Source organism: Podarcis tiliguerta (assembly GCF_965153285.1).
Source record: "Podarcis tiliguerta genome assembly, chromosome: 3".
NCBI classification, from domain to species: Eukaryota; Metazoa; Chordata; class Lepidosauria; order Squamata; family Lacertidae; genus Podarcis; species Podarcis tiliguerta.
Window position 1 is genome coordinate 88,162,839 of NC_139536.1, and position 71,887 is coordinate 88,234,725.

The 71,887-nt window shown below is 44.9% G+C and overlaps 1 protein-coding gene and 2 long non-coding RNA genes across 5 annotated transcripts; 1 reads left to right on the top strand and 2 right to left on the bottom strand.

The window, feature by feature from the left end:
- Window positions 1–9,877: 9,877 nt before the first annotated feature.
- LOC310674539 lies at window positions 9,878–10,732 on the top strand. The gene is made up of 2 exons (XR_014509638.1): window positions 9,878–10,371; window positions 10,543–10,732. It is a non-coding gene; the product is annotated as an uncharacterized lncRNA (long non-coding RNA).
- Window positions 10,733–26,065: 15,333 nt separating this feature from the next.
- Window positions 26,066–33,076, bottom strand: MYCN (MYCN proto-oncogene, bHLH transcription factor). Of its 3 annotated transcripts, none has more exons than XM_083435249.1 (3): window positions 32,470–33,076; window positions 29,868–30,802; window positions 26,066–27,594 (listed from the first exon to the last, which is right to left on the bottom strand). In XM_083435249.1, the coding sequence occupies exons 2-3, from the start codon at window positions 30,694–30,696 to the stop codon at window positions 26,996–26,998; spliced, it is 1,428 nt and encodes a 475-aa protein (XP_083291375.1). In that variant the 5' UTR covers window positions 30,697–30,802; window positions 32,470–33,076; the 3' UTR covers window positions 26,066–26,995. The 3 variants fall into 3 exon arrangements, with proteins under 3 accessions (XP_083291375.1, XP_083291377.1, XP_083291376.1); XM_083435251.1 differs by lacking the exon at window positions 32,470–33,076 and adding an exon at window positions 31,654–31,991; XM_083435250.1 differs by lacking the exon at window positions 32,470–33,076 and adding an exon at window positions 30,953–31,415.
- An 11,810-nt stretch (window positions 33,077–44,886) lies between these two features.
- On the bottom strand, window positions 44,887–53,937 carry LOC310673427. Its single transcript, XR_014508994.1, has 3 exons — window positions 53,910–53,937; window positions 53,273–53,398; window positions 44,887–45,324 (listed from the first exon to the last, which is right to left on the bottom strand). It is a non-coding gene; the product is annotated as an uncharacterized lncRNA (long non-coding RNA).
- Window positions 53,938–71,887: the final 17,950 nt, after the last annotated feature.

The window sequence follows — 71,887 nt, forward strand, 5'->3', positions numbered from 1 at the left end:
GTCCCCGAGTCATCACACAATGATGATCTCTCTTCAGTTGCCTCCATGCTTTTAATCACTATAGCAACCTGGCCCTCCAGCTAGGTCATTCAAAATTCATCCATTTCCTGAGGGAATGGCCTTCTTCCTAAAGCTGAGTTGTGGTCTGTTTCCCCACGTGGTCATGTGACACAGCGACTTGTCCTATAAATAAATCCTTTTAAGTGAAGAGGCCGTCTGATGACGGCGCAAGCACTCTGTGGCCTCCTGTTACACCCTGTTCCTTTCATGTATCTCAAGCTATATGCAGAAACCCCCAAGGGAAACATCCAAATGGAGAACAAGTGATGTGTTACATGTTGTGCGTACACACAAGATGATGAATTCCCTAACTAGGGACAAAAGAAGGGTATGGAATGCTGTAGAACTGAAATCTACTTTTGGGGGAATACTTCTTGGTAGAATTATCGCCTGGCTCAATCCAGGGTGCGGAAATTACAGATGGTGCTTTGCATTGGCTTTGCGTCATAGAATGGTGCTCAAAACAGAAGGTGACAATCATAACATTTCCAAAGAGCAGAGTGGTATCTGCCTTATCAGAACTCCAGAAAGGGGCTGGATGAGATAATAGGAATCATAGAATCAAAGAGTTGGGACCGCAAGGATCATCGAGTCCAAATCCCTGCAATGCAAGAATCTTTTGTCCAACGTGGGACTCAAACCCACAACCCTGAGATTAAAAGTCTCGTGCTTTACCAGCTGAGCTATCGGCTCATGGAAGGAACCAAAAGTAACTTCAGCTATCTCCATAGACCTAATGTTGCCTGAGAAACACCTTGATTTCTTAGGAAAGGGCACTGTTTGGAGGTTACCTTTTCCTGAGGTGCTCTTCTGCAATAGACGATGCAATCTGAAAAGGAGATTATTATTTTGTGGTACATTTATATTTTTCTTCCATATTGTCAGGGCTGGCTCCTGGTCCCAGCTCACAGAGGACCAACGCTGGCTGGTATTTATGTACAAAAGTCTTTATTGAAGTACAGTTTCCATTTCCCGCCGCAGCGCTCCAGCTCTACGTCTAGGCTTTAGACCGGCGAAGCTCCATCTGAGTCTCCGCCCCCTCTACACCAGTTTAAGACTCTAGCTTTACTCCACCTCTTCTTTCTCCTCTGGGTCCTGCTGCCCTCCGGTGCCCCTGTCTCCCTGGATTCTTCTGAGGCTGACGATGACCCCCCTGACTCCTCCCGCTCTCTTCGGCGGGCTTTAGGACCTGGCTCTCTTCCCGGGCTGCCAACTGTGCCTCCCTCCTGTACATTTGAACTTGGCGCGCGCGCGCGTTTAACTTTCCGATGACCGTTTCCTCACTCCCCGACGGAGGTGTGGTCAATCCTGCCTCATGTTCTCCCGCTGGCAGCGCGCCACCTGATCCCGATGCCTGGGACTCCTCCCCCCTACTGCACTCTGGGGGGGACGTGGGCCCGGATTTCCAACTGCTACTCTCTGAGTCCCCTCTGCCCCCTTCTTCCCGAGGTGTTCCCCTGGGCACTCCCCTTGCCCTGACCATGGGGGCTCCTTTCTGTGAATCGTCTGATTCACTGGAAAGACTCAGAGACCTCGGATCGCTGTCATCGCTGACATTTCCTTCGGACTCCTCCCCTTCACTCTCCATTTCCTCCTTATCCTGTGCCTCTGCTCCTGAACCCCTGACACATATGTTCTGCAAACATGCTCCATTTTAAGAAAAGATGTTTTAGCAAATAATATAGCTGTGCCCCCTGGCTGCTCACTACACCGCTTGCATTATGTCAGGTTATTGTGTTAGACCCCCTCAATCATCTAGAGAAGATGGTATCTCTGTCCATACAGTTGTGTAAGAGGGGAAAGTGTTTCATTTCAAAAGTCTTGCCCTTGAGAAAGAAAGAAAAAAGTTGAGGAGTGCTAGCAAACAGATGGGCAACTAAGGAGTGGATGCAAGGGGAAAGGAGAATCCATAAATTTAAAATACAGCAGCAAGTCACAATGAGTGCAGATCAATCATTAAGAATTAACAGATTGTGGGTTTGTGACCCTACAGATACCTAATGTACCAGGATTTTGTGAGGGCAACTAAACCACAGTGAGACAGTAGCGCTATGTAATAGTACATTGCATGAGGATGTTGTGCCTAGCTATCAGTCCACCAAATGCATATCCTGGGAAACAAGTTTGTGGTGTGTTCATCAGGTGAAAGGTTCAGCAACAGGATGCATTCTGAGGATTGTAATTACCGTTCTTTATCTTTTAAATGTTTTTTTCCGCATCACGCTTTGCAACTAGAAAACTGTCAACTGTATTTTTGTATATTTACAAGAAGAATCCTCTGAGCCACACCACTTGAAAAACACTCAGGCCTCTTTTTAAATTGAGCCCCTTAGGCTAAAGCAGATGATCAAGAACTTGTGACCTGCATTAGAATATGCTGATATCTATCCACCAAGGTATAAGCAGATGCTTAACCATCTCAGAACTGCCTCAGGTATAGCATCCATCTATGAACATATGGTTGAAAGATTGCACTTCTGCAACATAAGACATCTCTAGGTTTATATATTCATTTTTGTTCTCCCACGGATCCTGTGACAATTGTTCATTGCATCTGTCACAATATATCTGGGGAGAATGGTTTTTGTTTTGTTTTTTTAAAAATGCTATATATCTATATAAGGGATGCGGGTGGCGCTGTGGGTAAAACCTCAGTGCCTAGGACTTGCTGATCGTAAGGTCGGCGGTTCGAATCCCCGTGGCGGGGTGAGCTCCCGTTGTTCGGTCCCAGCTCCTGCCCACCTAGCAGTTCGAAAGCACCCTTTAGTGCAAGTAGATAAATAGATACCGCTTTATAGCGGGAAGGTTTCCGTGTTTCCGTGTGCGGCGCTGGTGCTGGCTCCCCAGCTGCAGCTTCGTCACGCTGGCCACGTGACCTGGAAGTGTCTTCGGACGGCGTCGGCTTCCGGCCTCTTAAGCGAGATGAGCACGCAACCCTAGAGTCGACACCACTGGCCCGTACGGGCAGGGGTACCTTTACCTTATATATCTATATATCTCTATCTCTATATATCTACAGTGCCAGATTTAAGTATAAGCTAAACACGCTATAGCTTAGGGCCCCACTCTCTTGGGGGCCCCCAAAAAAATTAAAGGAAAAAAACCCTGGATGTACATTTCCAAAATAGAAGATAAAAAACAAATAAAACAAAACCTACATACAGCAACAGTGTTTTGTGTTGTGTAGGCTCCTGTGATGTAAGCAATGGGCCCCACCTGCTAGCCTGCTCCCTAAAACATCACTGGTTTCCTCATTTCTATACTGTATATAGGGCTGTATTTCACTACTAATATGCTTCTTCTTAATTGTATTTCAGTTCAACAATTACTTTGATAAAATACATATTTTGTTATGTGCAAATAGCTTTAGATACCTATTAGGAGCGTAAATCACCATATAGCATATATTCGGCACAAGAAACAGTGACAATTTGTTGTTGACAAAGGACAGCTGGACATATAAAGGGCCCCATAACCTTCATTAGCTTAGGGCCTCATCAAACCTAAATCTGGCCCTGTATCTATATATTTATATATCTATATATAACATATCTATTTTATATACATTTCTGTTGATGCTCATTTTATTTTAAAGTTAAAGGTACCCCTGCCCGTACGGGCCAGTCTTGCCAGACTCTAGGGTTGTGCGCTCATCTCACTCTATAGGCCGGGAGCCAGCGCTGTCCGCAGACACTTCCGGGTCACGTGGCCAGCGTGACATTGCTGCTCTGGCGAGCCAGCGCAGCACACGGAACGCCGTTTACCTTCCCGCCGGTAAGCGGTCCCTATTTATCTACTTGCACCTGGAGGTGCTTTCAAACTGCTAGGTTGGCAGGCGCTGGGACCGAACGACGGGAGCGCACCCCGCCGCGGGGATTCAAACCGCCGACCATGCGATCGGCAAGTCCTAGGCGCTAAGGTTTTACCCACAGCGCCACCCGCGTCCCCATTTTATTTTACGCAACAGGAAAAATACCTTTCTAGATCCAAGCCTACGGTTGTAGACTACATATGACATCAGGTGTGGGGCAGGTGGATGTAGTTTGTGGAACACATCCTGGTGGACCACATTTGGCCCACAAGACAGAGCTTGTCCACCCCGGCATACATGTTCCAAAACATGCTGACACTTTTTAAGCATGTATGGAAAAGGAATTAAAATTCAGCATAGGGTCAATCGACCAAGTTTCATGTCACCTGAAACTAACGCCAAGTATTTTTGTACATATAATAGCAAATTATATTAAGTATTAGATTGTATTACTTAAAAACAACAACCCACCCTTACTGAGCTGTATTAGATGGCTCGTGTTGATACGCTACATACTTTCTTTTGTATGGCCGGAGCTTTCATCCTTGCTGAAATCAAACACCTTAAAGAAGGCAGTCACAGTACTGGACCCACAGCACTAGAATATCAAAGAAAGTATTTTAACTAGGCTGGGCTACCCAAGAAAATACATATCATGATTTTCATAAGTGAGACTCAAGTACTGATGGCGATTCAGCAATAATTTTGCACCTTGCATTACAGCACTTAGAATTTTGAGCTCAAGGAAATTTCTGCTTGTAACTGTTGGCCAATGTCCAACCTCTCCGCTCATAAATGTGTATATTTGTCCAATGTCCAAGCTCTCCGCTCATAAAAGTGTATATTTGTGCATTTAATTTAATATCAAGGAGTTTTAGAGACTCCTTGATACAGGTAGGTTCATGTGAACTGATCTGAAGTCCAAACTGTGAATATTCTTATAGCCTGAGCAAAAAACAGTGACAATTTGTTGTTGACAAAGGACAGCTTGACATATAAAGGGCCCCATTACCTTCAGTAGCTTAGGGCCTCATCAAACCTAAATCCGGCCCTGTATCTATATATTTATGTATAATGTATCTATTTTATGTGCATTTCTGTTGATGCCCATTTTATTTTACGCAACAGGTAAAATACCTTTCTAGATCCAAGCCTACGGTTGTAGACTACATATGACATCAGGTGTGGGGCAGGTGGGTGTAGTTTGGGTTGTGAATGCTAAACGGGCCCAATTCGAAGTACAGTCATACCTCGGGTTACAGACGCTTCAGGTTGTGTTTTTTTTGGGTTACGGACCTGCCGAAACCCGGAAGTGCTGGAACGGGTTACTTCTGGGTTTCGGGGGTCACGCATGCGCAGAAGAACTGAATCGCAACCCGCGCATGCGCAGATGCACCGCTGTGGGTTGTGAATGCTGCGGGTTGTCAGCACCAATACTTTGAATTGTGCTCGGAAACATACTGGGAGCCAGTGTAGGTCTTTCAAGACCGGTGTTATATGGTCTTGGCGGCCGCTCCCAGTAACCAGCTAGCTGCCGCATTCTGGATCAGTTGTAGTTTCCAGGTTACCTTCAAAGGTAGCCCTACATAGAGTGCATTGCAGTAGTCCAAGTGAGAGATAACTAGATAACCTCTTGAGAAGCTGAAATGTATGAAAAATTATAGCGCACTTAAAACCCCATTCAAAAAACAAACTTGGCATCGGGTGTTGCATTGATAATACAACTTGAAGGCCATGATTTAAAAGATCAGAGTGAGGTCATCATTTTTCTCCTCCTCCTCCTCCTCCTCCTCCTCCTCCTCCTCCTTCTTCTTATTCCCTACATTCATGCAGAAGTGTTTTTTGTACAGAGACAGGAGGAATCTGTGTAACATGAGGGATTGACAGTTTGCATTGACAATATCATTTTTTAAAAAATGAATTTTGGCCTCTCCGTGCAAATATCTCCGTTAAATGGGGTTTGTTCTTCTCCAACAGTGTGCCTACAGTAACTTTGTGCCACCTGTTAGCCTGCATGAAGAATTGCTTTTTTAAAATACACAATAAGCAGATTGTTTGTTACAGTTGTGCACGGACAACTGTATTAGTGTTCTTCACCCTTGGACGTCTGCACAAACAGAGCTGCGGAGAGCTATTCACCAGAGACCAGTATTCTGGCTCAGAAGTTTCTCTCATAACAATCTAGCTGTCACAAACCACAGTTCACCTGTTTAGGCTCATATCGTTACAATTGCAAATGCTCTGAATCAAAGCAGAAATATTCTTTCTGATGTCTGCATACAGATACTCACATGAAAAACAAAAAGGAGTTCTACATGCTGTCGAATTCGGAGATGTTATTTTCCTCTATAAACTTATCGGGCTTAGTGTGCTCTAACCCCAATAACTGTTCTGACTCTCTGTTCTGTACCAGAACAGACTATAGTGAATTTCAGGTCTTGCCAGATTACTTTCAATTGCCAATGCTCACATTACAGAGGTGGGGGCTTAGCTTTTTAAAATTTTTCTGGTAGCCTACAGAGCTATTTTTCTTTACAAGGCTATGAAGGGAATGATTTGGGAAAATTTGCAGTGTGGGGGAAGTAAGGTTCGAGTAGGGTTGCCTACATATCTTCCGGACATATCCAAAATTACACAGCAGTGTCTGGATGGAAATTGGGGGGTAATGTCTGGGAAAATCCGGATTCATGGCAGCCCATGTCGGCAGTGCTGTTTTTGCCGCTTTTCCATTAAAAAAAAGCTTTAAAATGGCCTTTTTAAAAAGTGATTTTGCCCCAAAAGCTCAAAAGTGGGACTTAAATTTCATATAGAGTCTAGTTTCAATATTTCAAAAAGTGAAAATAGGACGTCCCTATTTTCATTGGAGAAATGTTGGGGGGTATGATATCGCAGTGGTACTTCACCATTAGCTAAGGGCCTGATGTGATAAGAGACATCTCTGACCACTGACATCTCTATTATCTGTATCTCATGGAAAACATCACAAATTCATCTTGGGACCTAATGGGGGAAGAACTGAACAACTCTGATGGGTTTCCTTTCTGCCATCGGAGTACAGACTGGCTTTTTCCTTGTGTAAAATCCCTGTGGAAAAGGCAGCAGTTTACCTACACTCTTTGACATTGCTGAGCAAACGTTTTTGAGCTGACACTCTTCCTATACTCAAACACAGCCCTGGAACGACTTTTTAACTCTTAGGAAAAGCTACGTTTACTGTCATGCTTGTGCCAGAACCATTCCTTCATCTAAGCCAGGGTTTCCTCACACCAGGAAATCCACACCAGGACTTATGCTAAGCCAGCAGGACAATAAAGATTCTGGAAAGAACAGCAGTCTGCCAGTATAGAAGGTAGGAAGTATAAAATAAGACGCTTCCTCTGCAAACCCCATATTCTCATCTTCAAGAGACCCCGGCCTCTGAATGCAACATATACTTCCACCCTAGTCTTCCTCTCCTGAATCTGCATAGTTTGCCTACCCAGCCTTCACAGAGAATCCATACTGTGTTATTGCGGAGTCATTGCATTTCAATGGGGTCCATATTTTAGGCCCATTTTTTCCTGTCCCAAAGGGGTGTGACCCTAGAGCTGAAGGAAAGCTGCCCCATAAGCTGCAGATAAGTCACAATGCATAGAAACCTTCCAGAGGTCGCAGTCCATGCTTAAACCCACAGAAACGAAGGCCTCAGCCAGGCTTAAGTTTGTACAGTGGTGCCCCGCAAGACGAATGCCTCGCAAGACGGAAAACCCGCTAGAAGAAAGGGTTTTCCGTTTTTCAATGCGCTTCGCAGGACGAATTTCTCTATGGGCTTGCTTCGCAAGACGAAAATGTCTTGCGATTCTTGAGATTTTTTTTCGCTCCCCACCCCCTTTTTCTAAGGCGCTAAGCTGCTAATAGCCTTTTAGCAGCTAATCCGCTAATCCCTTAAGCCTTTAATAGCCGCTAATAGCGCTAAACCGCTAATAGGGTTGCTTCGCAAAACGAAAAAACCGCTAGACGAAGAGACTCGCGGAACGGATTATTTTCGTCTTGTGAGGCACCACTGTATATTGCAATTGTGCGTTTGCCTGCATAGCTCAGTTGGTTAGAGCATAGTGCTGAGAATGCCAAGATTGCACGTCCAATCCCCATATGGGAGAATTGCCAGAGGAGGGCAACCAAAATGGTCAAAGGCCTGGAAACGATGCCTTATGAGGAACGGCTAAGGGAGCTGGGCATGTTTAGCCTGGAGAAGAGGAGGTTAAGGGGTGATATGATAGCCATGTTCAAATACATAAAAGGATGTCACATAGAGGAGGGAGAAAGGTTGTTTTCTGCTGCTCCAAAGAAGTGGACACGGAGCAATGGATCCAAACTACAAGAAAGAAGATTCCACCTAAACATTAGGAAGAACTTCCTGACAGTAAGAGCTGTTCGATAGTGGAATTTGCTGCCAAGGAGTGTGGTGGAGTCTCCTTCTTTGGAGGTCTTTAAGCAGAGGCTTGACAACCATATGTCAGGAGTGCTCTGATGGTGTTTCCTGCTTGGCAGGGGGTTGGACTCGATGGCCCTTGTGGTCTCTTCCAACTCTTCTATGATTCTATGATATTCCTGCATTGCAATTGCAGTTGCAATTCTATGAGTGACCAGACCACCCATTCAAAAAGATTCTGGTGCGGCTACCTTGAATTGCAGTCTTGAGTGCAAAATATGTATTCTTACTCAAAATGCAATGCATTATATATACCTTTATAATGCCTTTTTTATTTCGATGAGCATTCTAAGCCATTTTTGGGAGAATATGCATTTTGTAAAAATGCTTGTGCTTCAAGGTTATCTCCCTCCTGCCCCATAAAAGCCCTTGTTCCATGATGACTTCTTTCTATGAATACAATTAACCCAGTGGCGTTTAGTTTCACATGTTAAATGTCAGCTCCACTACATTTTTTCCAACAATGGCACTTTAAATTCATAATGCTAGGCTTTTCATAGTCAAAAAATCCAAAATATTTATTCTGGCAGTACTGTGTGTGTTGAGTATAATAGACTACTACTTATTATCTTTGCCCCACTTCCTTGAGGCAGATTAATTGCAAGAATATAGAGTACAAATGTCCACACACAGTCACATGTTTCTTCGTTACCAATGTTTCTTCGTTCCCAGCCGTACAAACTGGGCCCAGCACATAAAGCATTCAATTCAGGGTTGGAAATAGCCGCTAGCCTGGTTGTCTCTGTGACAAAGTAGGAAAGATTTAGGAAAGGGTTCCCCCTCCCCTATTCTTTTTATCCCACAAATAACAGCGATATGTAGGGAGGCAGGTAGTAACAAAAACTACCTGTTCGTTTTTGGCACGGTTGGTTAATGGTACAGGCAAACAAACGTTCGCTTTCTTCCACCCCTGGCTAAGGGCGCACTGTAACCCCAAAAATCTGGAGGGAGGTTATTAGCTGGGTTTGTAAGTGAAATGGCAGAATACCTGGCCCCCTGTGAAATGATTTTACTACAGTAATTAAAAGAGCAGCCAAACTGATCTTAATTTGGAAACAAGGCGCTAATACACTGAAAAATGCAGGGGAAATAACTAGAGTGGAAACATGAATTTTGAAAAACCCTGTGTGCTTTCTGTTACATACTACATTTTTTAAAGTAATAAGACTATATTTTGCATGACTAGGTTGATTTGTATGCCTGGTACTTGTGGTGTGAAGGAGAAGCGAGGGGTAATCCCCGCCCCCCGGGAAGTGAATTGTTTTGTTTTCCTGCTTGAAAACGTATCCTCTCAGATGAATTCATTCTTTTTTCCCGCCGTGCATGTTTTCCTCACCCTACTATGATGGAATGGATATAAAGGCAGGAGATCTGTATGTGAGGCTATCATTTGTATAGTCCACACACAGAGCGAAAGCACGTCGCCAATTGCACACACCGTTCATTGGAAAAGAAATGGCTCTGTACACTATTGCTTCTTGTGCTTTATATCTATATCTCTATTGATCCATGCAGCAACAATAACCAAAACAACAACAGCGAGCTGCCGCCACCCGAAAACGTTTTTTTAACGGGGGGGGGTTGGGGGGTTGGGGGGTTGGGAGTGTGACCTTGCTTGGGCTGGGTAGCGGGGAAACCTTTCAATAAAAGCTTGCATGCTGGATTTCCAGCTCATTGTTCCCTCGTCTCTAGTTGCCCTGGCAACCGCAGCAGCTGCTAGATTGTAGGCCTTGGCTTGCGTCTCCTAGGTAGTGCTTAGCTGCCTGTGTGTCCAGTTCACGCAGCCTGCCAGCCATTCACCCTCCCGCTGCTGACGGTGTCCTGCCAGTCTGTGCGGGATAATGTTTACTAACATCAGCCACATGGCTCCCATTTTGCCACGGCTCTGCCCAAAATATGTCACTCAACAGCCGATTGTCAGGCAGCCGGCCAACCTGCCTGCAACGCGCTGGAAAAAAATCTGTCGCGGGGGACTGCTAGCAGTGATCTTCCGCCAACAATCTCCTCTCCTATGAAAAGGGGAATCAATGTGAGCCTTCACAGTTGCCCCTTCCGCATCGGCGGCACGATCACCGGGGATGCATAATGAGTAACGCGGGGAACTGGAGGAGCTTCTGTGTGGGGGTTTTACGGGGCAGGCTGTGCTCGGTTGGAGCTGGAGCTCATTGTCAAGGGGGTCTGCTGCCATTTCCTTTTCTAGTACAAAGGCTCCCGCGAACGTCGCATTCTCATTCTATTGGGGACGCCGGCGAGGGCGAAAGAAAACGCGGGTGTCCGTGGCTACGAGATGGTTGGAGGGGGACAACTTGCCAGAAGGCTGCTTCTCTAGCAAATATCTAGCGGGGTATTTCTCCAGCAGCTCTGCTGAAATAAAAATCAGTCAATCCATACATCAGCTGGAATAATCAGTGTTGCAGTTTTCAAAATATTACGCTTTTGTGGCCATAAGCTAGAGAACTTAATACAGTGAGAGGACTTCCAGGAGTTGTCGCCTTCTCACACCCATTCCGATTCAGAAGACGTACCAGAGATACCAGACTGAGACATGAAGTATCCCTGCTATGGGTTCAGTGACATAGCTGTAGAAAAATGTCCATGTCTCAGCCTGAAACTTGTGCGATTGGTTCTGCTCTTATCCTGAATTTCGGATTCCAATGAATGAGGGAAACTGAGCCTGTTCAATTAGGTATTTTGCCTACATAACCCAGCCCCATCGGCTCTCCCTTTGTGGTGTGAGCAAACAAGCTAGAAATTCTTCAACTAACCACAGTTTCTCAGTTTTGCCCAAACTGGGAAACTATGGTTGCTAGCTTCAGAACAAGCCCCAATATTAAAATCATGGTTTAATGTTGGTTTCATTGGCTTTGTTCTGAAGCTGCTAAACCAGGCATAGGCAAACTCGGCCCTCCAGATGTTTTGGGACTACAACTCCCATCATCCCTGACCACTGGTCCTGTTAGCTAGGGCCGAGTTTACCTATGCCTGTGGTAAACCATAGGTTGCCTCCAGACTTTATGTTGTGGGAGGGATTTAAGTGGAAATTTGGATTTGTGCAGTTAAAGTGCTCAATATATCTACTTTAGAGAAAAACAAAACAAAAAAACCAACTACCATCAAAGGATTTTTGGGGGGTTAGGAAAGTAGGAAATCCAGCAGTACTTTTGGTGCTGTCCTTTACAATTGTATGAACTGCCTGTAGACATTGAAAATTTAAACCTTCCTCAGAAAAGTGCACAGAAAATTCATGGAAGGGAAAATAACGTGCAGTCAGTGCACAGAAATTTGAATAAGTATTTCCCATCTTCAGTTTCTCAGGTGGTAAGGAAAAACAGCCTGAAGTAAGAAAGGTGTGTTTATGGAGGGGGGGAAAGTCTAAAATGGACTTGCCTTACCCCCACATGCATAAAGCTCTCCTCCCTAATTGCACCCTGGTCTCCTGCAAGCCTCAAAACATCAATGAGAGTGTTATATGTGGTTAAGGCTGCAGGGCTGGATGTGTAGAAATATGTCTGGGCTTCACATTCCATCCATGGAATTGGATATGCTACTGTTAATCTCACCATTTTAAGGTGGAAAATAAAGTTTCATCACAGGCTGAAAATACAGCAGAATGAGGCATATTCAGTTCATGTGAGGTCCCGCCCCCCTTCCTGTCTATAAGGGAATGGAAGAGAAAAATAAAACAGTACAGAGGTGAATACAACCTGAGCACATGGAAGAAACCTTAGAAGCTCTACCAAGCCTCAGAAGCTTCTGCAAGTCAAATCATTTCTATTATTATTATTATTAATTATTATTATTATTATTATTATTATTATTATTATTATTATTATACAAGAAGTTGTAGACATCCCGAAAAACAAATTACAGAGAAAAAGTAACAGTGTTGTGGAATAGCCCTTCAAGAACTTCCAGCTTCAAAATTCAGCTGGGCCAACTTCAAAACTCAGGTGGGCTCTTTCTGCCTTGAGACACATCTCTTTCTTCGCCTTGTGGTCCTCTCACAACCTCTTCTTTGTTCCATCTCTCAAGCCTGTACCAGTTTGGAAAGGAGATCCTCTCTCTCCAACTTTATCTCCCAAGTTCTGCTTTCCTTCCTCCTCCAGATCTGTTTTTGTTCTGCCTCCTGTTTTCGGTTCTCTGACCATTTTTTCTTCCCCAAGAGCATCTATCTGGAGTTATATTTGGCCCAAGTTCAGCAGTTTCTTCAGAAACAGCAATCAGACAGCTCTCATGGCTCTGATCTCTGACTCTTCTGCACATTGCAATTGCTTGTCTTTATCTGGGGTGCTGCTATTTATTTTTGCAATTCTGCATGAAGCCTCTCTTTACTATGGATTACTACTATTGGTATTAGACATTTGGCTAAATGATTGCGTAGTTTCTTTTGGGGAGTGTCTACAACTCTAGAAGTTGAGGTACCCCAAGATCCAGGTTCACTAGTTTCTTCAGAAACAGCAATCTGACATCTCTCATGCCTAGAAACCTCCTAGATCGTTTCCACCTTTGGTTCTGATCTCTTTATAGTGGACTCTTCCTGACCCTCTTGCATATTGTAAGCAATTGTCTTCATTTGGGGTGCCGCTGTTTCCTTTTGCAGTTCTGCGTGAAGCTCCTCATGAGTACAGACTGCTACTGTTGATTCGAAAGGTACTATTGGACCTTTGGCCAACTACATAGGTTGTTTGGGAGAACAATTTTAGAAGTTGAGGCAGCCCGAGATCTAGTAAGACAAGAAGAAGAGGCGTCCTTTGCATTATCCTGATCCATTTGCGATTTTGGAGGCTGGAGACTAGAAGATGACTGAGTACTCTTTCTCATTGACAACCCAGGTTCAGTTGTTTCTTCAGAAGCAGCAATCCGACAGCTCCCATGCCTAGAAACTTCCAAGAGATGTTTTGTGTCCTGAACCCCTGGCATACCTAAGTCACTATGTCAAGTCCCTCATCTCTGGGTTAATCCGAACTCCAAAGGAAGCACAGTCCCATGGAGATCCTAGAGCATCCAAACTAAGGTCCATCAACATGGGCAGTTGAGCTCTGCTTCCCTTTTGTACTTTGCCTGCTGATGGCAGCACCTGGGCTTGATGAGGCATGTGACCCTCACCTGTTCCAAGCCTACTCCAGCTGAGGAATCACACCCCTCCTCTCAAGAGCTAGTGAGCCCCACCTGGCCAGCTAGTGAGGTGGACTCTGGGCCCTTGCTTGCCCCAGCCTCCTGGAGTGCCCCACCCACTGCTTCCTATGGCTCAGAGCCTGCTGTGTTTGTGGAAGGAGGGGCCCCTCTGGCTCAGGCAATGGGTCCTGCTGCTCTGGTTCTTGTGCACTAACCCCCATCCCCTCATCATCCTCCATCAACCCAAGAGTACTTTGTGCACCAGCCTCACTTTCCCATCCCCAGCTTGCCCAGGTGCATCCCACTCCTGGCTACAGCCCTCGCTGGTATCCTCTTCCTCTTCTCCGTTGCCCTGCCAGTTCAGTACACTTTGGTTCAGATCTCTTTAAATCTCTTCCTGATTCTCCTATATATTGCAGCAATTGTCTTTATTTGGGGTGCTGCTGTTTCTTCTTGCGATTCTGCACGAAACCTCTCTTTAGTACTGATGGCAGCTATTGGTATTGGACCTTTGGCTAAATGAATGTGTAGTTTCTTTTGGGGAGTGTCTGCAATTCTAGAAGTTGAGGTACCCCGAGATCCAGGTTCACTGGTTTCTTCAGAAGCAGCAATCGGATGGCTCTCACGCCTAGAAGCCTCCTAGGATGTTTCCAGCTTTGGTTCTGATCTCTTTAGAGCAGACTTTTCTTGACCCTCCTGCATATTGCAAGCACTTGTCTTCATTTGAGGTGCTGCAGTTTCTTTTGCCAATTCTGCAAGAAGCATCTCTTTAGTACTATTGCTTCTAAAGGTATTATTGGACATTTGCCCGAAGGATTACGTACTGTAGGTTCTTTGGGGGAATGTGTGCCATTTTAGAAAGTTGAGGCAGCCTGAGATCTAGCAAGACGAGTAGAAGAAGTGATCTTTTCATTATCCTAACTGATTTGCAATTTTGAGGGCTGGAGACTAGAAGATGAGCAAGCCGTCTTTCTCCTTGACAACCTATGAATTTCGACCTCTTTCAAAGCAGAAATCAAAATACAGGTGAGAAGCCGTCTACACCTGTCTCCCAAGGCAGCATGCTGCTTATCTTTGATCTCCGGGATCCTTTCTAGTTTTCATTTGTTTGTTTTGACTAATTTTAATGTCAATTGGGTGAACAGTGCTACTTTTGCAACAGACAAGTAAGGAGCATATTTTTTACAAATCACATGATATATCTTAACTGGAGGACAGGTGCCGGGAAATCAATTCTTTTGGCTCAATGTGTATCTGATGAGGAAATTTGCGGATAAGCCCCATCTTACCCCAGCAATGTGATATTTAAAGCCTCGGTAGTTTTTGATAACCCTAAACAATCTGCACATCCAAATTGGGGAAGAGGTGGGAAAGCGATTTTGTGACTTTCATCTAATCCTCAATCTCCTTAACTGGAGTCTTCTAGAAACGGAAGAAACCAGTTGTTCCTGAACTTGCTTCTCTTGGCCCAAAAGAGTGGATTCAAATTTGCCATGGAGTCATTAATCAAACTCTACACAGCCTTATTTTCAATAGAGCCAATCGTGAGATCAACAAGAGTAACAAAGCATGGCACATGACTCATAGCATACAAGTAATAGCCACTCATGGTGATTCTTGGTAGTCTCTGCTGACCACTCAAGCAGGCTCTATTTACTTGCAAACGCTGCGACTGAAGATGGGTGACCGCCATTACAAAGTACCATATTTACGTGAATCTAATGAACCGTCGAATCTAATGCGCTCCTCAGTTTTCAGAAGCTGGAAACCAAAAAAGTATCTGCTATGTCAGCGGTGTTTTTCAAGCTTGCAATCAAATCTAGTGCAACGTCCAATCTAATGCGCACCCTAATTTTTGAGGTGTAATTTGGCCAAAAAGGGTGTGTGCATTACATTCGAGTAAATACAGTATCTTATATACCTCTCCCTACTCCCAAACAAGCAGGCAGTCGATTGAACAGGCTTGTACTTTGTTTGTAGGCGGACGATAACAGTCAGCTGTGTACTATCTACAGTTCAAAGTCAGCAGGGGAGAAGAGAAAAAGGGAGAGAAACAGCTTCCTTATCTCTCGCAGCACCGGCCGGCACCTTTGAGATTTATGCGCCCAGTGGCTTGCCTTCGCTCCGAAAATGCTACATCATCCGATAGCACGGTAGAGTTCATTAAAACTTAATTGCGGTTGGCATTACAGCTCCAAAACATAAGTTGTTGATAAAATAATTGTTTTAAAAGAAATTAAAACCCATTAAAACTCCATTAAACTCAGTGAAAATTGCGTTTCTACATTGCTTCAGAGCTAGCTGCCCGGTCGCCATCTTGACCGAAGTCTGATCCCAGATAGTGGAAAGGGTCTCTCTCTTGGGGAAGGGATATAGCTCAGTGGCTAAGCATTTGTGGTGCATGCAGAAGGTCCCAAGGTATCAATGTGTCTAGTAGACATTGTGTTGAACTTCAATGCAGCAGTCATAGGTTACCATTACCACAATGGGAACGAAAATGGGCTTCAATTGCCGAAGCATATATACATACAGACTAGACCTCAGCAGTTGAGTGCAATCAAACTGCTTCCATACAAACACTTTGGACTACAAATCAGAAATTTTGAATGCACCTATATGAACTTAAGTCAAATTAAAAAAATGCTTATAAAATTCTTTAAATAATGAATTTTATTTTATGGAAATAAAGTTGACCTTAAAAAAACAAAAACAAAACAAGAGTGATTTGGGTGCCATAAAATTAATTGCGGTAATTTTCTTGGCTAAAAATTGATAGCAGAATTGAAAAAAAAAAGACCCTGTAATCACAAGAAGAGGAAGGAGGAGGAGGAAGAGGAGGAAAAAGAAGAAAAAAATATAATACCCTTTTTAATTAAAAGAAATTCGTAACCAAAACCAATAAAAGAAACCCTTTCCCCCACTTCATCATAAATTGCTATAATTATTATTTTTCCTTGATAAAAATAGGAGATCCACACCACTCTGAATCAAAATGGATATTGAGCGATATGAAATTATTTTGTTGAACTTTCTCTAAATGATTCACTGCTTCAGATATGATTCAGAGCTTTAAATAGACGCAGAGCTGACATTTCTCATGCATCCAACACCCTCCGAAAAAATATCAATGTATGCTACATAGCAGGAGTTAGCTATTCGAAGTATTACAGGCCATTGGGCGGGTAGACATCAGAGACTGCTGATACTGTTAACAACTTGTTTATTTATATCCTTTCAGAAGCCCTGCGGACTGAATGCCTACAAATGCCCGCACATAGCTGGGCTGCATAACTAGGGATGCAGATCACTTCCCCAACCATTCATCCTCCACCCACAGTACTTGTTCTAACTAGTTTTGTTTATCGACGAATCACCCACTAGACAGCCATTGGGGGGGGGGATAAGAAGATGCTAGCAAGCCAATCTCAGAGCAAAGTTCCCTCAACATTTATACCTGGGCCACATTAGGTTTTTGGATTTCATTGAAACTTACCTATCTATCTGATTTTCTGAATCAGCTACTAGAAGTCTCTCCAGCTGGCATTGTACAAAATAACACAATTAATACTGACTCCCAGAACATCTCAACCCTCTCTCGTTCCCAGACAGCCTGGGTGCAAGGACAGAGCTCTTTCCTGAGTACCAGTTTCTCCCCCTAAACCTATCTGTTGTCGCACTTCATCCCTACTCCCTAACTTAAAATGATGACTCTATTGATGCCACTGAGCCTCTTGGTGAGTGGTTCATAAAGTGAGTGGTTCAAATCCGCACGACGAGCTGAACTCCTGTTGCTCTGTCTCAGCTTTTGCCAACATAGCAGTTCAAAAGCACACCAGCACAAGTAGATAAATAGGCACCACTATGGCAGGAAGGTAAACAGCGTTTCCATGCGTTCTGGCTTCGGTCACGGTGTTCCATTGCTGGCCACATGACCTGGAAAGCTGTCTGCCGAGGGAGCCGGCATACAGCTTCTGGGTCATGTGGCCAGCATGACTAAGCTGCTTCTGGCGAAACCAGAGCAGCGCATGGAAATGCCATTTGCCTTCCCGCCAGAGTGGTACCTATTTATCTACTTGCACTTTGACGTGCTTTCGAACTGCTAGGTTGGCAGGAGCAGGGACCGAGCAACAGGAGCTCACCCCGTAGCAGGGATTCAAACCGCCGACCTTCTGATCTACAAGTCCTAGGCTCTGTGGTTTAACCCACAGCGCCACCCTGTCCCTATTTTCATCGGAGAAATGATGGAGGCAATGGAGTGATGCAGTCCCTGAGCCAGATCTAGAGGACTCTTTCTTCTCAATACAAAAAAGAGAGAAACCTGCAACCATTCTAGTAGATACCAGTATTTATTTATTTCCATATACACACATACAATGTATAGACTGCTCTACGGTGAAGGCCTCTAGCTAGCCTACAGGAATGAATAACATCTTCCTCTCCAGTGATTTTTAAAATGCCAGACCTTCCAAGTGTCCCTGTTTTCCAGAGACAGTCCCAGATTTACAGAAGCTGTCCCAGTTTCTGATTAAATCCCAGAATGTTCTATAAAGCGTTTGTTAAAACATTGCGTTTGTAAAACATTGGTCAGTGAAATCATCTTTAAATGTATACAACTTCCCCTGCAAGGATTTCCCTGCAAATTTTCTAGAGGTCTCAATTTCCCTATTATTGTAAGGAGAGCGTCCTCCCTGCCCCCCCCCAAATTGTAGAAACCCTGAAAGAACGCATAATGCCGTATACCATATCTTTGGGTTACTCTGAGGAAATAGGAGGTCTGAGATTCAGAAAATTGGAGGTCTTACTTTGTAAAGGAAATCTCGTCATAGCTCACTGCTCTTGGTTACTTGATATTCTCATCTATACTTCCGACCAAACATTAAATTACAAACCCTATCGATTTTCTATTATTACGTGTGTGCGCACGTGCTGTTTTTTCTATCCTGCAAAACTTTCAGCTACAAATACCCAGAATGAAATAAAGGAATCATTTATTGCATCACATTTAGGACACCCTTTGATATAATTAGACATTGCAGTTGTGTGCACGCCATGCATTTAAAACACCTGGCTTTGCCCAAAGAAGACTGGAAACTGTCATTTAACCATCACAGAGCTACAATTCCCAGCACCCTGACAAACTACACTTCCTAGGATTATCTGGGGGACGACATGTGCTCGAAATGTGTTTGAAATGTGTGGTGTACATAGCCTAAGATATTTCAGGTTTTCCAACCATGTTGCATATCAATATTATTGTTTTTTTTCAGTATTACCCATTCAAATGTTTCCATATGTAAACTTTAAGAATCAGAGTACTAATTGGAAATGTAGTAGTATTAAGATATCCTTTGAAGTAATAGTTCTCCACATTCTTACTTTATCTCCACAGAGTGACCTATCTTTAGCAGCCACAAAAATATTCCTTTCTACGCTTGATACAGCCTCTGAATCCCCCTCAGCCCATGCCCTGATATCACATGAACAGAAAATAACTTTCTTTTGAGGATCAACACATACAGACTGTTACTGAAAACAACAGAGAATTTTGTGGATGCTTAAAGGCCAACACATTTATTGCGGCATAGGTTTTAGCGGACTCAAGACCACTTGGGTCAGATGCATGAAGTGAGTAGGCTGTTAGTGCCTTAGTTTGGCAGTAAGCCTCTTTGGGTTTGATGACGATTTGTCCCAAGTCCAGTCTGCCTAGGAATGTAGCCTTACAGGGTTAGACACAAGAATTGAGCTGGAAACTACCCTTGAGCAACTTTGCATTCACTAGACTTTCAAGCTACCCAGCTCCCAGCTTTGTACCTTCTCACTTTGAATATGTTGCTTATTCCAGAAAGAAAAAAGTAACATGGCATATCAACATTATTTTAACACCAGTAAATATTACAGGATGTTTGCAGACACATCTTACTCCCCTGGTATATGATAGGATGCAGGGGCAGGAAGCTGCAGGAAAAGGCGGTAACTGCAAACTACAAAAGGGCCCCCTCCCATTTTAAACAGCTGCTAGAAACCGAAATAACAGAATTAGGCCTAGCTGAATGCTTCATGATTTGCCTGGTGAGGTCCAACCGCTACCTATAAAACATGGGCTGGAATAAATCCAGAGATTTGGATGCACTATAGGAAACCAAACTTATATACATTTTTTGGCGGCGGTTGGGTTGGGGGAAAGGAATATTTTCTTAAAGTTATTAAAAAGATTTTTGGCAACTTTGGGTACACAATGCCCCTACTTCCACACCATTCTATATTTAAGGTGGTTGTGTGTCTTACTGTACAGTCGTACCTTGGAAGCCAAATGCAATCCTTTCCAGAAGTCCATTTGACTTCCAAAATGTTTGGAAACGAAGGCATGGCTTCTGATTGGCTAGACATTCGGCTTCCAAAAAAAATTTGGAAACAGGAACACTCACTTCCAGGTTTGCGGTGTTCATGAGCCAAAATGTACCGAGTGCCAAGGCGTTTGGCTTCCAAGGTATGACTCTACAGTCTTCTGTTTTGAAAATATCTATCTGAGGACTGGCCTGTCCATGTCTGGTTTGAAATAAGGAACCATACAAAGGGAGATCAGAAGCCTTGAATTTGACCAGCAACCGTGAGCAGTGCCGGGTCAGTTTGAGCAAGCCTGCAAGTCACCTGATGTCTTCCCCATTATGGTATAGATTTATTGCACTTCTATTTAAATGACAGTAATTGTTTCTCAATTTACATCTCTGCTGCACTGTATGCAGTATTTTATGCAAATTTGCATCCTGTCCATGTTCTTAACAATGCAAATCCCCTTTTTTGTAGAACTGGCCACCCGATCTATATTCCTCATTTAAAAAAATAGATAGGTAAGTAAATTACAAGGAAAGCTCTGCTTGAGAAAAGATCTCGTCTCAAAAGGGCCAATCCTTCACCTGGTACTGCTTGAAGCTGCCTGAAGAAGTACACAAAACCCTCTTGTTGCTCACATGCATTTTTGAATGGAACACACTGCAAAACAACACACATGAACTTTTCATACCCAATGGGCAGTTTATATGAATGTTACAGTGGAGGTGTTTCTGGCAGTGAGATATTCAGAATATCACCTGGGACAAGCCACGTTTTTAATCACATTCCAAATAACACGTTCACCCTGTTTGGAATCGCAGTGATGGTCTACAAGAAGATTGATTTATGTCTTTACCAGGGGAACATCATAAACATTTCTAATAAAAAATACTTTCTCGCTGTCTCTGCCCCCTGTCACATAATAAGTCGTACCTTTGTTGCTCCTGTTGCATTCTAGAATGCTGCATTGAGAACATAGGAAGCTTCTTTATACAGAGTCAGACCATCAGTAGTGTCGGCAGTAGTGGCTGGCAATGCCTTTGCAGGATTTCAAGCAAGGAATCTTACCAACGCCTACCTAGACATGTTATGCATCAAAGATGGGCCTTCCCAGTTCTTTCACTTCTTTGTTTGTTTGCTTTTGTGAATATATAGTTACATATTTCTGTGAGTCACTCCGGCGATGCTTAATCGGCTGCAAGGTGGGATAATATTTTTTTAAAGAAACAATACTAGTAATACAAAGGTTTATGCACATATACAGTACATGTGCCAGACCTTCCAACTGTCCCTATTTTCCAGGGACAGTCCCGGATTTACAGAGGCCGTTCCCATTTCTGATTTGATCCCAGAATGACCCACTTTTCCTTAGAAAGTCCCTATTTTCATCAGAGAAATATTGGAGGGTATGGTAGGATGTCCCTAATTTCAAATGAGAAATGTTGGAGGTTATGGAGTTATGCGACACACACACACACACACACACACACACACACACCGAGCCAAGTAGATAACCTTTAGAAGATATCTGAAGGGAAGTTTTTAAATGTTTAATGTTTTATTATGTTTTTATACATATTGGAAGCCACCCAGGGGTCTGGGGCAACCTGGTTAGATGGGATGGGAATAATAATAATAATAATAATAATAGACTTGGATGTCTATATTTTCATCGGAGAGATGTTGGAGAGTATGATGTACACACACACACTTTGTATTGTCTGAAACAGAGTGTGATCTTTCACAAGGAGTTTTCTCAGTTCTTCATTGAGGAAAGGGTCCCCCAGGTATCACCCCTAAACCCACCTAGCTAAGGAGCAGCGCAGATGGCAAAAGTGTTTCTGAGGTCCTCTTCACCCCTGCCCAGTTCATCATGCTGAGACAATTGAGGAATCAGTCAAAAGGGGTGGAGACTATCTTTATTCAGGATCAGACAGAGGCGCTGTAAAGCCCACTAAGAAACCAGACATTTCCTCTCCCAGAAGGTTTACAGACTAGGTGTAAACCAGGATATCCAGAAGAAGAATAGGAGACAAGCTGAAGTGACAATAAAGCAATCCACCATTCACATAACAGCCCAGCATGCGGTTTGCTTAAACGGCACAAAACACAAATGATTATACAGTCCCATAGGAGAGGAAGGGGATGACAACAAACTACCTAGTAACGGGGTGAAGTGAAGAATGGAATAACATGCAGCTTAAACACAGCTTGGTCCAGATAATAGTTATGCTACGGTGCGATGATCTAAGTTGATGCAAACACATCTTTGAACGTCCTCCGTAAAATGTCGCAAATCACCTCCTGAGTTTGTTCTGCCTGATTGCAAGTGAAATAGGGATGAGGAGAGCTCCACCCCAAGTGGAATGTGGTCCAAAGCTACAGGTTCTGGTGCAGGCAGAGGTGCTTCTGGAACAAGCCTAAGAAGAGATGCCAGGGTTCTGGTTCTATTCTGCAAGGAACGTGCGAGATGGACGTGTTGTGGCCTGTCACGGCAGCCTTAGATGTTCCGAATCCTTCAGCGAGCCAAGATTGTTGGGTTCTCCACACCACCTTGGTGTACTCAGGAGCATATCAAGCTCAGAAGAGCAAGACCCTTGGGAGTCCTAGGCTATTCTCATATAGACTGAAGAGTCCCAGGCCAATGTTTGATTAGTTCGGTGGCAGAGCATCTCTTTTGCATGCAAATGGTCCCAGGTTCAGTCCCCAGCATCTCTGGGTAGCACTGGGAATGTTCCTTATTTGAAACCCCAGAAAACCACTGCAAGGCATTGTAAACAATACTGAGCTAGATGGAGCAATTGCACCCTCTTTTCTAGGGATAGTCCTGGATTTACAGAAACCGCCCTGGTTTCTCATTTGATCCCAGAATGTACTGCTTTTCCTGCTTTTCATCGAAGAAATGTTGGAGGGTATGGAGTTATGTGACCCCCACAAGCCAAAGAGATAAGTAACTGTGCAACCTACAGAAGACATCTGAAGTCAGCCCTGTATAGGGAAGTTTTTAGTTTTTTAATGTTTTATTATGTTTTCATATATGTTGGAAGCCACCCAAAGTGGCTGGGGGCAACCCAGTCTGATGGGCAGGGGAGTATCTAAAAATAATAATGGAATAGGACATCCCTATTTTCATCGGAGAAATGTTGGATTGTACGCAATCGTCTTACCCAGTATAGGGCAACTTTCTGCATTCCTACGCTTTTATTAATTGTGCCTCTGGTGTGAAAAAATGTGACACACCAAGTATTTATTGCAGAGATGAAGTATCTGTACTATCTTTTTAAAAAAGAGGTCTCCTTTAGCATCTTTTTTTAAAAAAACAGCAACCAGGCTATTGGATCCGTGTTTGAATTCATCAGCAAAGAGCTACTCAGGTATGCTGCAAAACAGAGTCTCTAAGTGAAGTACAATGAGAAGTTATCCTTAGAGAAAATGACATGTGCATGGCCTAATACAACTCCACATAACATCTGGATTCCCAGCTCCCATCCACTGGACCTTTGGCAATGCTGTCTGGGGTTCCCATCTCTGGCCTAATAGAACAGTCCCCTAGACGGAATTTTAGCAAAAGTGCAAGCCCCACTTAAATAAATTGAGAATTGAAGGTCAATGGAGGTTTCCCCACTTTTGCAGTCTGCTAACTGACCGTCAGAGAGCATGCAGATAGAATTCTTGGGTCTCCAGCTGCTTTTAGACTGCAGTTCCCATGATCCCTGACCACTGGCCTTGCTAGCTAAGGATGATGGGAATTGTAGTCCAAAACAGCTGGAGACGCAAGTTTGGGAAACAACTCTTAAAAAGAGCAGGCTATACCAGGCTGATATGATTTCTGTCTCACCCTAGGGTAGAGAGAGAAAAGGCATCAAATGTGCTTTTCCAAATAGATTTTAAAATGTATGACATGAAATGCTTATGGCTGCTTAACCAAAACCATCAAATGCCATCCTAGAGGACTTCTAAATAATGCTGAAGTTTGGACTGTGGCAAGCCTCCACAGCTGTGCTTGCCAGTCTTGGGTCTCCAGCTGTTTTTTTGACAACCATTCCCATCACCCCTTGCTAGCTAGGGATGATGGGAGTTGTAGTCCCAAAACAGCTAGAGACCCAAAATTGGGAAACACTGCTCCAGGACAAGCATTGGGAACCTGTGGCCTTCCAGATGTTGTTGACTCCATCTCCCATCACCCCCAGCCAGCATGGCCAATGGCCAGGGATGATGGGAACTGTAGTCTAATGTCTGAAGGGCCTGAGGGTCCTCACCCTGCTTTAAGGACCTTCCAAAATTGTGGCCCTGCTAGTAGAAATACATTGCTACATGTCTTCAGCGGGTCATTCACAATTACTGTAAAAATTCGAAGATGTACCTATTACTTATAAAATGGGGAACACTTTGTAGTGTCTTTTGGTATTCATTTACAAAACATCAGCATGAATAAGAGCCTGGCTGATTATACAGGGTTCATTTATACTTCCACTACTGCAGTGGCTGTTATCCTGAAACAGCAACACCTGGCTACAGATTCCAGGATCTTTAGAGCACAATTATGCTGAAAAATCACTGCTGTTCAACTGCACACAGCTACAATGAACTGTCCTTTTCCTGAACAAAAGGTAAACATAAAAAAATGTCCCGGTTTAAACTCAGCAAGCATAGATGAACTTAGAAATGAATATACAACTACTATAATTATTATTAGGGGGAAACGAAATTTGAAGTGCCTATCTCCTGGATTCAGGCGATACAAAAACACTGCAAAACGATACAAAAGCCCACAAAAAGCTGTATTTGGCAGCACAAACTTCCTCGTTGTCAGAAGTGCCGTTTTAAGGCGCCCAGTTTACCCAAGCTAAGTTAGCCAAGCTACGTTTGAGAATCTGTGGAGACTCGTCGAGCCCTACTAATAAACAGGTTCTGGGTGCTTTATATTGTGGGCAACGCGAAGTTGCAAATGGCTAACTTGCTGTGGGGATCATCCTTGCACATAGAAACAAACTGGAGGCTTAGGGGAGAGTTCAGATGTTCTTACTGAAGCACTGAGAAATCTTGAGGACAGCACCACTGTTAAAAGAGGGAAGCAGTTTCTTTTCTCAACCTGACTGGGCTTTGTGAGAAGTGGTTTTTTGTTATATGCCTGAAATGCTAGGCTCAAGAGCCACACTACTGTGGGAAGCCCAAAGGAGAATGGGGTTGTGTTTTAAAATCTCTCTTCCCACTGCTCTCCTTTCAGCAGGGCAGTCTTGATCCTGACCTAGAGTTCTAATCATGTGCAGTAAATACTATGAGCTTTACAGGTAATGCTCCATGGGCATGGCCAGGATTTTTGTTAGGGGCGGTGCAGGACTTTTGTTAAGGGAGGGGCAGAATCAGTGTGATTGGTCAGGTAGTTAAGTGCAGTTGGAAGCTGAACGGAATCCGTTCCGGAAGTCCTTTTGACGTCCAAAACATTTGGAAACCGAAGTGTGGCTTCTGATTGGCTGCAGGGAGCTGCTGCAACCAATCAGAAGCCCAGACGGATGTTCGGGTTCCAAAGAACATTTGCAAACCAGAACACTCACTTCCAGGTTTGCGGAGTTTGGGATCCAAGGTAAGACTGTATTTCTATTGTTTTACTTGATGGGGTGCAGCTGCCCCCCCTTGGCTACGCCCATGCCATGCTCCCAAGTAAACAGACTGCCACCCTCTGCTGGCTTCCTTAGGAGTAATCCCTACCAAAGTCAACAGGATAGCTATTGTAATTTCTTTTGTTATATTCCAATGCACATTTCGGGATCAGAATCGGCACTAAACAGGCTGACCAGAATAGCTATCCTAATTGCAGGAGGTCAAGGTCCAAATCCCTATTGGCTAATCTGAGAATGGTCATAGGCAAAATATGATCCAGATAAACACAGTTCCTGTTGATTTTTAATTCTAAAGACCACATTCTCACCTGATGGAAATCTACATTGAACTCATTATCCCATGCCTGATCCAACCTCATATACTGGGCCTGGTCCAAAATCTAACTCTGTTTCCCAAACTTGAGTCTCCATCTGTTTTTGGACTACAGCTCCCATCATCCTTAGCTATCAAGGTCAGGGATGATGGGAATTGTAGTCCAAAAACAGATGGAGACTCAAGTTTGGGAAGCACTGAATTCTAACTGAAGTTTGCTCAGCAAGCAATTTATTATAGGGCAATACTAAGTTGTATTACATTTTTTGCAGGCATTATTTTCTATCAATGAAACGGACGGAAATAATGTAGAGAAATGTCTATAAAAAGCAGCAAGTATAACACATCATTTAACTGCTATTTATTTTCATAAACATGAGGTATTTCAAAGTGCTATAAAGATGCAGCACTAAATGTACATCGTTGGAAGAAATTAAACACAGAACTTTGCAATTACCCAGTTCTATGCAACAAACATTAACAAATACATTAACTGGAAGAAACAGGCTAGGAAAAAAAAGGCATATATAGTAAATTTTCTTTACAAAAGTTTTCTTAGTTCAAAAAAGTGATAAAGTAATATCTACTCAAAACTTTCCACAACCATTTTCATACGAAAATATAAGTATCAAATTTAGTTATGTATCAGCGTCATACTAAAGTATACAGGCAGTGTAAGAATTAGTACAGTACATAACAGAGATTAACAATATATTTGCATACAAAAACATGCTCCTCAAACATTGAGGTATTACAGTACTTAGGTATGAACTTCCAGTCTAATATTGGTAGCAAAAAGTCACCTCTCATAACCCAAGACATGTACAAAAGGCAAGTGTGGGTGTGTATTTTATTTACAGAGGTGTGGCTTGTTCCCCACTCTCTCCCCGCCCTCCCCCACCCCCAGGGTACAAAATGGTTTTGCCCCATAACACCTGGTAGAACATAAGCACCATTTAAAAAGGAATGAATATTTCCAAACTCAACTGGATGTCATAAGCAGATCCAAAGGCTCACAACATTGATAAAGAACATATACAGTTCTAGGAGGAAATACAAAAGGCATCCCCATCACGGTTTGGCAGTCTCTTCCAATTCAGAGACTGGATTGAAAAGTAAAACCAACATTCTTAACGTCAAAAAACATAACTCTCTTTAAGGAATCAAAAATGTGCAAAGTGGCAGTGGCTGTCCAGATCAGACAATTTTTAAAAACAAAACAAAAAAAACAACGCTGTTATTTTTTTGTAATATCTCTTTTTTTGTTGTTGTTTTTAGCAAGTCTGCATGTGCTCCAATTTTTTTATCAGCTGCTGTTGTCTGACTTGCAGTTTTTCCTTTTCTAGCAACAGCTTGTGCTCCTCGGCGTGTAGCGAATGAACGTACTCGGTGGCTTTTTTCAAGATGACGACTTTTGCCGCCTTCTCGTTTCTCACCAGTTCCGGCACATGGTCCCTAAGCGTGAGGAAACTCGACCTCAGGTCGTTGCGCCGCTGGCGCTCCAAGATGTTGTGGTTACGCCGGCGCTCGCTGTCTTCCGAATCGGAGCTTCGGGGACTGGAGCTCTTGGCCTTGGGTTGGGTCATGGCTTTGACGGGACGGGGCGCTTCAGTTTTTAGCTTTTTCTGGGGCGGCACCTCCTCGCTTTCGATGTAAGGCGAAGGCGCGGCGTAGTTATGCTGCTGGTGAATAGGGGCACAGCGCTTGAGGAGGACGTCGTTTGGCTGAGTTCTCACGGAGGCAAAAGAGGTGGCGCTTCTGGGGCGCATCGCAACCGTGAGGGTGGTCACGGCCTTGTAGGATGAGGACCGCCTCTTTTCCACGGTGACCACGTCGATTTCCTCGTCGTCCTCCTCTTCTTCGTCATCTTCATCTTTTAACACATCGGGGGGAGAGAGAGAAGAAATAGGGAGGTGTTACATCTCAGGAAAGCACACCAGAAGGCTCTCAAGCATTTAGCATTAATTAGCATATATGTGTGCGAAATGAAAGCAATTCCCAGGGCAAATGCCCATGTATAAATATTTAAGCAACGCAAAGGAGGCAGGGAAACAGCATTTAAAGGTAAAAGAGAAAGGACTTTGTATACATGTGCCTTAGAGGCTACATGCTATTCTATATAGTTGTGCAGGTCTTGTAATCAGGATGTAGCTCTAGATCCACATGAAATAGCACAAAGCACTGGATTTCAAGCTGTGCAGGAAAGCAAATAAATTTGCAACCCAAATAATCATAGGAGGATGAAAATAAATCTGGAAACGAAATACCCCAATTTGCATTTTAAGCCACCAGTCTGTGCTCTAAATTGCACGGACAATACAAGCAGGCACACAATGCACATTAAATGTACGCACACACACACATCTTGCTTGACTGAAAAGGGACTGGGAAACCAAACAATTGCTGGATTTGTTCTAGCAGGGAATGCAGAGCTCTTCCAGTTGGTAGCCAAAGTTTTGGTTTACTGCCAGGAAGACAGCTGTTGGGAGGAAATGCTCCTTCACTCAAAGCTGTCAAGATGCAGACATGAAGGGAGCAGCGAGTGTTTTGAAACAGGGAGGCTGTTCGTCAACTTTATGATTCTGGTCATAGGGATACTCTCATTTACATATGGGAAGCTGTGTTCATTACTATCCCTCTCTCCCACCAGGAGTGTAAACGTTTCACTTAAGTTGCAGCTCAGCATTTTGTATTTCCGCCCTGCTAAAACACCTGCTAAATTGCTGGAAGATGAGGGAAAGCGTGAATTTTTGATGCCTCGTGCAAAATAAACAATCCACGCCCAGCACAAAAGAGCAAATCGCTCTTGTGTTTTCACAATACGCTGTTGCATGCAAAACTTGTATACAGTATATATGGCAGCGGTAATAGAACCAGCTGCAAAACCGCAGTGATGTTTAGCATAAATGTGTTGTAGGCTTGCGGATTTATTTTAAAAAAAATGAATTTCTTTCATCCATGCATCATCAGCACTGCAAAAGTTTGTGTGTAAGGTAGGAGGAACCCATACAACTGTCTGGAACAGAGTCCCCAAGGGAAACTTTTTTGGTAAGAATAATGACCTGAGAGAGGCATGTACCCTGCCACCTACTGGTCATGCTTTGTAATGGTTCTAGCAGGGAAGCAATTGAACTCACCTACCAGTTTGGAAAGCACGTCTAGATTATAATTTTATTTAAAAAAAATTTAAACAATGCAAGCAGACTACATTCTACAAGCATTTTCTCCCCGTGAAACAAATGCATTAGCCCTATGTATCCTGTCTTTGCAGAGCTCCTGGGCATAAATATCAGCAGCATTCATTACCCCTCCCTCAATTCCACAGGAGTCAAATAGCTTCTCTCCTTGCCCGTGTCTCCCCCTCCCACCTCTGCTTTAAACCTCTCTTTCCACCTTATTGCTTTGTAGCAGAAGGTTCACCTCGAGATCAGGCCACCTTGGGCATAGCTCAGTTGGTTAAGAGTGCTGTACTGATAAAACGCCAAGGTTGCAGGTTCAATCCAGCTGCATATTCCTGCATTGCAGGGAAGAACCACAAGGTTCCTTCCAGCTCTAGAATTCTGTGAGTAACTTCCACTCAGTCTTACTATTACTGAGACATGACCTATAGGAATATACAGATCTGCATACTTTGGTTTGGTGTGTAAAGGGGGGGGGGAGGGGTTGGATGCAGGAAGGAAAAGGTTACAGCCTGGGAGACAAAACAACCAGAAGAGATCATTTCCTTGTTCTCTAGGTCCATAGGTAAAGAGGCAGCTCTGTCCAAATGCACCAGCCTAACGGAGATGCACTGGGATCATTCAACAGCATTGGTGATCAGCCACCCAACCACTGGTGATCACGCGCCCAGCTTCCTATCGGTTCACAGAATCATAACCCTGAGGACCTTTAAGTCCAACCCCCTGCAATGCAGCTGTCCCATTCGGGGATCGAACCTGCAACCCCGGGAGTTATCAGCACCCTGCTCTAACCAACTGAGCTATCCAGGCATAGCTGTCGCCACTCTGGCTGGTGGCACAACTGAAGCAAGGTAGCTATGCTACTGTGTTGGCTTGCTGTGAGGGGCTGGGGAAGAGCGTTGCAAGTCGAAACACCCCCCTCCCAATGGAGCGATGCGTGCATGCCGGAAAGCATGTGGCTACTTACCGGAATCGCTGAGCGTGTCATCGCCAGAGCTGCAGCCGGTCCGGCTGTCACTGGCTGCGCTTGGGTGGCAGCCGCTGTGCTGAGCAGGAGCCGCCACCCCTGGAACCGCCTCGCTGCTGCTGCCAAGGTTCCCCCGGATCCCAGCCGCTGCAGCAGGAGCGGCCGGCTCCCTCTTGTTCATAGGGAAGGGGAAAACCACGGCTGGATCCACGCACTCCGATACAGAGTTGTTCAGCTGCGCCTGGCTGCTGCTGCTGCTGCTGCCATTGTTCGCAGAGCTGCTGGCGGTGGCGGCGGTGGCTGCAGCAGCGGCGGCAGCAGAGAGGGCTGTAGACCCAGCTGTGGCCGGCGCGACAGCTGTTCCTCCTTTGCTCTGCGGCTTCTCGTTGGCCGCTGCCCTTTCCAGCTTCTCGCTGGCGGAAAAGCCGCTCCACATGCAGTCCTGGATGATGATGGCGTTCAGGTTGCTGTTCTCCCCCAAGCCGGTCTCGAAGGAGTCCCCTCCATCGCCGCCACCCCACAGGTCCGCTTCCGGGGGCAAGAGCAGCAATTCCGAAGCCCAGTCCAGAGGGTCGGCGGTTCGGAACCCCCCTAGGGTCCCCGCCCCGCCCCAACTCGAAACGGGGGCTCCCCCGGGGGGGTTTTCTTGCAGACCTGCCGGGCTGGGCGACAAGGGGGGTGTAGGCAGTAGCTCGAACTTTTTCCAGATGTCCTCCCCCGGGGGAGCAGAGTCAGGACCGCACAAATAAAAATCATCTTCGTCCGGGTAGAAGCAAGGCTGCAAGGAGTCGAATTCAAGATCTGGGTTTTTACTGACCATCCCTGGCATCTCTGCGTACTTTCCTTACGAGAAGAAATCTTGCGTTTTGTTTTTTTTCCACTTGGTGTGAAAGGAGATGCACCCCCCCAACCGCCTTTCCAGGCACGATCACAAACTAAGCAGGAGAGAAGTGGGAGGGGGAAAAAACAAAAACAAATTAGACTTTAAAAAAAAAATCAGAAACACACACCTATCCTGTGATACAGTCCTACAGAAACAAAAGCTCTCCACCCACATACAGCAACAGTTCCCGGGTTTCTTCTACCTTCTGTAGGGAACCAGCAGGAAAATCTGAGCAGGGCTATATGAATGTACAAGGGCTTGTCTTCAACTCCTGCATGCTGCTGTCTCTCAAGTCTGCTCCTTGGGGCGCACCCCCTTCAATCCGGGGAGGGGAGGAAATGTTCACAGATGCAGAGAGAAATTCATCCAGCGGCAGACACCGTGGGGGGGGGGGGAAAGAACCCACCCACCCTCTGGATATTCGAGCAAAGTAAGAGGAAGTTTCTGCCCTCTTTTGTCATCTGCAGGCTACGCAGAGAGAGGGAAAAGGAGGACGACGGATGTTGGGGGGGGGGAATGGAGGGGAGAGGCGCGCTCGGCGCTACTTTGCAAATTGCCATTCCGTTCACTCCCAAGCGCGCTTCCAGAAACCCACACGCAGAGAGGGGAGTAGGAAGGCGAAATAGGAAGTCTCCCAAAGCAGCAGCAGCATTATGCAACAGAATGAAATTCATTCACACACACCAACACACACGCACCAGGAAAACCTCTCAGTATAGGCGACAGGAAGTTTTTGCGCCACACTGATTGTGGGCAGGCAGGGTGGTTGGGGAGGAAGGGGGAAAATATATATATATATTGCGTTGTCAATTGCGAAAAAAATTAAACAGAAAAACACTACCAAGTTCCAACCCAGGCATCCACGATTTTGCAGGCAGATTTCAACACGGACAACACACGCACCGTAGCGCACCTCTCCATCCTGCGCGCAAAAAGCAGGATCGCGTCAGCCCAGACATGTAAAAGTCTGCAATAGGTTTCCACCAAAGCAAAAACAAAACAAAAACCCCGTCCATGCTGCATGGACGTCGCGGGCACCGGGATATTAAAGGAAAGCAGGGGAGGGAGGAGAGGAAAGCGGAGGAGGGTTTTTTTTTTGCTGAAATGAAGCCCGGGATCAATAGCAATAATAACTGCTCGGAACGGAAAAGCTTTCCCGACCGGAGCTCGCCAAAGCAACCCACACCGCGGATACGAAGCCATCCCAGCTGCTGCTCTCGCCTGCCCCGCCCCCTGATCGCTCCCACTATTGTACACGAGAGATCGCCACTATTTATTATTATTATTATTTCACCTCCACCCAAGGCTTGCTAAATTTCCTCGCGCGGAACGCAGTGAAGGCACAAAAGCGCAGACGCGCGCAAGCTCCTCTCGCAGCCACATCAACAGTTTTAAGCGCGCGGTGGGAGGGCGGGGGGGGGGGAGGCGGCGGAAATAAATAAAAATAAACCGCAGCATGGTTGGCTTGCGATGAATGAGGGAAACAACAAACAACAACAACACACGCACAGGCAACGCGCCAGCCATCAGGAGACACTAGGTATCTAGCCTTCCAAACAAAAAAAAACCCCATAACACACCCAACGGCACCCCACCTCTCCAAATTGAGGGTGGGCTGCATCGGTTAAGACAGATTTTATTTTCTTCTTTTTTTCCTCCCTCTCCCAAGTGGCTCTTTTTGCACAAACCCGCGCACGCGCGCACCCGGGCACATCTTACCTGCTGGATGGCGGTGGCTGCTGCACGGAAAATGGGTGGGTGCGTGGGGGGCGAGGGAGAGAGGACTGGGGGTGGGGGGCGCGTGAGTTAAGCCCGAGGATGTCCTTGCACTTTCCAGAGCACCAGCAAGCCCGGTCGACCCCCCCACCCTCCAGCCGGGCTTAAGCCTCCGCATCCACCCTTGCTTGCAGACAGATGACTGTCACTGAGTGGGCTTTGAAGCTCTTGTATGTTATTAACTACCCCAAAAAAAAAAAAATCCTGACACACCCGGGGAGGGAAAGGGGGGGGGGGAGAGAGGGAGAGATCCAGCCTTAACCCCACCCCCCTGATTTCCATAAAAGCAGGGGAGGTGCCAGGCATTTGGCGCCAAAATCCCCTCTGCTTCTTCTTTTCTTCTCTTTGCAAAGCGGCGGCAGGAGAGGCGCTTGCAAAAGAAATGCAAAGCCGCCGACGCGCACTCCCGCTGGGTTTTGCTCCGCCGCCTGATCGTGGGTGGGTCGCGCACTTTGCAAAGGAGAGGTGGCGTCTCTCTTTCTCCCCCCCCCCCCGCACCACCAGTTGGCAATGTCAACCGACCTGGTGGATCTAGGTGCAAGTTTACTCGGGTGCAAACCTCGCAGGGGGCAGCTCCTCATTGAAGATAAACGCCGTGCGTGACAAGCGCCCGCCTCCTTCCCGGTATCATCCTGCCCTCCCCCCCAATGTATTTAAATTTATTTATTTTTTTGCACAAGATTTTTATTTTATTTTGCAAAGCTTCCGTCCAGGCCAGGGATTTTGCAGAAGGAAGCAGGGAGAGAGGGAGGTGGTGGCTGGGGTGGGGAAACACGATAATTGCCTAGGTTTTGTCTCAGGCTTTGTTGCAAGTATGCGTTGACCTGGGATTGCGTAGGACGGGGGAAAGAAGGAAGCTGCAACGTCTTCGTCTTTAAACGGACAAGTGCCTGCGGAAGAGGTTTGCCCTGGGGCTGCTGAGGGTAAAATAAATAAAGCACCCCGCCTCCCCAAATTCCCCGAGCCTCTCCAGTTGTGTACATCCGTCTTTCGCCCCCCTCCTTGGCTTCCGACATTGTATATGAATCCCGCACAACGGTTGCAGGACAGAGCAGCTTCGCTCTGCAAAAGGCGACCCCTCGCGGATGCAGAAAGAGAAGCAAGCGTTCTGAACAATAACCGAGCGTAGGCAAACGTATTACATGTATGACCTCACCCAAGCTAGGTAAACATTGCGCGAGCAAGAGGTCCCGTTCTCCTTTTTGTTGTTGTTTAATTTTCGTTTATTTATTTAGATTACAGTATTTACAACCCGCTTTCCGAATGGAATTCGCCGAAAGGGCACGTGCGTCTGCACACGGAGACAAACAGTTAAAAGTGCAATAAAATCAAATGGCAAGATAAGAGAAGAGGCAAATTGGAAGCACATGACATTAGAAACTACTGCTTCAAAAGAGAACACTCACCTAAGGTTACAATCCTGCAGAGGCTTATTCGGGAGTTAAGCCCCATTGAAATAAGGAGTCTCCTTATTAGCCGTATACAGTGGTACCTCGGGTTAAGAACTTAATTCGTTCCGGAGGTCTGTTCTTAACCTGAAACTGTTCTTAACCTGAAGCACCACTTTAGCTAATGGGGCCTCCTGCTGCCGCTGCGCTGCCGGAGCATGATTTCTGTTCTCATCCTGAAGCAAAGTTCTTAACCCAAGGTAATATTTCTGGGTTAGCTGTGTCTGTAACCTGAAGCGTATGTAACCTGAAGCATATGTAACCCGAGGTACCACTGTATAGGGTTGCTGTATAACCTCTTTTTTCCGGGATATGTCCTCTTTTTCATGGGTAGAGCCGTCATAGCGATCCATGGTTAAAAGCAGAAGTCGGCCAACGTGTCCTCTTTTTTGCTCTTCAAAATGTGGCAACCCTAACAGAATTCTGCGGTACCAAAAGAAAAGAAAAATCCTGTAGTGGAAAGTTAATTCAGTAGCTGGGGTTGGGGGCAACACACACAGAAGTATGCCACACACAGGCACCAACTCTATGGGGCCCTGGCTCTTTTGACATCCCCAATGACATTTTTAGCCATCCCCCCATAGCGGGTGGCGCTGTGGGTTAAACCACAGAGCCTATGGCTTGTGAATCCCCGCGACAGGGTGAGCTCCCGTTGCTCAGTCCCTGCTCCTGCCCACCTAGCAGCTCGAAAGCACACCAGTGCGAGTAGATAAATAGGTACCACTCTGGCGGGAAGGTAAATGGCGTTTCCATGCACTGCTCTGGTTCGCCAGAAGCGGCTTAGTCATGCTGGCCACATGACCCGGAAGCTGTATGCCCGCTCCCTTGGCCAATAAAGAGAGATGAGCACCGCAACCCCAGAGTTGATCACGACTGGACCTAATGGTCAGGGGTCCCTTTGCCTTTACCTATATATTTTCTGCAAGTTGACTCCTCCCTTGGGTAGCCACCTCCTGCCACCGCCCCCCAGCTGATTGCCACCCTCTTTACCCATCTTGCTTCCCAGCTTTTGGCACCATTTCTGAACACATCTGAGCTGGGGCAGCTGGGGAGAGGCAGGTCAGCCAGCCAGTAGGAGAGGCCAGCAGAGAGGTTTGGGGTGGGGTAGCAGAGCAATCCGAAACTTATTGCATTTGGGCGAGGAGAAAGAGGCTAGTGGGTGGGCAAGAAGGGGAGGGTAGTACACTCCACAGAAGTGGAGGGAGGGGGGCAATATTTTCTTCCAGTTGACGCCTATGATGCCCAAATATCCTCAGTTGCAGATTTTATGTGTGGGAAAGAGTATGTGGCAAATTGTCTCCCTTAGGTGACAACTTGAATTCAGCCCCAAAACAAATCGGCAACGAGGGGAGCTCAAGGATAATAAGTGCTACATGCTCCCTAGATGTAACACTGAAATTGTTGCATGCTGAGCAGGTTGCAGGTTCCAAACAGCCTCCAAGGGCAGCCCCTTGTGTGGTGCTTTACAGTAGTCCAGCTGGAAGATTTATCGGGCACACACTGGCCTTAATACCTCAGAAAAGGCATAGCTGCCTAATGAACAGAAGCTGGCCATCCAGGATGAGGCTTAGGTCCAGAAACTTCTGTTTGCTGGATCTTTGAACTTTCAGCTCTAGTTGAAAACATCCCTCTTTTTTTGTTTCGTTGAAGCCATGCAGAAAATCTGGCATTGGTGGTGTGAGACTTGACAGGTGCTCCCGTCTGTTGTATGGCTTTGTCTTGCGTTGCACAAATGGAAGGAACATGATGCGGGTAGGCTGAAGGCTTCATTAACTTCTGTACATTTGCCTGTTCCCCGGTTTTTCAAGCTCGTGAGTCAGACCGAATGCTTGCGGTAATCAAATTTGGCTCCCGTACTTCTTTATCCTCGGTTTCTGCCTCGCTCGGTACCGTAACAAAACAAAACAAAATCACATTGATGCTACAACCTCAAATCTACATGGGAGTTTGTTTCACTGACAGCCACCTGCAGCTTTGAACGTGTTTCTTTTACTTACACACCCCAAGTTTTCTTTGTGGATCAGAAGGGAAATTTTCAGTCTCCCGGTCGCATGCTGAATTGATTTCTCTTCCTGCCCCCTCCCCTTTGTTGAGCACACAAGCTTCCCTTAATGATGGGTTCTCTAGGTACAATTGTCAAAGCCATTATGTAATTGAAGTAACTCACTCCATGCGTCCTGGCTTCCCAGCACTGCACAGAAATAGCCCATAGAAACCATCTGCGTCCTGATTACAAAGGACTCGAGTCTGAACGCTCGCCGGCTTCAGCAAAGTGATCCAGGAGCAGGGCTTCTGCGGAGTTTGGGATCCAGGTATTACAATTTGCTCTCAAAGTGCCTGTCATCTGATGCATATTGAGAGTGCAAAAGTAATAATAATAATAATAATTCTCTTTCATCTGCAAAAAAAAGTTATTTCCTGTTATCGCAATGGGTGGTACGTATGCAGGCAAGGAGAAGTTGTACATTGTGACAACTTTGAGAAGTTGTCGTATCTGTCTTGAGTGTTTGGTAGATTCCTCCCAGGGAAAACCAAGCCACCCAACATCAGGAACAGAAGACGAGTCCTAATACATCTCCTGGAGGTATTTAAGCAGACGATGCGTCAAGGATGCTGTAAATTTTCAGGTGCACATTAATCCAGTGTTCTAGAGCCTTTCCCTTGCTTTCTGGGCAGAATTCAAGATGATGAGTTTCCTGAAGCCCTCAGTCTGCTTGGCCTCATCATGCTCTATTGAAGGCTACCTTTTGTTCCAGGCCCCCATCACAATCTCTGCAGGCTCCGCTCCTCTAACCGCTCCCACAATGTGGCAAATCCATGTGGTGCTATAGGTAATGATTCTCTAAAGCAGCTCCACAATTATGGCGCACTTCACCGAGCATGGACAGAATCTGAACATTTTCCAGAAATGCTATGACACTTTTTCATTTGGACCAGCGTTGGTTGCTAATGTTAACCCAGGAAGGTTATCCTGCCCTTTTTGTATTTGGCGTGATTTTGGAGAGATATGTAATTATCTGGGATCCTGAGGGAGTATGGACTTAAAAAACAAAAATCAAAGCCCACCACTACCAAAACGAATTCCAACCCTCCTTGCACATTCTTGCTCACATGCAAATGTGAATGCATGATGGAAAGCTGGAAGGAGTCATTTTTAAACCAGATGTAATACAGTTTGTACACTTGGCTTTTAGCATTGTGTGTGAAAACACCTTTGGTTCTGAAATAAACAGGAATATTAAAAAAATAAAAAAAAGGATGCTGTCGTTGCTCCCTGCATTGGAGATCTTGCATTATTGCATTGAATGACTTCCAGGGCCACTTTGAACACTGAGCATTCTGAACTCAGCATAGTATTCTCTCCCATAGGAGTGAATAACATCCATTCACATGGGATCAGCGTTCGAAACTGACCCCATTGTTCTAGGCGTGTTTTGCGATGGGGAATTTCATTAAGATGAGCAGTTTCTGAGCTCTGGGCGTCTAAGGTTTCAGATTAAAACTTCCACTGCTGGAACGAAAGGAGGGTGTTTTTTGCGTGTTCAGACCCAGAGACTTCCTCCCTAAATAAACACACACTTGACTCAAATTTTAGTTTTGGTTTTTGGCAGAATTTAGGCCACAGCTTTACTGATTACAGAAAAGTGAGTGGTTGCATAGACTCTGGTTCGACTAGCTCCCTGCACCCTTGCAGGTAGCGCTGACCCAGGGCACAAGCATAGGTCAGTCAAGGCTGAACACCTGAGGCAGGTGAAAAGCCTGGGAACAGACTCTGTTCACTCCCCAGAAGCTCCCCTGGACTCAGGCATGGGCACAAGCCCCTCTCAGGAGTTGACTAAACCAAGTTGAGTCCTTGGATTCCTTTAACGGAATACCCTTCACATAGGGATGGGGAGACCGTTCTCCCATCCCTATCACATGAACCAGTGCCTATCCGCAACCTTACAAGTTGGGACGATTTGCTACACGGCAGGCGAAACCCAAATGGCAGCAGCCAATCAGCCAAGTGGGGAAAATTCCTGCCATGCCCCTGTCCCAATGACAGATGACACATGACGGCATAGCAAGGTCAATCGCAAAATGCCCTAAAGGTAGGGAGAGGTGGGCGGGTGTTCCGATACAGGAGCTGAAAGATGAAGCTCTGGGTCATGTGGTCCTGTGCCGAGGGCCTTCTGGCGGTTCCGTCACAGCGAGAAGCCAAGTTACAGGGAACCAGGCAGAGGGCCTTCTCGGTAGTGGCACCTGCCCTGTGGAACGCCCTCCCATCAGATGTCAAAGAGAACAACAACTACCAGATTTTTAGAAGACATCTGAAGGCAGCCATGTTTAGGGAAGCTTTTAATGTTTGATGGACTACTGTATTTTAATATTCTGTTGAAAGCCACCCAGAGTGGCTGGGGAAACCCAGCCAGATGGGCGGGGAATGAATGAATGAATGAATGAATTATTATTATTAAACAATGGAACGGTCTCCTTCCGGGGGGGGGGGGCGAGGTGGACTCTCATTGGTTGAAGGTTTCTTTAACAGAAGTTGGACGGTTGTCTGTCAGGGATTCTTTAGCCATGTTTCATGTATTCCAGGGGCTGGACTAGACGGCTTTGGTGGGTCTCTTCCAACTCAACAATTCTATGTAGAATTTTGTGGGGTGCTCTCCCCAGGGAGGTTCAGCTGGCGCCGGTATTGAGAATGGTGTGTTGAGAAAGATCACATCAGGGTTGTTTTTTCAAATCAGTCCTGCCTTTATAAATGCCCAGATTGGATATGCATGGGATAAACCAGTAGTGCAGACTAACCCGGAGTAAGTCACCATGGTCTCTCATTGGTAGCAGATGACTTGTACAGAGCAGTGCAATTCCCCCACACTTCATTGAAATGATTCCCATTCTTTCAAACAAGAGAGGGTGAGGAAGTAAATTTCTCCAGCAGCTGTCCCTGGAATTTGCCTTATTTCACATAAGATTGCCAAGAAAGAAAAAAAGAATATTCTCCAAGCATTTTTCTGAAAATAAAAGCACATTTCTCCACAAGAGAAATGGTACTCCCCCATGAAAACACACTACATTACATTATAATATAATATAATAAAATAATATAATATATATAATATAATATATAATATATAATATATAATATATAATATATAATATATAATATATATAATGCCTAATGCCATAATATTCTTAAAATACCCAATTCAGATTTCATTTTTAAGTCTTCTTAATTTCAGAGTGAACCATAGGTATCAACACCTTTTTTCTTTTTTAAAACTACAAATTAAATTGTATTCAGAAATACGTTCCTCCCTGATCACTGAGTCTTTATGATTTATTTGTAAAGCCTATTTAAAAAGCTGTGTCTAATATTTCTCCTCCTCAAAGTAGCCAAGGACTACTTGAAAGCATAATCCCAAAGCGTAGATGGAAAAAGGCTTAAAAGGAAGGATTAAAAGCAAAAATCAGCTTTAAGCCAATAATATGTTTTAGGAAATATTTTTCGTAGTAGCGCTCAAGATTCTGGGTTTGCATTCCTGATGCGATGGGGAGACGTTTGCAGCAGTCTTTAATCCCTTGTGAATGCCAGCAAATAAATAATGTCAGAATAGTCTGACTTGGAGCTAATGAATAGAGTACGTTGTTGTTGTTGTTGTTATGTTTGTACTCCGCCGATCTGGTTGGGTTGCCCCAGCCACTCTAGGCAGCTTAGACCTGCAATTTTACTTCCTGCTCCCTGTGCTTCTGAACGTAAGAGCATGAGAAGCATGTGTAGGGACGCGGATAGCAGTGTGGTCTAAACCACTGAGATTCTTGGGCTTGCCCATCAGAAGTCGGTGGTTCGAATCCCTGCAACAGGGTGAGCTCCCGTTTCTCTGTCCCAGCTCCTGCCAACCTAGCAGTTCGAAAGCACACCAGCACAAGTAAATAAATAGGCACCACTGTGGCAGGAAGGTAAACGGTGTTTCCGTGAACTCTGGTTTCTGTCACAGTGTCCCGTTGCGCCAGAAGCGGTTTAGTCATGCTGGCCACATGACCTGGAAAGCTGTCTGTGGAAAAACACTGGCTCCCTCGGCCTGAAAGCAAGATGAGCGCCGCAACCCCATAGTCGCCTTTGACTGGACTTAACCATCCAGGGGTCCTTTGCCTTTACCTACCTTACCCCACCAATCTGGCTGGGTTGCCCCAGCCACTCTAGGCAGCTTAGACCTGCAATTTTACTCCCCACTCCCTATACGTTTGAACGTAAGAGTATGAGAAGAGCTCTGCTGGATCCGGCCAAAAGTGCATCTAGCACAGTGGCCAACCAGATGGCTATGGGAAGCCCAAATCCAGACCTGAGTTGCAAGTGGCATTAAAGATAGTGCACAGCTAATGGCTAGTAGGCACCGATGGCCGTGTCCTCCATGAATGTGTCTAATCCTCTTCTAAATCCATCCAAATTGGTGACCGTCATTGATTCTAGGAAGGCTGAATTCCCACATTCCCCAACAACTGTTATTAAGAGGCATAGTGCCTCTAAAACTGGACCTAGTCATCCTGACCGGTAGCCACCCTTGATAATCTTCACAAATTTGTTCCATCTCCTTTCAGTTTTCCAAGCTGGTGACCCTCATTTCATAGTTTGGCTATGCTCCTCCCCACTCCTACTTCCCCATCTGTAGGGGAAGCTTGGATCCTAGAACAATAGGCAGGTAGGATCCTTGAAGGCAGCAACCTGATTGGCCCACAGGAGCAGCCCAATCAGGCTCCAGGAGGAAGTGAATCAGCAACCTGATTGGCCCACAGGAGCAGCCCAATCAGGCTCCAGGAGGAAGTGAATCAGCAACCTGATTGGCCTACAGGAACAGTCCAATCAGGCTCCAGGAGGGGAGTTGAATCAGCCAATCACGCAGGACCCATTGTGTAAATAATGTATATATAGCCAGATGATTTGGCGGAAAGCACTCACTCACTCTTTACCATGAGCTGAAATAAAGAACATGAAATCAACACTCAACTCTGAGTATATTTCACCATCCATGTCTTTTTCTTCCCTCCTTTCTCTCATTTCCCTCTCACCACCCATGCCTACTTCTCTTTCCAGCCATCGTGCTTCTTTTCAAACTTCTCCCACAATGCCGTGCAATATAAAAATGCAAAAATGCATAATAAAAACAAAAAACAAGAACAACCCAATATTTGACCCCTTCCCTCCCTCTCCAACACATTTTAAAAGGGCATTTAAAAGGGTATATAGATAAAAAGCAATAGCAGTAGAAATAATAAACAACAATGAGGCGATTTTATTTATTTAAAGGTAAAGGTAAAGGTACCCCTGCCCGTACGGGCCAGTCTTGACAGACTCTAGGGTTGTGCGCCCATCTCACTCAAAGAGACCGGGGGCCAGCGCTGTCCGGAGACACTTCCGGGTCACGTGGCCAGCGTGACATCGCTGCTCTGGTGAGCCAGAGCCGCACACGGAAACGCCGTTTACCTTCCCGCTAGTAAGCGGTCCCTATTTATCTACTTGCACCTGAGAGTGCTTTCGAACTGCTAGGTTGGCAGGCGCTGGGGACCGAACAACGGGAGTGCACCCCGCCGCGGGGATTCGAACCGCCGACCTTTCGATCGGCAAGCCCTAGGCGCTGAGGCTTTTACCCACAGCGCCACCCTTTTCTTCCAAGCGTCTCATGGTGGTCTGCGTAGTTTCTTCCTTCTCATTGTATCCTCCAACAACTCAGTGAGCTAAGTAAGGCTCAGAGGTGGTCGGTGACTTGCCCAAGGTGAGTTTCATGACTGAGCAGGGATTTGAACCCTGGTCTCCCAGGTCCTAGTCCAACACTCTAACCACTACATCACTTGCCTCCTTCTCTATTTTTTCCAACCATAGTAAGAAGGTGTGGGGAGACAGCCTGCTATCTCCCACTGCACAGGGCTGGGTTTCCCTGAGTGGGGAATGCAGTTATGTGCCATGGCAGACATATATATAAGCCTGTCTTCATTAGCTGCCAGCCCCGATCTCAAAGATCTCCAAATGGCATCAAAAGAGGGGGTGGGAGGAATATCCCCACTGAGAGTGGGCTTCAAGCGTGAATCCTTTAGCTTTTGCTTTTGGAATCTGCTTTATGTTTGAGGGGGAAGGCTTTCATTTCCTGCATCTGATACTCATTTTCGAACTTAAGCCGAAAGGAGGATTAACCCTGAAAGCATTCGCAGCTCTGGACATTTAGGATGGTAGCCCCCAATGGATGCTACAGAGCATGCGCTGTAGACTTGAGAGCCCTGGGTTCGGATACCGCTTTCAGCTGTTAAAACCTTGGGCTTGGTAGTCACAAGGTCCACAGGCTGCTGAGGAGGTAGAATAGACTGTGGCTCTTTAGGCCGCAGGTGGCGGGTGCCATTTTTAAATGCTGTTGTCCATTTGAAACCAGGGACCGAAGCAGCCGCTTCGGGCAACATAATCCTGCGAGGCAGTGCTCCTGCAGACCCCCCACCCACGGCTGCCATCGCTGCCAGGGTTATGCAACTTCTGGCAAGATCTCGTTGAAATCTCTCGTGCCCCTGGTAAGCGAGGCTTTGGACAGTGGCGTAGCGTGGGTTGTCAGCACCCGGGGCAAGGCAAGTAATTTGCGCCCCCTAACCCGGGGCAAGGCAAGTAATTTGCGCCCCCCCCCCGCTGCACTGTCCCTCCCCCAGATAGTCCCTCACTCTCTCTCCGCACCGCACCGCACACCTGGCACCCTCCCCTCCACAGTGGGCGGCGACCCAACGGCTCGGATAGGATTCGCACAGCCAGCACTGCAGTGAGAGAGAGTGAGTGAGCCAGGTAGGGGCAGAGAGGTGCGAGTGTGAGCGCGCCCCCCCAGATGTTGCGCCCAGTGCGGCCGGCCCCCCCTGCACCCCCCACACTACGCCACTGGCTTTGGAGGTGGGCGGCACCTTCCTGTTTCACCTCACGCAGTGAAACAGGACAAGGTGTCACCTGTTCAAAACTCCCCACAAATAGCACCACCAAGTAGTAAAGGGAATTTACGCTACATCTATATCCATATATCTTGGGATGGTGTGTTTTTAATGTGAGGAGACATTTCAAAATGGCGTGCTCCACTTGCAGCTTGAAGTGGTACCTTCTACTCAACTAGGGTTGCCAAATTTTAAAAAGCAAAAGCCAGGGCACCCTGAAAGTTGTTGAGCTTTTTAAATGAAGACCCCAATAGTATTGAGGTTTGTTGTTTTTTTAAGGAGATCACCTAAGTTGTCAAGTATTTCTAGGGAAAACACAAAAGTTCTTGAGCTTCTTTTAGTAAATGTTACAAGAAATTTTTAGGTTGGGAGCATTTCTTAAACATTTTTGGCACAATTTTGCCCCCATTGCTGGTTTTCCTGGGCATTTGTCTGATTTCCCAAAAATTATCCAATACACCATTTTTGGAGCCCTATACAGTGATACCTTGAGTTACAAACGCTTCAGGTTACAAACGCTTCAGGTTACAAACTCTGCTAACCTGGAATAGTTACCTTGAGTTGAGAACTTTGCCCCAGGATGAGAACAGAAATCGTATGCCAGCGGCGCAGCGCCAGCAAGAGGCCCCATTAGCGAAAGCATTTCTCTAGTGAAGAACAGTTTCAGGCTAAGAACGGACCTACGGAATGAATTAAGTTCGTAACTAGAGGTACCACTGTACCTTATACCACTGGGATACTTTATCCTCGTCCACAGGCCTCATTACCAGCGGAAACCCTTAGCTTCAGTTTGGGTCCAGTGCAGACCTCAAGGGCAGAATATAGATGACCATACAGATGCCTCTGAGCATGTGCAGAATTCTGTTCCTTTACTACAAAGCAACCACAGCCAAGCCCCGTGCATTAGGCATCCAGGAGGCTCTGATTTCTGGACATGTCTCTTTTTAAAAGAAGTTGGTCATTGAAGCATCTGTGTGAGAGTCTCAGGAGTTTTTAAGACTGCATCCTAAGCGGAAGCTCCCGGGAGCAAGTTTCACAGAAATCAACAAGAGTCTTGCAAATGTGTTTAAACTTCAGGCACAAGCTGCGAGTTCTGTCAAAAGATAGACTGGGAGAGACCGAGAAATAAATAGATACTTCGGAACAGTAGTGTAAACAGATGCTGATCCCTTGAAACTCACCTAGCTTTCTCCCCACCCTCTTTAGTCTTGACTTGGCCTGGTTCCATTTGTAACCATGGGCCAGAACTTGAAAGTTATTCCCTCTGTTTGTTCTTGTTTTACATGCAGCAGATAGAGCTGCGCTGATAAGCTCTGGAACGTTCTTCAAAGGTTCGCCATAAAAAAAAAACCTCTGTTAACACAAAGGAAACAGCCTCACACTTATTGCAGCAATGAAAGTTCGTTGAGAACCCTTTAAAGCCCTTTATGGACTATTGATGGTTTTATTATCGCCAGCCCAGCTTCAGTAAATCAGAGTTAAAACATTTGTTTATTTCTGTGTCACATAAATAATTGGGCTATCTCTGGCGGTTACCATAGATGGGGGAGAAGGCGGGTGCCTTATTGCCTCCTCTTTTACACAAACATGCAAGCACCCGCTAGAAAACTCCATTGTTTTACAGCACAACAAAGAAATTCACTCTCTTCTTTATATATTTTTAAAAAACATCTTTCAGAACTACTGCCATCTCTTCGGATCTCGCAATGCAGACCCACAAGTGCTTGTAAAGTTGGTTCGATCTTAGAAGTCTTGTTTGGCTTTATCCACATATGCCAGAGTCTGTCCTGAGAGTAATACAGTGGTAGGTAAAGGTAAAGGGACCCCTGACCATTAGGTCCAGTCGTGACCGACTCTGGGGTTGTGGCTCTCATCTCGCTTTATTGGCTGAGGGAGCCGGCATACAGCTTCCGCGTCATGTGGCCAGCATGACTAAGCCGCTTCTGGTGAATCAGAGCAGCACACGGAAACGTCATTTACCTTCCCGCCGGAGCGGTACCTATTTATCTACTTGCACTTTGACATGCTTTCGAACTGCTAGGTTGGCAGGAGCAGGGACCGAGCAACGGGAGCTCACCCCGTCGCGGGGATTCGAACCACCGACCTTCTGATCAGCAAGCCCTAGGTTCTGTGGTTTAACCCACAGCGCCACCTGCGTCCCTGTAATACAGTGGTACCTCGGGTTAAGTACTTAATTCGTTCCGGAGGTCCATTCTTAACCTGAAACTGTTCTTAACCTATAGCACCACTTTAGTTAATGGGGCCTCCTGCTGCCACTGCGCCGCCGGAGCACGATTTCTGTTCTCATCCTGAAGCAAAGTTCTTAACTTGAGGTACTATTTCTGGGTTAGTGGAGTCTGTAACCTGAAGCGTATGTAACCTGAAGCGTATGTAACCCAAGGTACCACTGTACCTCAAAAAGGCAAGTGGTCGGAGCGACTATACACCAAGTCAAACTATTTGTCTGTTTAGCCCAGCAGCTCTCCAGGGTCTTACGACTTCCATGCCTCCTACTCGGTGAGCCTTCAAAGTGCAGGTGCCAGGGATTGGCTCTTCCACTGAGCCATGGTTCCCTCTCAGAAGCAACGACTTTTGCTCTCATGTTAGAATCCTAGAATTGTAGAGTTGGAAGGGATTATGCAGTCCATCTTCCTACATTGCAGGAATATGCAGCTGCTTCATACGGGGATTGAACCTGCAACCTTGGCGTTCTCAGCACCATTCTCTAACCAACTGAGCTATCCAGGCTGATTTGGACTTTCCATCCAGGCTTCACCATGTAACATCAGTCACCTTATCTAGCTCCTGGTGTTAACAGATTTCATACCATCTCTTGCAAGTCGCTTTGGTATCTCTCTCGCCTGTGTGCAAGAAACTTCAGATTTAGGTGATACACAGGAATTATGAGTATCACTTATCTCTCCTTTTTAATAAAGTTTCATTGAAGCCTAGAACCTTGCAGACGCATGATAGAATGGACAGAGATATTGGAATTGAATTATCCATTTTAGTTTAACCTCTAAATCAGTTTATGAACTTGCAGGGGTTTTTGTTTACCTGCAGTACGCCTGATTGCAGTAGGATATTGTGGGTGGGTGTAACCTGTGGTTCTCTAGGTGTTGTTGGGTTCCAGCACCCATCAGCGCCAGCCAGCAGTGCCAATGGTTAGAGATGATAGGAATTGCAATCCTGCAACATCTGGAGGGTCACAGATTCCTCGCCCCTGATATTGATGTTGCCGCTCCCTCTCCCCCCTCCCCCTGCAGAGTCCTGTATCTTTAAGTGGAAATTTAAACTGATGATAAGCTTGAGAGATCCTATGAGAGTTAGTATCGTAGGCTGAGCATTTTGAAACAGTATGTCAAAATCTTGACAGCACATAAATTGTTCAGCTGCTTTTAAAAACAGCCCGGCATGTTGTCCCGTTCAGTTAATTGATTTGAAGGGTAATTTCAGTTTAGCTAACACAAAGGCATGTATATTCTCTATCCCTTCAGGCAAATGTTGGGGTGTGAATTGTTTCCTGCAACTATTGACACATCCAGGAGGTGAAGACCTGCACCAAAAGGTCCCATTATATAGTCATAACCTCTCCTTGTTGCCAGTGCGATAAATAAATGTTAACATTGCGGGACAGAGTCATTGTTGGTTTCTTCTGACATTTTTATCAGGGAATTTAAATGAAGGGTGAATATTAGCTAGGACTCAAGATGAGGACCACTTACACTTAATGAACTTGAATGAAAGAAGCTGTGATTGTCGGTTCTGGGCATGAGTTCACTTCCTTCGTAACCTGCATTTTTATTTCTGAACTGGTACATTTAAACACAGCGCTCTAAATGACAGTGTCCTCAAGGACAGGACATGATGCTGTATTGTGTTTTCTGTTGGGAGCTGCCCAGAGTGGCTGGGGCAACCCAGTCAGATGGGTGGCATACAACAACAACAACAACAACAACCGCTATTGTTACTTTGCACTTCCCTCTCACAGATAAGCTGCAGTGTTTGTCGGCATTGTGTGTGGAATCCCTTCTCTCTTCATCAGGTAGCATTAACATTCTATGACATCACAGCAGTTCGACCAATGATAAGCAGGACCAACAGGCAACAGGTAAGGAAGAACTAATCCTATTAAATAGTCGATAATATAAGGACACACAATTCTAATGTGATTCAAATCCTTCCAGAACAAAAACCTCTTCTCTGTGAAGAAGAATTTCCTACCTGATGATAACATTAAAAGGAAAAGAGAAGCTTAGATGTTTATTTTGGCAGGACATCACACCGCTGAGAGAAGATTATGTGTATCCTGTCCAAATTTCTTGCTGCTTGTAGGAGTGCTTAAGGCTACAGCCTTCCAGATATTGACACTACTTGCACACTAATGGAAGAATAAAGCCAACTCTGAACACACAGACACTTCTAATAACCAGGGTCCCGTTGTGCTTTCCCAAAATAGTTCATCTAATGAAATGCAAACAATGAACGATAACTTTTAAGAATAACCTAAAGAACAAAAGGGGTATTTCAAAAGGAAGCCATGGAATGAAAAGGTAGCCATGGAAGGAGTAAGAATGGGGGGAAATAAAGTAGGGTGACTAATTCAAAGAGTCATACAAAACACAGATCTCAGATTGGTGTCCTCATGAACTGCCTGGCTGCAGGCACAGTGGAATGAAGTTGCTAGAAATCGCCTCCGGTTTGTGATCCGTTGTCATCCAATCTTTCAGACAGCGCACAGCACTTGATCTATAGCGAGCAGTTCAAAGAGACATATGTTTAGAATATGAAACTGTTTCATATGATCAGTTGAAGCAGTCTCCTTATTAAAGGCTTATTTTTCCTGCGCCGCAATAGGAATGTTCCTACAGAGCTGCCTTTCTTTTCCTAGAATAGCGGCCCTGAGCAAGTCACAGCCTCTCGCTATCTCCAAGGTGTGCAGATGCCTCTCCCTATTCTCACTTTATTATAACTCCTTTACATAGAAGTTGCTGCCATGTGCTCTAGGCAGCGCTGCTTCCGGAAGCATGGACCAGAGCTTTACAAAACTGTGTGTCGCAGCACGTCAGTTAGGTTCTGTTCATGTGTGGGAGGTATTACAGTCCTGAACCCTTTTAAGGCTTTATTGGTCAAAACCAGCACTTTGAATTGGAAACCGATTGGCAGCCAGTACAGCCGGGCCAGGATCGGTGTAATATGGTCAAACCATCTTAGAATCATAGAATCATAGAGTTGGAAGAGACCACAAGGGCCATCGAGTCCAACCCCCTGCCAAGCAGGAAACACCATCAGAGCACTCCTGACATATGGTTGTCAAGCCTCTGCTTAAAGACCTCCAAAGAAGGAGACTCCACCACACTCCTTGGCAGCAAAGTCCACTGTCGAACAGCTCTTACTGTCAGGAAGTTCTTCCTAATGTTTAGATGGAATCTTCTTTCTTGTAGTTTGGATCCATTGCTCCGTGTCCGCTTCTCTGGAGCAGCAGAAAACAACCTTTCTCCCTCCTCTATGTGACATCCTTTTATATATTTGAACATGGCTATCATATCACCCCTTAACCTCCTCTTCTCCAGGCTAAACATGCCCAGCTCCCTTAGCCGTTCCTCATAAGGCATCGTTTCCAGGCCTTTGACCATTTTGGTTGCCCTCCTCTGGACACGTTCCAGTTTGTCAGTGTCCTTCTTGAACTGTGGTGCCCAGAACTGGACACAGTACTCCAGGTGAGGTCTGACCAGAGCAGAATACAGTGGAAGGTGAGCTTCCTTGCTACCAAATTCTCCACCAGTAGAAGTTTCCAAACGATCTTCAGAGGCAGTAATCTAACCTAGAGGTTACCAGAGCGTAGACAAGAGAAGTTAAGCTATCCCTCTCCAGATAGGGGCACAGCTGGGCCACCAGCCAAAACCGATGGAAGGCACTCCACACCAGCGAGGCCAGCTGAACTATAAGTGACTGCAAAGGATCAATAAGTACCCCCAAGTATACCTGCTCCATCAGAAGGAGTGTAACCATCAAAAGCAGGCACCCTTCCAGCCATCCGGTCTAGGGAACCGCCCATTAAGAGTGCATCAGTCTTATCTGAACTGAGCTTTTGTTTGTTGGCTCTTATCCAGTCCATTATACCATATAGCCATATACTCCCTGGATCTTGTTTCAAATACGAGGCTTAACTATCAGCAGGAGTTATATAACTGGGTCCTTCGTCAGTACACGTCCCACCATTGTGCTTGATACTTCAAAGCAGCATTCGAAATTGCATGACTAGTCTTCATTTCACTCACCTAAGCACAAATGTTTCGAAACAAGCCGCTGTAGCATAGCTGGCAGCAATTCCAGTACTTAAATGATGAAGTGTTTGCTGGCAAATCATTTGTATCAGAAAGGTTTGAGCTTCCAAAAGAATGCATAACAGTCAAATAATAATAGCGAGAAGAAGAAGAAAACACCCGAGGGTTTCCATTTTCCTGTTGGAAACAGATAAGTCTGTTTGACTGAGCTACCATGTCTGGAATAAACAGGAATGCATGAGTAAGACCATCCCAATGTAGGAAGAACATTTAATTATATGCTTGAGGGTCTCTTCATGTGATACTCTCCCTGCCCCCCTCCCCTCTGTACCAAATGATGCTGCCATGCAAATGGGATTTTTACACTTCATGAGTTAAGCCCATGAAAGCCACTGCCATCACCCCCATTTTACAGGTAGGGAGTCCCTGATGGCCTGTATACATGTTTCCACCCACACCGTCCAGCCTGGACACTGAGATCCAGCTCCGAGGGCCTTTGGGCGGTTTCCTCACTGCAAGAGGGAACCAGGCAGAGGGCCTTCTCGGCAATGGTGCCCTCCCTGTGGAACCCCCTCCATATAATATTTGAGGAGGCCGCCCCCCGTTGATGGGCATTGCCATTCAAACTGTGTGTGTGCACCGTGTCATGTGATTGATTCGGCAGGGTGGGCTTATTTGCCCCCCCCCCATATTTTATTCAAATTGGAGAGGAAGATGTCATTGATTCCTGCAGGTGGGCTAGAGACCTTTGTTGTAGGGCGGTCTATACATTGTAGGTGTGTACAGTGGTACCTCTTGTTGCGAACGGGATCCGTTCCGTAGCCCTGTTCACAACATGAGCAGAACGCAACCCACGTCTGCAAGTGTGCGGGTCACGATTTGCCGGTTCTGCGCATGTGCATGATGTCATTTTACACGTTTGCGCATGCACGAGCGGTGAAACCCGGAAGTAACCCTTTCCGGCACTTCCAGGTCGCCGCAGGACACAACCTGAAATCACACAACCTGAAGCAAACGTAACAAAAGATATGACTGTATATGTAAATAAATAAATACTAGTATCTATCAGAATTGTTGCAGGTTTCACTTAAGGTTTCCTTTTCTCCCTTTTCCGATAGTGAAAAAGAAGTGTTCTCTAGATCTGGCCAAAGACCCATCATGTTCAACATCTTTCCAAGAGCGGCATTTTAATCTTATTGTTCTTTTATCAAGAAAGTAGAAACTTAAACACCAGGGATTTGTTCTCCTCTTTTTACAGTGTTACCTAGCTTAATGTGCCATCCTCATCTGAAGATAACAAGAAGGCAAAGAAAGCTTAGAAATATCCGCACAACACTGGGTTTGTGGTTTTTTTTAAGTAGTGTTCCTTAAATCACTTCTAAAAACCTATCCCTTAACCTCTTAAGATTGAATGTGCTATTACCGTGGAAAAGAGTTTTATTAGCATATCCAGGAATCAGAAGGGGTTGGGGGGAGTTGTTCCCTAATTCCAAATGTCTCGTTAGCCGATTAAAGATTTTTAGAGCCACCTGAAGATTTCTTCTGAAGCAGGAGACACCGTTCTTCAAGACTGCTATAATAATTTGCCTAGCTTCATTTCTGCTACCCATAAACATGGAGCCAAAGTTCTTCATTTCAGTCTACCTAATGAGATGGAGGCAAGTGCTAGATGCAAAAGATTTTGTCACATCAGGACAACATAATCTTTTCTTGCACTATTTGTGCCCATATGTGAAAATTGTCATTGTGGGATAGAATGCGGAAAATAAGTAACATGTATTTTGGACTAAATTAAGTGCACACTGGTTAATGCCTCCAACAGATATAGACAGACAGGCTTGGGTCATCTATTGACACCCTTCTCTGTGGACCTTACTTGGAAGTGGAGTGTGTAGGTAAGCGGGAATTGGGAGTTCTTAATCCAGTTTTGCTTTACGAATTTCTGTCCCTTTATATACAATTACAAACCCAGTTCTTTGTCTGCCTCCACCATCCCCACTCCCCAGCAGCAAAATATATCAGGGAAATTGTGTATCTGATTTTTTTTTCTACCGCTGAGCTAATAATTCTCTCACACACTTAGCAAACATGAAAACTGCTAAATAATTAACTTTGCAATTATAAAATGTGCTAACAGTGCATTGTCCCTAGAAAACAGTGCCTCTTGAGGGAGCGGGGAGCGCACAAATTAAAAATAAAAAAAGAATTTAGTAACACTTAAATAAAAAGATAATGAAGAGCCCCTTTGAATTGTAATTCGGTTGTGACAGCCTTGAACCCTTATGAAGGACGGTCTGTCAGAGAGAGAGTCGTGTGCCTTTCTTATGACAGCTCGTTATACAAGAACTTCGTTTTGACTCTTAATGAACCCTTTCAAATGTTAACAATTTTGAACACTGCAAAGAAATGATACTTGAGGTAGAGTAATGTTAGTACTCTCCTTTGTGAAGAGCTCTCCAGACATTCGTTCTTCCTTTCTATCTTCAAAAAAGCAAAAGCGTTGTATAACAATGATTTCTCTTTCTAAAAAAAACCCCAGGTGATGATGTGTCAGCCTAGGGGCAACCTTCTCCAACCTGATGCCTTCTGGAAGTTTTGGACTACAACTCCCATCAGTCCCCAACTAGCACAGCCATGCTTGGCTGGGGCTGATGGGAGTTGTAGTCCAAAACATCTGGCACATGCTCAGTTGGGGAAGCACAGAGCTTTGGGTGCCATGCAGCTTGCCCTGCATCGCCTAAGCTAGTCTGCTGCGTTCTGGTGAGGGGAAGATGCTGGCTGATTCAGCTACTAGGCCAGTTGTGCCATTTGCTGATTAAATCAGAGACAGATAGACCTTTTGCAAAGAGATTACAGTGGTACCTCGGGTTACAGATGCTTCAGGTTACAGACTCTGCTAACCCAGAAATAGTGCCTCAGGTTAAGAACTTTGCTTCAGGATGAGAACAGAAATCGTGCTCCGGCGGTGCGGCAGCAGCAGGAGGCCCCATGAGCTAAAGTGGTGCTTCAGGTTAAGAACAGTTTCAGGTTAAGAACGGACTCCAGAACAAATTAAGTTCTTAACCCGAGGTACCACTGTACTTAAAGATCAGTGTGGTTTTTTTTGCAAGGGCTAATGGGACAGCTTTTTCCCATGAGCCCACACAGACAGGATACTGGACAAGTTGCTCAGTATTTTTTTGTGGGCCACAGCACCGCTGGGCAAAGGCACCCCACACTTACTGGGTGTGGAATGAGGCATATATTTACATGTGAAATGTGCCGACATTTCCAGAGCATCCAGCAAATCTTGTTTCAAAATACATTTCCAGGGCATCTAGCAAATCTACCTTCAAAATACTATAATAAGGAATTTGAAACTTCATTAGATATTAGGAAGAATTGTTAGATCCAATGCCAAAAAAACAAAGAGAGGCAAGTAAGCTGGTACCATACCATCCAATTAAGAATAGCTGGATGGCATGATTCAGTACCTAGCAAACCTACTCATTAGATGCATACCAGCAGCTAGCATAAGTCTGGAGTCTGCCTCACTGCCTGGGATACAGAACTGGCATGCCATCCATGTCCTAGGGCTACATGTTGCGCAAGCCTATCTCAGGCCATAATTGCTCCAGAAAGAGTAACAGGCTGTAGACCGGGAGCCCAAAATATCAGCACATTCCAGACCCAGGAAGCATTTGTAAGCGTCATTGATTTCAGTGGTAGGATTTTAAGCACATGCTTAACTCTGGTAGTGAAATAAAAAGGCAATCAGGCAGAGGGCTTTCTCGGTAGTAGCACCCACCCTGTGGAATGCCCTCCCATCAGATGCCAAGGAAATAAACAACTATATGACTTTTAGAAGATATCTGAAGGCAACCCTGTATCGGGAAATTTTTTATGTCTAATGTTTTACCATTTTTTTATGTGCTGTAAACTACCCAGTGTGGCTGGGGAAACCTAGCTAGATGGGTGGGGTATAAATAAAATAATAATAATAATAATAATAATAATAATAATAATAATAATAATAATAATTATTATTAATTGGTTTTCACTCTTTTTGAGTCCATGGCTTCCTTGACCAACTACATTCTTTCTGTGGCACCCCTGTGGAGCCCAGGAGCCCAGTTCTGTCACCCCTTGCCTGCAGAACTGGCAGCCTCTCACCCTTTTTCAAACACTCTCCCTTGTGGAGTGTTCCCTCAGCCTCCTCTCCTCTCCCTCTCCTAGGGCAGGGGTCTGCAACCTTTAAGACAAAAAGAGCCACTTGGACCCGTTTCCGAAGAAAAAAAACTGGGAGCTGCAAAACTCGTCATTATATAAATAACTTTTTTGTCACTTTTTTAAATTATTTCTTTGTTTGACCCCTCAGAATTACTCCTCCTCATAGAAATAAATGTTAAATTAACAAGTTACCTTTTTTTGGTGTGTGTGTTCTTCACTCCCCTTCAAAACAGTGACCAGCATACATGCCCCCTTTCAATGCAGTGACCAGCGTACATGCGCCTTACAATGTAGCGGGTGGGCGGGCGGGAAGGTGACGTTGGGACGGTGCGTGACTAACGCACGCACCGCCCCCATGCGACATCACAGCCAGTACAGCGCCCGCCACAGTGGGGAGTGTCGGGGCGCACAATGGGCCTCCTCCCCTCGCTAGTATCCGCCCCGGAGCCGCGGCAAAGGTGTAAAAGAGCCACATGCGGCTCCGGAGCCGCGGGTTGCAGACCCCTGTCCTAGGGAGTCCTCTGGGCAGCTGCTGCCCCTGGTCTCTGAGCTGCCCTCCCCTGCCCCAAAGAGAGGTTCCTCCTCACACTGCCCCACAGAGGCCTGGGACTTGTCTGTCCATTCCCAACAGCGAGGGCTGGCTGTCTGGCCTCCCTCACCTGCTTGCTTGCTCCAAGGCTGCCTCAGCTCCTGGCAACCAGCACCCCCTGACCAGTCCCAGAGGCACCATTCGCCTGGGGAGCTTGGAGCCAGGGCTGCTGCAACAAACAGCTATGCAAGCCTTTGAGAGGCAGAGACGCAAGAGGGCATCAGAGGAGGGAGGGGAGGAAAGAGGGGCAGAGGCCAGGGTTGCCCACAACACCCCTGACCATCATTCAAGGCACCCCAGTGGTTGGAATCCACTCAACTATATGATCACTAAAAAGGTAAAGGTAAAGGTACCCCTGCCCAAACGGGCCAGTCTTGACAGACTCTAGGGTTGTGCGCCCATCTCACTCAAGAGGCCAAGGGCCAGCGCTGTCCGGAGACACTTCCGGGTCACGTGGCCAGCGTGACATCGCTGCTCTGGCGAGCAAGAGCCGCACACGGAAACGCCGTTTACCTTCCCGCTAGTAAGCTGTCCCTATTTATCTACTTGCACCCAGGGGTGCTTTCGAACTGCTAGGTTGGCAGGCGCTGGGACCGAACAGCGGGAGCGCACCCCGCCGCGGGGATTCGAACCGCCGACCTTTCGATCGGCAAGCCCTAGGCACTGAGGCTTTAACCCACAGCGCCACCCGCGTCCCTATATATGATCACTACATAGACATAATTCTTCCACGTACACAGCCTTTGTTAATCAGGCTTAATTTTTACTGTTTTAAAGCTTGGGATTGAACTGAGAAGCATTTATTTTTCCCAGGGGAGAGTAACATCGATGTTGCATTGCTGTCACTGATTAAGGCTACAATCGGCCTGGTGGTGTGTGGGGTTCAGTGTCCCTCATAAACATCTATTTCAGTCAACTCCAATCTAGATAACCTGGGAAATCATAAATTCAGACTGGCCCCTCCAACCTCAACGTTAGAGTGCCACAGAGATACAGTTACATCCTAATCACAGACCAAAGGCTTGCTCAATGTGCAAGTGGGCCAGATTTGATGAAGTGAATATGCGTGAGGGCCGACCAAAGCTGTTGAGCTTTTTTCAGGGTTGCTAGGGTTGCAGCTGTTGAGTTTTGTTTAGAATTGACCTTGCTGAGCTTTTTAAAGGATTTGACACAAATTTGGCCCCCAAAACGGACTTTGGACATGCCTGAACTAGGGTATTTGGAGGGAAGATTCTGCCTAACCAGTTAAGAAAAAAGAGCTGGAGGATTATAGATCTGGAGGTGCTGAATCTTACAGTCCGTGTTTTACAGAGAAGGAAGCCGCTCTGAGTTAAATGGACACCTGTGGGCAAATCCAAACAGTACCCCTCATTGGGACCTTTGGCACATAAATGGAAATGTAAGAAATCCATGCATCTCAAGGGGAATGAACGCCTTTAAATGAGGAGTGAACTTTCCCCATTACAAAAATCAGGGACAGCACCCAGGAGGAGGAGGAGGAGGAGGAGGAGGAGGTGCAGACGGCAGGCGGCATGTTTCACAGTATGCTCAGAGGTACATGCCAAAAAGTAAATCTGGGACAGTCACACCCATAAATTTCCAATCCCAAACTCTTTGCCTAGAAGCAAGAGGCAGAAACAGAAATTCAACACATCCCTGTACAACGTGTCTAGGTTTGGGACATTAGCGGCTGTTCATGCAAGCAGTTCACCCCAGTAAAACACTGATGGAGGGTCTTTGTTGTACATTGAAATTAATTACTTTTGTTGCATTTGTATCCTGCCCTTTCCCAAGGAGCTTAAGGCAGAATACGTACTCCTCTCTTTACTCCAACTCCCCACCCTGCAATTTTATCCTTAGAACAGCACTGCAAGGTTAATTAGGCCAAGAGAGAACAACACACCCATGGTCATTCAGTGATCTTTGAGTCTGGGAGTGGGAATCCGAGCCTAAATATCCACAGTCGAGTTTAGTGCCTAAAGGTAAATGACCCCTGGATGGTTAAGTCCATTCAAAGGCGACTATGGGGTTGCGGCACTCATTTTGCTTTCAGGCCGAAGGAGCCGGTGTTTGTCTGCAGACAGCTTTTTGGGTCATGTGGCCAACATGACTAAACTACTTCTGGTGCAACGGGACACTATGACGAGTGCCAGAGCGCATGGAAATGCCATTTACCTTCCCACGGTAGCAGTACCTATTTATCTACTTACACTGGTGTGCTTTCGAACTGCTAGGTTGGCAGAAGCTGGGACAGAGCAACAGGAGCTCACTCCATCATGGGGATTCGAACCACCAACCTTCTGATAGGCAAGACCAAGAGGTTCAGTGGTTTAGACCACAGCGCCACCTGCGTCCCTAGCAGTCAATATCTACATTTATTTAACAGATGGATAGTTGTTATTTTTCCTGTGGAAACTCGTCAGAACACAGTTCTGGCACCTCCCAGGTAGATGCCATTGCCATTATAAAACAACAAAAGAGGTGTTCATGGTGAGTTTTGGCACTTCTTTTTTTCTAGAAAAATAGCACTGGATAGATAGATAAGAGATCTATTTTAGTGTTTTGAAATTGCAAATCGCCTTGGGTGCCTTGGCACAATGGTGGCATAGAGCTAGACTGTCAGTTCTTTAAACTAGACTGACAATCTTTAAAGTAGATTATTCTGTTGTTTAAACAACAGTTCTGGGCTGGGGAGATATTTTTATTATAAAGCATGTTGGAATTTCTTGCTGTTCTTTCAATAAGCATTTTATGAACCTAATCAAATTTTATTTTATTTCTTTTTTCACTACCATCAGGAAATACCAAAGATGCTATTTCCATTTGCAATGGGTTCCAATAGTGTGGAAGTTTGGAGTGCAATCCTAGGGTTTCACTGTCACTCAGACAACGAAGTTGAGATAACGGAGGTTACACTGTATATTCTCCCATAATAATCCACCCTTCTGGGCACAAGGGAATGTGATGTTTCCACATCCTTCTTAACATCTTCAACTGGGGAAGTTTTCTGGCTTTTCATCCCCAGAAGATGAGATATTCCTTACATAGTATAGGAAGTGTTGGTGGATAATATTGTTTATATGTCTAGCCTGCGCGGGAGGGATTCTTTCCCCTTCCACATCCAATTTAAGAAAATGTGAAGTCAGCTTGAAAAGGTACTGTTTTAACTGCCTGTGGTTGCTCTGGCCAAATATGTGTTTGTCATTCATCACCTTTCTGATCTTCCTAATGGCAACGCTAAATAAAACAAGGCACTCTTCCGCTCTGATGAGCAGCATCCTCTCTGGCTCAGGGAGATACATGGAGAGAAAAATAAGCAACACACTCTGCAGATTTGTCATTTGATTCTTTACTCATCAGATGGCTCCTCTCAACACTAGCTTTCGGTGTGCTGGAATGAGCTAATCAACACTGCAATCTTATACAGTGGTACCTCCGGTTACGAACTTAATTCGTTCTGGAGGTCCATTCTTAAGCCAAAACCGTTCATAATCCGAGGCGTGCTTTCGCTAATGGCGCCTCCTGCTGCTGCTGCACTGCCAGCACGCAACTTCCGCTCACATCCTGGGACAAGTTTGCAACCGGGAGCATCTACTTCTGGGTTAGTGGAGCTCGTAACCTGCAGCGTTCTCAAGGAGGATGGTACGTAACATGAGGTTCCACAGTATACACTTACATGTGAGTAAGTCCGACTGAACTCAGCGGGACTTACTTTAGAGTAGACATGTGTAGGATTGCATCATCACTCAGTGACAACTAATGCATCTTAAGGATCCATTATTATTTCAAACAAACCCATTGGTATTTTTTAAGGAAAATCACCCCAAAACAACACTGCAAATGTGGGTTGCCATACGTCTGGATTCTACAGGATATTTTGATGATTTCTGCCCAGACACTGCTTCTGACTGCAGTATTGCGGGTATGTCAAGAAAATTCCAGACGTATGGCAACCTTATTCATTAATCACACGGCTTGGAGAGTTCAGAAATGAGGTGAGTTTCTCCCCTAAGAAAACTGAAACAGTCAGGGACTCCACATTGCAAATGGTGTCTCTTAGGCTGTATACACACAAACAGCTTTGTAGCACAAAAAGGTAGCTTTTCTCAACATGTTCATCCTCAACATGTTGTTTTCAATCTAGATTTATTCTAAATTCTGCTTTCCACAAGGGTGAGCGTAGTTGCTTGATAAGAAGGAAGTGACAAGTGTGATCTTGGTATACCTCCATCCATGACATCATTGAGCAGTTGTGAATATACCCCCCACCACAATTATATCTGTTTTCAAATGGACACACTGGGGTAATGCAGAATCAATCCTCAATTAGCTTTTATTTTCAAAATGAAAACAGTTTCTCAAGAAGTGCTTTTCGGAGGCAAGAGGTATGCAAAAGTTCTAGACTGTGGCTGAATCTAGACACATCAAAGAAGCGTTTCAGTTAAACGCATTGCAAACTTTGTATGAGAAATCATTTAGCAAGAACGGAACCTGAGAGCGCCTCCTGGTGTCACATTGTTAGATTGCATAAACAATGCATATAAAGCGATTTTTCTTTGCCAATGTAGCTGAGACCTGTGTGTGGACGACATATAAAAACAAGAACCCAGAGTGGTATTCAATTAAGTTTCAGTCTTACTGAAGTTATGAACCTAATGTAGCCATGCCCATCAATTTCAGTGTGGCTACTCTGAGAAAAACGTAGTTGAATGTTACCTGCAGTTGAGTGCTATTGATTTCAGAATAAAATGTCATGTGTCTGCAGTCTGAAAGAAGGAAACAGTAGGCCTAACAGAGGAGAAAAGTTCATTATTGATTCTGTCCAACTAGTGCAATGTTTGAAATAAAATTATAATTATATAAAAGGGAACCTTCCTATTAAAATGTCCCTTTTCAGAGTGAGTTCTTCACCCAAACAACACTTGCAGTGCAAACTAAGAATGTCTATTCAGAAGTGAGTCTTTGGGGATAGGATTTCAGCCATGTTCATGTACTATTTGTGTAAAAGTTTAGAAATTTATGTGATGGATTATTGTTGGAGACAGAAAAAAATATAGCCACATAACGTTTACAACATGTTGCATATTAACCAATGGCATTTAGCTATTGGATATGAACAGCTGCTAAGTTTGAAACAAGACCTTCAAAAGAAATCTAATACAAATAATGTTTCTCATTACTTCATCAAAAGCAATCTGTGTACACGAGGCAAAGTCATTTCCCGATTCGTCCGAGCAATGAAAGAGTTAGGCCTCAGCTACACAGCTGCAAATAAAACGTTTTAAATGTGTTGTGTTGTATTGTTGTTGTTTAGTCGTTTAGTCTTGTCCGACTCTCCGTGACCCCATGGACCAGAGCACGCCAGGCACTCCTGTCTTCCACTGCCTCCCGCAGTTTGGTCAAACTCATGCTGGTAGCTTCGAGAACACTGTCCACCCATCTCGTCCTCTGTCGTCCCCTTCTCCTTGTGCCCTCCATCTTTCCCAACATCAGGGTCTTTTCCAGGGAGTCTTCTCATGAGGTGGCCAAAGTACTGGAGCCTCAGCTTCACAATCTGTCCTTCCAGTGAGTACTCAGGGCTGATTTCCTTAAGAATGGATAGGTTTGATCTTCTTGCAGTCCATGGGACTCTCAAGAGTCTCCTCCAGCACCATAATTCAAAAGCATCGATTCTTTGGCAATCAGCCTTCTTTATGGTCCAGCTCTCACTTCCATACATCACTACTGGGAAAACCATAGCTTTAACTATACGGGCCTTTGTTGACAAGGTGATGTCTCTGCTTTTTAAGATGCTGTCTAGGTTTGTCATTGCTTTTCTCCCAAGAAGCAGGCATCTTTTAATTTCATGACTGCTGTCACCATCTGCAGTGATCATGGAGCCCAAGAATGTAAAATCTCTCACTGCCTCCATTTCTTCCCCTTCTATTTGCCAGGAGGTGATGGCACCAGTGGCCATGATCTTCGGGGGGTTTTATGTTGAGCTTCAGACCATATTTTGCACTCTCCTCTTTCACCCTCATTAAAAGGTTCTTTAATTCCTCCTCACTTTCTGCCATCAAGGTTGTGTCATCTGCATATCTGAGGTTGTTGATATTTCTTCTGGCAATCTTAATTCCAGTTTGGGATTCATCCAGCCCAGCCTTTCGCATGATGAATTCTGCATATAAGTTAAATAAGCAGGGAGACAATATACAGCCTTGTCGTACTCCTTTTCCAATTTTGAACCAATCAGTTGTTCCATATCCAGTTCTAACTGTAGCTTCTTGTCCCACATAGAGATTTCTCAGGAGACAGATGAGGTGATCAGGCACTCCCATTTCTCTAAGAACTTGCCATAGTTTGCTGTGGTCAGCACAGTCAAAGGCTTTTGCATAGTCAATGAAGCAGAAGTAGATGTCTTTCTGGAACTCTCTAGCTTTCTCCATAATCCAGCCTACCATTTATTAATTTCTAGGGTTTAGCCCCACCCCCACCCTATCTATAAGAGCATTGATTCTCTCTAGAAATCGCAAGTCCTCTTTCCCATGCCAATTTAAAACCAGATCAGCAAGTAGGCACAACCGCTGAATTCTCCTATTAGCATCCAGATCGGAATGCACTTAGTAATAAAATGCATGTAGTTTACAAAAACTACAGTTGAATTGTCTAGGATGGGGACATATCAATGCCCCACACAGATATACCTGGCACAAACAACTAATCACAGGTTCGGGGTTGAATGGAAGTTTTTGGTATCTTTAGCTGCAGTTGACAGATGTTGGTCTTCTCTTTAAAAAGCAAGCACTTATAGCAATAAAGCACCGGGAGAAAATTTGTAACTACCAGATTAAATGTTTGCCTGCTAGTAATGAACATACAGGGTGTGCCCTACTGTTTCCTTCTCAGCAAGTATGAATTCGATCTTTCCTCTTCCTCAGAAGCAAATGACATATTACACAGGGTTCCAGTTAACTTCCCTCAACAGTTTCATTTTTCTTGTGGGGGTGGGAGGAGATCAGGAATGGAGGAAGTGTGGGTGAGAGAAGGTGCTTAATATTTCCCCTTTGGCTCTTTTCTCTCTCTTTTCTTTCAAAATATCTCCCTTCAAGCTGCTTTTCTCCCCTCCGGGGGAAAGAAACATAGGCCTTTTCTTTTGTGAAGGAACATCAAAGCGAGCAGGAGAGAGCAATGGGCCAGAGGGAAAGGGTTAAGTATTTCCTTCCCACCTGCCTCTGCTCCTGATAGCAAACTCCAGCGGACTATCTTTGCTTTTTTTAAAAAACGTTGGGGGGGGGGGAGTTACACAAAACATGTAACGTGTACATTGTCCCTCCCACACAAATATCCTATGGGGCATATTTATCCATATGGTTGCCTGCTCCTCAGTACACCTTTGACAAGGGTAACAGCACCAAGACACAATATTGGCCAGCAGCCATTTTATTATTATGGCTTTCAGTGAATGACAAGAGAATAACTTTCATACCTTCCGGCTTTTTATACAGGAATGTAATTGAAGTAATCTTGCAAGTATGCACACCCAAAACCCTTTTCCCTCCCTCTTCCCATCAGCTCAAATGGTTCAGTAAGCACTTCGGAAAGGTAAAAGACTGGATGCGCGGAGTTTGGCTCTACAGCTAGCCCCAAGAGTTTCTAGAATTTTCTAGAATTGTAACAACTCATGTTTCCCCCCCCCCCCAGCGGGTACTCAAAGGTACGCAATACCAGCATCTCTCTCTTTTTGTTAAAAAGTGTGGCACTTACTATAACAGTTTCATAGTGAATACCAGCACCTATTTTTCAGGGGGGGGGAGGGGAAGCACGGTAACAACAACTCATGTGCTGCCAGAATAAGCCACTTCTTTCACTGAAGGAGGCTTTTGACTTGGACCAGTTGGATAATGCACCAAGAGGACTTGTCTAACTTCAGAATCTAATTCAATATTTTCCTTGGTAAAAACCCTGCAAACCATATACAGGAGATACTTTCTGCTTGAAATCTGCTTGGCCACAAATGATCGGGGCAAGTGCAAGGAGTCTGTGGCCATCCATATATTGTTGGACTACAGCTCCCATCAATCCCGAGCCAGCATGTCCAATGGGCAGGGACGATGGAAGTTGGAGCCCAGCTGTATTCAGAAAGATACAGGTGCCCCATCATTAGTTTCAAGGGGTTTCAAGTCAGAGGAAAGGGCTCAGAGATGCACACTTGAGCATGACATATCCATTTACTGGCAAAAGAGACTCCCTTGCTTGAGAACTGGGGGCGGGGGGGAGAGAGAGGTATATGTTCTTTTTCTTAGCCAAAACACAAACAGCAAGTAGGCCTACGGGCAGAGGCATACCTATGGTCCCTTGCATCATTGGCAAAGAGTTGTATTGGTGCCCCCCCAAAAAAAATCAGTGGAGTCCCCCCCCCCCGCCAATTTTTGCTATTAAAAGGCGTTTTCCATTTCAGTGTCAATTAAACAATTATACTTAACATAGCATTCTTTCATTTTTGTATTATTATTTTTTTTTAAATCATGTTACCATTTTTAAAGATTTTATTATCTTTTTTTATTTTACCAAACACATTTACTTAATCTAATTCTTTTATTCATAGATTTCAAGTTACCTAGAGCAATTTTTGCCATTGCCATAGATCATATAAAAGTCCCTTCCTGATAGTTCCTTAACCATGAAAGATACATTGCCAGAATCAAACCGGCCTTTATTAACTCAATTTGCTTCTTAATTAACCATTGTTCTAAGTAGCCCACCGAAAAGCATACATGATTTAGAGGGATTGCACAATCCATCATATTATATATTAACTCCTTAACAAATATCCTGATTGTGTGGCTGTGTGGAGAATTCTCAGCAGTGGTGTCAAAAGCTTCCTGAAGCTTATGCAATGGTTGTGCTGTTATTTTCTTTCACCATTCAAGAGGGTGAAGAAGCTTGATTATACTGTATCTGCAAATATATCCTCTAAACAGCTATATTTCCAGTGTGAAGTTCTGGAATATCCCTGTGCCTTCAGGAGGTGATCCGAAACATTGGCATAAGTGACCTCCAAGTCCCTCACAGTGACCTACATAAAGATCTGTAATTGAGTTTTCGTGAGGGATGGACTCCTAAGCCACTGCCATGCCTTTGAAAATCCCAATCTAAATAGTTATTGCCTGCTTTAAAACAAAACACACAGTCTGTGCTCAGGAAAAAGACATTACTCACAACTCATTATTCTTGTACAAACACAATCCTGACCTCCAAATGGTGGGTTTAAACAAATGGTATATGAGCTCTGAGGATCATTTATAACAAGGTGGCTTTCGAAATCCTACCCTTCTGTTTGATCAGTAGGCATTCAAATGTCCTGGCATTACTAAAGAGGTCAGAGTGGCTGTATCAGAGCAGAAACCACAGGTCTTTCCATTAATTACAGCCTATGGACTAAATCAGGGCTTTCCTATTCTGTTTAAGATGGGGTGGACATTTTCTCAGCAACAACTGCTGCTTTAAAGTAGCAGTCCTTATGTGGGCGCTCATGGGGTCTCATCCAGTCTGCTGATCAGTCCTGTGCCCACTTTCCTTTAACAGCTCTGTAATGTCACTGGGACCGGGACGCGGGTGGCGCTGTGGGTAAAACCTCAGCGCCTAGGACTTGCCGATCGTCAGGTCGGCGGTTCGAATCCCCGCAGCGGGGTGCGCTCCCGTTGCTCGGTCCCAGCGCCTGCCAACCTAGCAGTTCGAAAGCACCCCCGGGTGCAAGTAGATAAATAGGGACCGCTTACTAGCGGGAAGGTAAACGGCGTTTCCGTGTGCTGCGCTGGCTCGCCAGATGCAGCTTGTCACGCTGGCCACATGACCCGGAAGTGTCTGCGGACAGCGCTGGCCCCTGGCCTCTTCAGTGAGATGGGCGCACAACCCTAGAGTCGGACACGACTGGCCTGTACGGGCAGGGGTACCTTTACCTTTAATGTCACTGGGATCCACAGTGATAATTTTCGTAGGCAATGATCAAGCACAACATACTTTGTGTGGAGAGATCTGTAACATTTTAGCACTTCTGTACTGAAAAGCAACAGGGAAGGATAATTAAAGGTTAAGAAACAAAAATTAAAGAAACTAATAGGTCTTCCTTAATTTTGCTGTGTGATCTACTTCAGGCTTCTGTCATCCTCATTGTGTGGCCCTGGTAACCTGGTAGACCAATTATTCTTAAATTAGTTCATATGAAATATCACAATGAAAGTAGTAGACAAAATCTGTAGAAGGCCTGGTTATAAACAACTTGGATGAAGAAATTGAGGGAATACTCATCAGATTTGCAGATGACACCAGACTGGGAGGGGTAATGTCACAGAAGACAGAATCAGAAATCAAAATGACCGTAACTGATTGGAGAACTGGGTGCAAGCTAACAAAATGAATTTCACTAGGGATAAATGTAAGGTTCTGCACTTAGATAGGAAGAACCAGATACACAAATATAACATGAGGGACATCTGGCTTACTAGCAGTACATAGACCACAAGCTTAACATGAGTCAATCATGTGATGCAGCAGCAAAAAAGCTAATGTTATTCTAAGGCTGCATCAACAGAAGTATAGTGCCCAGATCAAGGGAAGTAATAGTGCCACTCTATTCTTCCTTGGTCAGATCACACCTGAAATACTATGTCCAATTCTGGGCACCACAATTTAAGAAGGCTGTTGACAAGCTAGAAAGTGTGCAGAGGAGGGGAACCAAGATGATCAAGGGTCTGGAAACCAAGCCTTATGAGGAATGGTTGAAGGAGCTGGGTATGTTTAGCCAGGGAAAGAGGAGACTGAGAGGAGAAATGATAATCATCTGCAAACACTCAGTCAGCTTCAAACGTCCGTGAAAAAGAAAAGCAAAAGAAACTGCCCCATGTTTTTCATCACTTCCTTCATCTGCTTCTCTGTCTCTCTTTGTTTGGTCCTTTGATTACATTTATTTTGGTGTTTTACTATGCAATATGGGAAGAAAGCAAGCACAAGTTTTTGCTCGGCTGCACGATGAGTGTACTGCGTCTGGTACACCAAAGTATAGGTTGATGCTTCTTATGTTCACACAATGTTTATCCTGCAGAGCTGAAATAGATGCCATTCATTATGCCACTGCCGCACTCTTCCAGAGTACTGGGAGCCTACGAGGGCTAGCAAGAACCAGAAGTACATCCACTTCCCATCCAACCCCACCACCAATAAACAAGGCCAACAAAAGAAACCCAAGAAGTTTCTCCAGATGCTTTTCACTGGAGCCACGCAAGAAGAAAAGAAAACAGAAATCCCGTCAGCTTGTCAGGAAAGAGTGGAAGCTCTTCAGAACACCCAGCATAGCTCCTGCCAGGACCATTAATTAAAACTGAATGTTAATGTTATGTTTAAGGGAGCTTAACAAAAATGAGTTTTCTTTCAAGTATCCAGATGGCCATTTCATATAGGAAGGCCTTGGCAATATTACCATGTGCTCTGTATTTTCTGTGTAATTACCTCTTCAATTTAGAGCAATAGAAAACCCAGGCTGCATACGCAGCACATTTAAAGCACATCTCCCCCCCCCCAAAAAAGAATCCTGGGAATTGTAGTCTACCCTTCACAGAGCATCAATTCCAGCACCCTTAATAAACTGCAGTTCTCAGGATTATTTGGGAGGGAGAAAGATGGTCTTAAATATGCAGTGTGTCTGCAGCACTGGCATGGTAGACTTTTTGCTTGTAGGCCTCTGCAGCACACCCAGAAGTTAGACCAGGATTCTTATGTTGCTTAGGGAACAGGGCAATGACCATTCTCTCTTCACTACAACTCCCATCATTCCTAACTAACAGGACCAGTGGTCAGGGGTGATGGGAATTGTAGTCCCAAAACATCTGGAGGGCCGAGTTTGCCTATGCCTGGTATAGAGAGAACCATCCTACTGAGTGGTGCCAAGAAGGGTAGGAAACAAATCTCTGCATACATACATGGTAACAGTCTGGATAGGTTGTTTTCTGGCTAATACTGAAAAGTTGTTTTTAAATGTCCCCAGGAATGGAAGGGAGAGCTCCCCATTGAACTCAGTGGAGATAATTATGAAACTTCATAGCTGCGTTGCACAATCCTCAAACTACGCCAATAAGGACTGAGGATGCCCAGTAGATGTTGGTTAACCGTTTTGGGAGGAGGGGGGAAACAGAAAACCTGAGGGGCAGGAAAAAAGATGGAAATGAGCAGCTAAAATGTTGGAAAGAAAGTGCCATTCAGCAATTCTGCTGTAGGGTCCCATTTGCCTTCAGCTTCAGGGAATAATTTGGAGTCTTATTTAGAGCTACAGATTGAAGGAATGACTAGACCTTCAGTAAACCTTACTAATAAACTGATACATAATGCTGCTTCCTTAGCTTGTGTGGGTTTGAGCGAGAGACTTAACATCATTATAAGACTATATAGCATTCTGCGACATGATCCAATGTCAACTGAGAAGCTCTGTTAACTAATTTGGCCATCAACCAGTTTGTCTGTGCCACATAATGGGGTTTTGTACAAAATGAATATTTCTCTCTCTCCCAGAGCATTGGTAATGTCATGTTTTAATCAATGCCTATTTAAATGTTAAATCTAATGAAAGCTTTAAGTAAGAGAATAGAAATGTGTGCCGGGGAGTTGCCATGGAAACTAGAACAGTATCGGTTTAGAAGCGCCTGGAACACTTAGTTAAAGCACAAGACAACCCAAGTTAAGAGTACTCAAGATATTGCTCGCCTGAGAGACAGATGAAAGAATAGAATGAGTTCAGGAAGTATAACCCTTCCTGTGCAAAACAGTGAGGAAAGATAACACGGGACATGTTGTGATGGTGGGAGTTGAGGACGAGAGATGGCTAGTGAGATGTAGGGCAATAAGTGGAATGCGTTTGTAAATTTAATGTAATTTATCTTACATATATCCTGCCCTTGCTCTCATTTGACATTTTTTCTCACTGTGCTCTTCCCAGCAGTAATTTCTCCATTGGTTGCTGATGTGGATACTTGACCTGTCTGTTTCCAGGTGCCTGTGGTCGTCTTCAAGGGAATAATAATAATAATAATAATAATAATAATACATTATAAAGAACTGTTTGGCTTCTGCCCAAAGGAAACTACGAGTAATGCCATTGTGAAATGCAAATACTGATCCATGATTTGACTCAATGTGTGCTATGGAATTTCAGCTTGTAATTAAAATAAACCTCAGTAGCATGGCTACATGTCTTAGGCTGCAAGCCTGGCCATGTCTACTCAGAAATAAGTTTCATTGAACTGAATGGATCTTATGGGGTTAGAATTGCAGCTCCCACTCTCTATGCTCAGTACTGTTTTCTCTTTTGGTCTTTGTGCCTTCTCTGCTTTGAATCTGATTTAAACATATCTATCATCTATCATCTATCTATCTATCTATCTATCTAGGGACGTGGGTAGCACTGTGGGTTAAACCACAGAGCCTAGGACTTGCCAATCAGAAGGTCAGCAGTTCGATTCCCCTCAACAGGGTGAGCTCCCGTTGCTCGGTCCCTGCTCCTGCCAACCTAGCAGTTCGAAAGCACGTCAAAATGCAAGTAGATAATTAGATACTGCTCCAGCAGGAAGGTAAACGGCGTTCACCAGAAGCAGCTTAGTCATGCTGGTCACATGACCCGGAAGCTGTATGCTAGCTCCATCGGCCAATAAAGCGAGATGAGCGCTGCAACCCCAGAGTCGGGCATGACTGGACCTAATGGTCAGGGGTCCCTTTACCCTTTACCTTTACCTATCATCTATCTATCTATCTATCATCTATCTATCTCTATCTCTATCTATCTAGCTATCTAGCTATATCTATCTATCTATCTATCTAGCTATATCTATCTATCTATCTATCTATCATCTATCTATCTATCTATCTATCATCTATCTATCTATCTATCTATCTATCTATCTATCATCTATCATCTATCTATCTATCTATCTTTCTATCTATCTCCACTTGCAGCCACCCTATTGTTTTTATTCAGCAACTTAAAAGCTTTCCTCTCTGCTGTTCTAAAAGAAATATAGGAATTCCCCACTGCAACAATGAACACACATTTCATTTTAGCTTGCTAAGAAATGCAACCTGATCATTCAACAGGGATCATTCAGCTAGGAATGTAGGAAACAGTCTTATATTGCATTAGGCCTTTGGTCCATCTATTGTGGCATTATCTACATGGACTGGCAACAGCTGTTAAGTTTCAGGTAGGGAATTTCACCCAGACCTACCTGGAGATGCTAGTTTGAGCCTGGGACCTTCCACATGCAAAAGAGATGCTCTGCCACTGAGCTATAACCCTTCTCTTTCCAAATTATCAATGCATGGAGGGGAGGGAAAGTGGGCATTCATTCATTTATCTTGCCACACAGTCACAAACGCTTTGTCTGCCCCTTGTTTCTGTAGGATTTAGATACTACAGAAACGCTGTGAAAATGCTTGTTTGAAAAACAGTTTAAAATATATGTTGAATTTCCCTTAAGGTCACCATCGCCATCTAATCTCACATTTGTATAATGCACTTAAAACACACTTAAAATGTTATATTTGCAGCTGTAAAGCTGAGTCATAGGAAAGGATATATTATTTAATTATCTTTCTTTGCTCACCCATTTCAGCTTAAACTCAGAAGCTAATACAAGGTTGATTTAACCTTCTAAAAACAATAATCCAAGATGCTTTATGGCAGACTGGATTTTCCTGCTATTACCCCTTTTATCTCCTTTAAAAACAACAATCACACACATGTTGTTTTGTGAAGAAATAAAAGTAGTATTTACTTACATAATTGAGGTCTTCGCACTGGCAAAATGAAGGCAGGTTTATAACTACTAAATTACAAAACTACAAAATCTAAGTTCAAAAATGGTGCCTGAGCTGCAGAGCTCAGACATGCACATATGGTCAGCTTGGAAGCATGATGAAGAAAGAGGAGGCTGCCCAGCAGGAAGGATGTATGTAGTGTTACAGCTTCCTGCCAAAGCAGAAAAAGGAAGTGATTCCCCAGAGTTCTCTCTAGCAATTTTTTACAGGAAACCTCTGTGAGCCTCAGCGTCTTCATTTGCCTATGTGGTAAAACAAGAATTGTTGGTTTGACTGCAATAATCTCCCACCTCTTAATCCTGTTGACTCTTGGCCACAACCTGACAGGAATTTATCCTAACCTGCCATACGCCTTTCCTTCTTTGTGTTTTACAAAATGGCAGGGCCAAGGGAATGTGGGTTTTTTGCATCGGTGACACGGGACTGATTTAATTTAGGCCTCAATATTCCAGAACAAAGTCAAGTCTGCAAGGGCAACTGCACTGCTACATTCAACTGGCCCAGTAGGGAGTTTGCAAACTGACTCACTTGGCCTTCAGCTCATCTTTGCCTGGTGGTGGTGATGATGATGATGTTTCTTTTGTAAGAAGCTGCAATATATTTAGAGGTGAGAGCAAAAAGTCCGCTTCCCTTGTCATGCGACTCCTGAATAAAATCAGGCTGCCAGCTGAGCATTCTTCTTTTCTGAAGTCACTTCCATGCTTGCTGCGGACATTCTTTCGAAATTTGATTCACCAAGTGATTGATCTAGATGATGAAAGAGAACGCAAGACACTGAGTTTTGCCTGAGAATTTCAATACACATGGCAGTGAAGCCTTCTAACTAGGAAAAAACACAGGCAACATACCTCCTGATCTTCGATAATAGCTATACACTGGTGTGTGTTCAAAGTGCTTTATGGACTCAGTAACCCTTACAGCTGCAGCTTAGATTTCACCAAGAGGAGATGAAATGCTAAACCAATGTCTGGAATGTATCTAGAGTGGCCACTCAAACATTTCTTTTGAAAAGAAGAAATGCATTGTGAAGAGAGAGAGAATGAGAGAGAGAGAGAGGACAGACATGGATTTGCATAACATTTGCATATACTTACATATGAATAGATGCAAATTTAGTAACAACTTAAACCACAGAGGCTAGGACTTGCTGATCAGAAGGTCGGCGGTTCGAATCCCCGTGACAGGGTGAGCTCCCATTGCTCGGTCCCTGCTCCTGCCAACCTAGCAGTTCAAAAGCACATCAAAGTGCAAGTAGATAAATAGGTAAACGGCGTTTCCGTGTGCTGCTCTGGTTCTCCAGAAGTGGCTTAGTCATGCTGGCCACATGACCTGAACCTGTAAGCCGGCTCCCTCTACCAATAAAGTGAGATGAGCGCCACAACCCCAGAGTTGGCCACGACTGGACCTAATGGTCAGGGGTCCCTTTACCTTTACCATCATTTAGATAGAAATACAATGCACCATAGGTTGGTCTTATTATCCCAATGTAAGACCTCCCTTGGGTAAGGAGTCAAGGCTGGGAAATTGACACCAGCTCCCTAATGAGTTAACGGTTGAGGTGGGGTTCGAACCAGATACTTCCTTTGCTTCCTCTCTTGTGGCTAACTCTCTTAGCAACTGAACTACAACCACATGCACACCATACGTTTCATAGAATCATAGAATTGTAGAGTTGGAAGGGGTCCCAAGGCGCATCTAGTCCAACCTCCTGCTATGCAGAGCTCCACCCCTTCTCCCAAAGAATCCTGGGAACGGAAATTACTCAAGGATGCTAAGCGTTTATAATTCCCCTTTCAGAGCTACAGCATGGGAATGTATGAGGAAACACATGAAGGAGGTTTTATAAGCTGAGATTTGCAGCATAGTCCTATGTGCGTTTGCTCAGAGGCAAGCTTCTCTGTGTTTAGTGAGGCTGATTCTCTAATACTTTGCAAAAAATAAATAAAAATAAAAATATTATAGCTGGAAATGGAAGACACCAGATTGCAATTAAGAGAGTCCTCACTGTGCGTTTACATTTCTGGAGCTTTAATAATGGTCCATTTTCTCTCACTCATGCTTAGCTTTCCTGTCTGCTCGATGGCATGGAAGGCCATAATCCTAAACCTGAAGGTAAGTCCAATTGAACTGATGTTGGAGTAGACATGCATAGGATTGCATTGCAAGAGCTGCTGTCCTGTTTATCGCAGAAGGCAGCAAAGGCACTGGGCAATAGGACCAAGGGAGTAGGACCAAGTGAATGAAGATGCAGCCATATTGGGAGATAGGAAGTGAAGTTTTTTGGGTAAGAGTAGAACCAGCAACCCTACCTGGAAGCATGACACCTGATTTCAGTACTTCAAGGGCAGAGATTTGGAAATGCACCCCAGCAATGTAATCTGGTGAACAGTGCTTTAAGATCACCTTGCTTTTTGTAGAAACCATAATTTTTTAATGCAAATTCTCCAAATGCTTCCCCATCTGCTTCATCAAATGTGATAATTAGGAGTTTATGTTGCCAGTGAGGAAAAACAATGCTACTGCTTTTTTTCTTTTAAAACGGGGCTATGCATCTCGTTTCTGAGTTAAGTTGGTGAGGTTGGGGAGAGATAATCATGGTACAGAGCCCCTTCAGGTTTGGGATTCGGAAACGTAAAGAGCACAACGCTAAATTTGGCTCTGACAGCAGGAGGAACAGTTTGGGCTCAGGTTTGAGCATTCAGTTGGCACACGAGTGCTTGGAAAAAGGCATCTCGGTGTTTAATCAAACAAGGAAGCGGAGAAAGTTTTGCTGAAGTGGCTTTCTCCTCTGCCCCTTCTGCTTTGATTTTGCTTGAAAATCGTTGGCTGTTTAGTAAGCAACTCTCTAGGACCCTGGCTGTGGAACTGTCCCCCAACTTGAAACACTGATGACTGAAACAATGTGTTCAATATTTGGCAAATCGAAGAAAACAAAGCAGATGCAGCAGCACTGCTGTAGGTGCGAGAGTCGTGCCGCTGCATAGTCTGGTGCAGAGCCCAGCTTAGGTTGTGGTACAAGCACAGTTTCTGCATGCCACCCCATTCATTTCAAT

Coding starts and splice junctions, on each gene's coding strand:
- MYCN (XM_083435249.1), bottom strand. CDS start 30,696: ATGCCAGGGATGGTCAGTAAAAACCCAGATCTTGAATTCGACTCCTTG. Junction 27,595..29,867: donor TGACACGCTCAGCGATTCCG/GTAAGTAGCCAC, acceptor ATGTGTTAAAAG/ATGAAGATGACGAAGAAGAG.